General features: G+C 42.7%; 6 protein-coding genes across 6 annotated transcripts; all 6 read left to right on the top strand.

Annotated features, from left to right (window-relative positions):
• Positions 1–1,185: 1,185 nt before the first annotated feature.
• Positions 1,186–3,720, top strand: LOC119051092 (protocadherin beta-3). The gene has a single exon (XM_037147708.2). It carries the CDS (start codon positions 1,293–1,295, stop codon positions 3,657–3,659), a length of 2,367 nt encoding a protein of 788 aa, XP_037003603.2. The 5' UTR covers positions 1,186–1,292; the 3' UTR covers positions 3,660–3,720.
• A 12,237-nt stretch (positions 3,721–15,957) lies between these two features.
• Positions 15,958–18,481, top strand: LOC119051121 (protocadherin beta-4-like). Its single transcript, XM_037147728.2, has one exon. The coding sequence runs from the start codon at positions 16,091–16,093 to the stop codon at positions 18,479–18,481; it is 2,391 nt and encodes a 796-aa protein (XP_037003623.2). The 5' UTR covers positions 15,958–16,090.
• Positions 18,482–23,346: 4,865 nt separating this feature from the next.
• LOC119051074 (protocadherin beta-5-like) lies at positions 23,347–26,175 on the top strand. The gene has a single exon (XM_037147677.2). It carries the CDS (start codon positions 23,498–23,500, stop codon positions 25,886–25,888), a length of 2,391 nt encoding a protein of 796 aa, XP_037003572.2. The 5' UTR covers positions 23,347–23,497; the 3' UTR covers positions 25,889–26,175.
• Positions 26,176–30,204: 4,029 nt separating this feature from the next.
• PCDHB6 (protocadherin beta 6) lies at positions 30,205–32,815 on the top strand. The gene is given in 3 exon segments (XM_037147681.2): positions 30,205–32,405; positions 32,407–32,718; positions 32,720–32,815. Coding segments are annotated over 3 exon segments (2,388 nt in total). The 5' UTR covers positions 30,205–30,377; the 3' UTR covers positions 32,768–32,815.
• A 2,492-nt stretch (positions 32,816–35,307) lies between these two features.
• LOC119051076 (protocadherin beta-17-like) lies at positions 35,308–38,772 on the top strand. Its single transcript, XM_037147680.2, has one exon. The coding sequence runs from the start codon at positions 35,468–35,470 to the stop codon at positions 37,859–37,861; it is 2,394 nt and encodes a 797-aa protein (XP_037003575.2). The 5' UTR covers positions 35,308–35,467; the 3' UTR covers positions 37,862–38,772.
• A 7,519-nt stretch (positions 38,773–46,291) lies between these two features.
• On the top strand, positions 46,292–49,025 carry LOC119051123 (protocadherin beta-7-like). The gene is given in 4 exon segments (XM_053666471.1): positions 46,292–46,510; positions 46,616–47,731; positions 47,734–47,841; positions 47,844–49,025. Coding segments are annotated over 4 exon segments (2,625 nt in total).
• The last annotated feature ends 1,544 nt before the right edge of the window (positions 49,026–50,569 follow it).

Genomic DNA, 50,569 nt, shown 5'->3' with positions numbered 1-50,569 from the left:
ATTTCTCTGCTGTAAAGCTTACAATAGCTTCCTTTTAGTCTTAGAATAAAATCCATGTACCCATTATTTGGCTCAAGTTTACCTCTCCAGCCTTCTCTTCCCACGTACTTTTGAGACAGTGAGTTTTGGGTTTACTGACCTTCCTTCATTGCCTAGAATGGCTATGCTCCCCTGTCCCAGGGCCTTTGCGTATCAGTTCCTCACATATGGAATCTGCCCCTTTCACAGTCTTAGCCTGGCAAGCTTCTCATCCTTAGTGTTCCAGATTAAATGGCACATCTTTGGGGAAACTTTTAAAAATCTCCCCACCCCATTAAATTAGGTCCTGCTATCCGTGCTGTCGAGTGCACTAACTACATTTCCTACGTAGCACTTTTCACACTGTTTGACGTCTGTTTAAAGTCTGTTCACTCCACTAGGTGGAGAACTGTGCAAGGTATACATCTGCCGAGTCACTACTGTAGGTCTGACTTCTACAAACTCAACAAGTATCTGTTCCCACAGACGAAAGTTATATTGATGAAACCAGTAGTTGAAAAATTGCCGTAAAATAAGAGGAGGAGGAAGTTCTTTAGTCCTTGACTGAGCGTGAAAATGTGGAAGGAACTAGTCATTTGCCATATCTGGATATACCCTCTGAGATAACCTATTATAATTTTTTAACACCTTGCATGATTTTATCTTTTCATAACATTTTTTCTCTGACTATGAAAGCAACTTGTGGACATTTTATAAAATTTGGAAAGAAAAACACAAATATGATAGTAAATCATGTCACAATTTAGAGCAAAAATCTTTTCTAATTTATGTGTAATAATTACAGACTTTGAGGTGTGTGGGGTAGCCCTAACAGATGTCCACTTCTGCAAAATCATATAAATGAGGACTCTGCCAGGATAGCCACGTCTTTTAAGTAAGAGAACATTTAATTTCCCTTAGGTTGTGTATTTTTTTAAACTCACAGTAGCGTCAACTGGTTTTAGTAAGGGGAGTAAGCAATGAAAAATATCAAGACAACAAAAGCCCCAAAGCACCTTCTGCAAGAGTTTGAAACTGTGAGCGAACGCATGGTGGCGCTGTTGACTAAGAAGGAGAATTAAATCACGGGCACTGTGCGTACTCAGTGACGCACCGGTCCCGTACGGTACACTAGGCATTGTGAGCCTGGCTGGATTTTTAAGGAAGCATATCTGAGCCCTGAAAGAGATTATTCTTCAAAGATTGGAGAGCAAAATACTTCGCGTTTCCCAGCGCTGTCGGAGGTTCAGCTTGGCAAAATTTCTGGGAAGAACATGACAGAAAGCGAAATGGAGGCTGGAGGGGAGCTATTTCTTAGACAGAGGCAAGTGCTGTTTCTCTTTGTTTTTCTGGGTGGGTCTCTGGCTGGGTCCGAATCGAGACGCTACTCTGTGGCTGAGGAGAAAGAGAGGGGTGTTTTAATAGCTAACCTAGCAAAGGATCTGGGGCTGAGTGTAGAGGAACTGGCCGCGAAGGGGGTCCAAGTTATGTCTCAAGGAAACAAACAGCATTTTCAGGTCAACCATCAGACCGGTGACTTGCTGCTGGGTGAGAAATTGGACCGGGAGGAGCTATGCGGCCCCACAGAGCCATGTATACTGCATTTTCAGATTTTACTGCAAAACCCTTTGCAATTTATTCCAAATGAGCTCCAGGTCATAGACATAAATGACCATTCTCCGGTATTCTTTGAAAGTGAAATGCAGCTGAAAATCCTAGAAAGCACCCCACCAGGAACAATAATTTCATTGGGACATGCGGAGGACTTGGATGTGGGAAGAAACAGTCTCCAAAACTACACAATCACTCCTAATTCACATTTCCACGTCCTCACAAATAGTCGGAGGGATGGAAGGAAGTACCCAGAACTGGTGCTGGACAAAGCGCTGGACCGTGAGGAGCAGCCACAGTTCAGTTTAACACTCACGGCACTGGATGGCGGGTCTCCACCCAGGTCGGGGACCGTGCAGGTCCACATCCTGGTCTCAGACATAAACGACAATGCCCCAGAGTTTACACAGTCGCTCTACGAGGTTGAAGTTCTAGAGAACAGCCCCATTAACTCTGTTATTGTCACTGTCTCAGCTTCTGATTTAGATACAGGAAATTTTGGGACAGTATCATATGCATTTTTGCATACTTCTGAGGAAATTAGCAGAACTTTTCATCTAAATCCAATTACTGGTGATATCCAACTAGTCAAACATTTGGATTATGAGACAGTTAAGAGTTATGAAGTCGACATAGAAGCCAAGGACGGTGGAGGCCTTTCAGGAAAATCAACGGTGATAGTGCAGGTAGTTGATGTCAACGACAACCCACCAGAACTGACCTTGTCGTCAATCACCAGCCCCATCCCGGAAAACTCGCCAGAGACTGTGGTGGCCATTTTCAGTGTTTCCGATCTAGACTCTGGAGACAATGGGAGAATGACGTGTTCCATCGGGAACAATCTCCCCTTCGTCCTGAAGCCAACTGTAGGGAATTTTTACACTCTAATGTCCGAAGGAGCTCTAGACAGGGAAAGCCAGGCTGAGTACAACATCACCATCACCGTCACCGACCTGGGGACCCCCAGACTGAAAACCCAGCACAACATAACCGTGCTGGTCTCCGACGTCAACGACAACGCCCCCGCCTTCACCCAAACCTCCTACACCCTCTTCATCCGCGAGAACAACAGCCCCGCCCTGCACATGGGCAGCGTCAGCGCCACAGACACAGACGCGGGCGCCAACGCCCAGGTCACCTACTCGCTGCTGCAGCCCCAGGACCCCAGCCTGCCCCTCCACTCGCTGGTGTCCATCAACGCCGACAACGGGCACCTGTTCGCCCTGAGGGCGCTGGACTTCGAGGCCCTGCAGGCGTTCGAGTTCCTGGTGGGCGCCACGGACCGCGGGGCCCCGGCGCTGAGCAGCCAGGCGCTGGTGCGCGTGCAGGTGCTGGACGCCAACGACAACGCGCCCTTCGTGCTCTACCCGCTGCAGAACGGCTCTGCGCCCTGCACCGAGCTGGTGCCCAGGGCGGCCGAGCCCGGCTACCTGGTGAGCAAGGTGGTGGCGGTGGACGGCGACTCGGGCCAGAACGCCTGGCTGTCCTACCAGCTGCTCAAGGCCACGGAGCCCGGGCTGTTCGGCGTGTGGGCGCACAACGGCGAGGTGCGCACGGCGCGGCTGCTGAGCGAGCGCGACGCGGCCAAGCACAGGCTGCTGCTGCTGGTGAAGGACAACGGCCAGCCGCCGCTGTCGGCCAGCGTCACGCTGCACGTGCTGCTGGTGGACGGCTTCTCGCAGGCCCACCTGCCGCTGCCCGAAGCGGCGGCGGGCGCCGCGGCCCAGAGCGACCCGCTCACGGTCTACCTGGTCATCGCGCTGGCGTCGGTGTCGTCGCTCTTCCTGTTCTCGGTGCTGGCGTTCATCGCGGTGCGGCTGTGCAGGAGGGGCAGGGCGGGCTTGGTGGGTGGCTGCTCGGTGCCCGAGGGCCACTTTCCGGGCCACCTGGTGGACGTCAGCGGCACAGGGACCCTGTCCCAGAGCTACCAGTATGAGGTATGTCTGAAGGGAGGCTCAGGGACCAGCGATTTCAAATTCCTCCGACCAATTCTCCCTAATGGTCTGGTTCAAGACATTGAGCAAGAATAGTGCAAGACTCCAGCTGTAGTAGTAATAGCTTAGATCGTTAACAGTATAATAAAAAAGTCGTTATTTGGTCAATGTTTTCTTTTTTAAGTCAAGAATCTTTAGTTAATAATTTTGTTCATATATTGATTTTAGTTTTGTTTAGTTAATCTTTGCGTTTTCTCCTTTTTTCTTATTTTCTATCTTACCAATGAGGTCTTAATGCCTCCTTTTCTTTTTCTAATAGGTGCGTAAAAATAGTCATTATCTTCTAGTGGTGATTTTGCATAGGTTTATTTTAAGGAATGCATTTCGAATTCTGTATACAAAGCGCAGTCAGATGGTGTTCTTTATAATATCCAATAGCATGTTTTCTATGGTTAATGAAATTTGTGCATAGATAGGAATGTGTTTCCCTTCAGATGTGCCATCTTTAAGGCACATGTTTTTTATTAGCGATGTAGTACCCAAAAGAAAGTAATACACTTAATTTATTTTCTGTTTTTACATTTGCAGGTAATATTTCAATATTGTAGTTGCTTATATTGAATCCCAGTGGACAAAATATAGGCTAATAGGGCAAACTGCTCTTAGATTTGCCTAAAGTGTATTCATGAGTTAGGAAGAAAGTATACTTAAGGCATTTTGAACAACTGACTGTACTTTTCCATTTGATATGAAGACATTGTTTAGTAAGGCATGGGGTGGTATGACAATTTGGCATGTAAATTCTGAGAAATAAATATTATCAACCTGAGGGCCTTTTAAACATTTTTCAAAGCCCTGGCTGGTGTAGCTCAGTGGATTGAGTGCAGGCCTGCAAACCAGACGGTCGCGGTTCGATTCCCAGTCAGGGCACATTCGTGGGTTGCAGGCCAGTTCCCAGCAGGGGCCAGTTCCCAGCAAGGGGTGCACCAGAAGCAACCATACATTGATATTTCTCTCCCTCTCTCCTTCCCCTCCCCTCTAAAGGTAAATAAATAAAATTCTTTAAAAAAATTTTTTTCAAGAAAGTATGTGTATATATGGTCTATACATGACTTATGGTAAAAAGTGTTGTCCCAGTCTATCCTACTTTTTAAAAGTTAATGTCTACTTGGCATTTCTATAGTGTGTCTGAGGGAAGTCTTGTTTGTGTTTCCGGTCTCACTTCCCTCTTCAGGGTTCAACCTGACGTGCTTTAGGGTTACGGATGGGACTCACACATCAGTGCACATCAGCATTCTGCCTCGTTGGTGCAATCAAAAGAAGATGTGTAAGAATAGGAAGTTCTAAAAAGAAGAGAGCAAATCACTGAAAGTGTAAATTAGCTACAACTAAGAATAAAGCCTGCAAGCAACCAAAACATCAAATTTCGTGTCTATTTTAAGTAATATAGAAAAACTTATTTTTAAGTAATAAAATATTTATTCCTCAATTAGAAAAGTTAATTAGCAAAAAATAAATATTTTTCTCAGACAATTTCTCGTTTAGAGGGATAAAACTTTTCCAGGAATTGAATACTCATTACCAGAAGAAAGGGAACTGAAGTTTCTCAAAGATTTTCAATATTCCTAAAAGAAAAAATAATTTAGCACTGACATGGCTTCACACATTAAAGTGTAGTTATAAATGGTGTCATTTTATATAACTGAGAATTAAATGCGTTAATTCTTTTTTTAAATTTTTTTATTGATTATGCTGTTACAGTTGTTCTATTCCCCCTTTATTCCCCTCCACCCTACCCCTCATCCCCACCATTACCCCCCCTTTAGTTTATGACCATGTGTCTCAAGTCCTTTAGATTCTATATTTCCCATGCTATTCTTGCCCCCCCCCCCATCTATTTTCTATCTACTGTCTATGCTACTTAATTTCTGTACCTTCTCCCCCTTCTCCTCCCACTCCCCCTGTTGCTAACCCTCCTTGAGATCTTCATTTCTATGTTTCCACTCCTGATCTAGCTGTCCCTTTTAGTTTGCTTTCATTTTAGGTGTGGTTGTTAATAACTGTGAGTTTGTTGTCCTTTCACTGTTCATGTTTCTTTAACTTCTTTTTCTTAGATAAGTCCCTTTAACATTTCATATAATAAGGGCTTGGTGATGATGAACTCCTTGAATTTGATCTTATCTGAGAAGCACTTTATCTGCCCTTCCATTTTAAATGAAAACTTTGCTGGATAGAGCAATCTTGGATGTAGGTCTTTAGATTTCATGACTTGGTATACCTCTTTCCAGCCCCTTCTTGCCTGTAAGGTCTCTTTTGAGAAATCCGCTGACAGTCTGATGGGGACTCCTTTATAGGTGACTGTCCCCTTAGCTCTTGCTGCTTCTAGGATTGTCTCCTTCATTTTAATTTTGGCTAATGTAATTATGATGTGCCTTGGTGTGTTCCTTCTTGGGTCCAACTTCTTTGGTACTCTCTGAGCTTCCTGGATTTCCTGGAAGTCTATTTCCTTTGCCAGATTGGGGAAATTCTCCTTTAGTATTTGTTCAAATAAGTTTTCCACTGGTGGCTATGCCTTTCCCCCTTCTGGTACCCCTATAATTTGGATGTTGGAGCGTTTAAAGATGTCCTGGAGGTTCCTAAGACTCTCCTCATTTCTTTGAATTCTTGCTTCTTGACTCTTTTCTGTTTGGCCATTATTTGCTTTCTTCTAGTCCACTCCGTTGATTTGAGTCCCAGTTTCCTTTTCATTGCTATTGGTGTCCTGTGCAATTCCATTCATTTCAATTAGTTTCACCTTCATATATTTGTCTAATTTGTCCATATAATCAACCAGTTCTGTGAGGATCCTGATCACCAATGTTTTAAACTGTGCGTCTGTGAGTTTTGCTATTTCTTCATCACTTAGATCTATTGGCTCTGGGGCTCTGAGATCCTCCTGCGCCATTCTTGGTCTGTTCGGGCTCTTTAAGTGTGAGAAGCAGCGCCTTGGATTCCCAGGTTGCTGGGTTGTGACGCTGTATGTGGGGGCGTGGCCAGAGCGGGGAAATGGCGACCCCCTCTGCCGCTTCTCACAGCTGGGTGCAGAGGAGCAGTGCCTTAGGTGGTTCACCTGGGCCAGGCCACTCAGAGTTGCTGGGGTATGTGGAGGTGGGGTCAGAGCAGGGAAATGGCGGCGCCCTCCATTGCCGCTTGCCGTGAGGACCTGCCGACCCGGTCCAACCGCCCACTCCCTTGCCTGTCCACCTGCGCACAAATGCGCGACCACAGTCAACACGCAGCCCCGCTGCCCCACTGTCTCCCCCGCGGTCGCTCGCCTGATCCCTCGCTCGGTCTCTCACTAGGTCCAACCCTGCGCCTGGATTCCGCGCGTCTGACCGAGTTTTCCTGTGCAACCCTGCTCCGCCAGCCGCTGGTTTCACCCCTTACCGGTCAGGCTGAAGAATTTGTTGTTAACGGACTTCCGAAAAGTTCAATTTTCCGTGTTCTAGCTGTGTTTTCTGTTGCTAATATTTAGTTTTCTCTAATCTTGGTTGTGTGAGAAGGCACGGTACATCCACCTATGCCTCCATCTTGGCGGAAGTCTAAATGCATTAATTCTTAATAATCAAAGGGAAGAGAGTATTTCTTTTCATTAATTATTTTACAGAGATATTTGATTCTGGCTCTTTTTTTCTTTTAAAGATTGTATTTATTTATTTTTAGTTAGGGGAAGGGAGGGAGAAAGAGAGGGAGAGAAACATCAGTGTGTGGTTGTCTCTTGCATGTCCCACACTGAGGCCCTGGCCCATAAACCAGGCATGTGCCCTGACTGGGAATCGAACTGGCAACCCTTTTGTTCTCAATCCAGCACTCAATCCACTGAGCCACACAGCCAGTGCTGAATCTGGCTTTTTTTGATGAGATATTTTCCCCCTTCTTTTCATACTTAGCAGAATTGCCTGAAAAGAGGAAAAAGGCAAATATGATCAAGACTTCTCTTTACTTGACTGGGTTCCAGGTAATGTCTGAGCCAGGGAAGTATTCAGTTGTGAAAAGTATAGAGGGCAGTTCCTTTTGAGCCAATCTGGTATATCCCTGGCCTCTAACTGGTTATAATATTGAAGTTCAGTCTTCATGGTATCACAATTAAGTGAAATTTGCACATTACCAGAGACATTGGAAAGTTTAAAATAGCCATTCATAGTTCTACATAGTGTACACTTGCACTTTTTCCTCTCAGAAAACACAATTCAGAAATAACTTAAACATTTTCTTGACAGTCAAAATCTAGTTTTTGACACCGAAAAGCAAATAGATGAAAATGAATTTTAAACTTTTATGTAGATTGTTAAAAGAATGAACTATATTGAACATTACTCATTAAAACTAGTGAAATAACTTACACTTTTTACAAATCTTTCTTAAGCTTTAAATATGGCTTCCTTGAAAATTAGGATTTTTAAAAAATACAAAAAATGATTCTACACATTCCACTTTTTTTTTGTTACTTTCGATTTTTTCCTACATCCACTACTTTACTTTGGGAGTCTTTTGCTTCTTACATTAGACTGTTATATGTGTTAAAGCTGGAAATCTATAGTCATAATCCAGAGTAATTTTTAAGTTATTTCTATATTATTCTGAGTCTCTTTTTATGTATACATTCTTTTATCTGTTGAGTCCACTTTTCTGCTGTTAGTCTTCCTCATCTGCTGGGTGATAGTTTGTGCAGACGTCACTTCCTGTGGAGGTTTCCCTCACGCCTGGTTTTGACAGTCTTGTGGAAGGGAAGAAGAGCCCCAGGCTCTACAAATCCAAGCCTTAATTAAGAAGCTTAGCTGAACTTTGCCTCACACACAAGTAGAGCTTTTGGACGAACACCTAGTGGTGTGTTTGAGGCGGGCCCTGGCTACTCTGGAGTGGCACCACTCTGTGAGACAAAAACCTCAGGGGATGTCATTCTCTGCTTGGTTGACATGTGTCTGTTAAGGCTGTAGACCTGGGAGCTAATGGAGACAGTTTTACCTTTTTAATATTAAAAAATATTTTTAAAGGTTTTTATTGTTGACACTAGAGACATTTTTACTTTTCAGTCTTCAGAGTCAACAAGCTGCTTTTAATCAGAAACAAGCTAGTTTTGAAGAAAATTGAGTTGTGACTGAAGGATACACAGGGATTACCCACAGGAAGAAATCTCGGTCTTGATTAATGTGCATGACAGTGTTGCACGTGGTGTCCTAAATGCCACACAAACTTGCTGACAACAACAACAATAACAACAAAACCCTCTGCAAAGCAATCCTGTATTGTGCACTGAACTGGTGCCAGGTAGAACAAGGCGGTGACCTGGATGGTGACTTGAATTAGCACTCCTGAATATTTATCAATGGTTCAAGGCCTCAGAGTGAGTACTTGATATTTATAGCATGCGGGCTTGCAGCCTGGAAGCATATCTAGGCTCCTAGGGGATAGGCACAGCTAGGCACTAGCGGGTGCTGTTATTAAGGACAACTAGAAGCCACCTTCATTTGGTATGGTCATGCTACACCTGCTCTCATACCTACCCCAGACCGGCCTGCAGTTCCTTGAATCATCCACAGAATTCTACTCAAGCTGACAGCTTCTCTAGCCTCTTGTGCACTGATTTGACTCAGCTGTTCAGTGATGCTCAGATGTGGAGGAGGAACAGGGAACCTTCAGTGGGCTGCTGCTCATAGACAATTTTCTGAGCATTTTGAGGATATTGACATCACTGGGACTTAGCTCCAGATCTACTGTTGTGAGATTTCTGACGGGAATATCAGACAAAATGGTTCATATTTCTGAGGTCATTGTCTCCAACTTATATGGGTTATGAACAAGGAAAGACTGCCACGAAAACCTCAACTTAGAGAACAATTTGGGCTTTATAAAAAATGAAAATTATATTCTCTAAATATCTTTTTGAGGGTTTTTTTTTTTTTGCTTAAATTTCTTTCCCTCTGGGGAAATGCACTTCTTCATCCCAAATGCCTCATCCTTTTCAACAAGATTTAATCAGCAATCAAAACACTTTCCACCAACAAAGCCCAGGACTAGATGGTTTCATTGGTGAAAGCTATTAAATGTTTAAAAATTTAACAACAATCCTTCACAAACCTGTTTTTAAAATGAGGAGCAGAAACCACTTCCCAGTTCATTCAATGAGGCCAATATTACTCTGAAGCCCAAACCCGACAAAGGTAACAATATAAGAAAACTGAACACCAATATCCTTTATGAATATGGACGCAAAATTCCCCAACAAAATATTAGCTAATGATTCCAGCAACATGTGAAAAGGATTATACACCATGACCCTGTGGGATTTATCCTAGAAAAGCAAGGTTGATTTAACATATGAAAATCAATCAATAACACACACCAAATTTAATAGAAAAGGACAAAGCCATACATATGATTATCTCAATACAGGGCAAATTTTTTTTTACAAAAATTCAACACTTTTCCTTATTAAAAACAAACATTACACGATTGTGCAGAAAGAAAGCTCAAAGGAATCCACAAAAAAATATTGACTGATAGATGAGTTCAGCAGGGTTGGAGGGTACAAGGTCAATAAGCACTAATCAGTGTTTCTGTTCACCAGCACTGGACGAGCCCCAAATGAGGGAAACAATTCAGTTTATGATCACATCAAAAAGAATAAAAGACTTAGGAACTAATTTAACAAAATAAGTGCAAGACTTGTACACTGAACACTACATCATTAAAGAAGTTGAAGAAGATCTAAGTAAATGATAAGTGTTCATGGACTGGAAGACTTAATATCGTGAAAATGGTAATTAATACCCTTCAGACTGGTCAACAGAATTCAACACAATCACTATCAAAATCCCAATTGGGCCCTGGCTGGTGTAGCTCAGTGGATTGAGTGCAGGCCTATGAATCAAAGGATCAAATCAAAGGATCACGGTTCAATTCCCAGTCAGGGCACATGCCCAGGTTGCAGGCCAGTTCCCAGTAGGGGAAGCATGAGAGGCAACCATACATTGATGTTTCTCTCCCTCTCTCCTTCCCTTACCCTCTAAAGATAAATGAATGAAATCTTAAAAAAATTTTTAAATCCCATTTGGCTTTTTTTTTTTTTTTGCAAAAATTGGCAAATTGGTCCTAAAATTCATATGGAAATGCAAGGGACTCAGAATAGCCAGAACGATCTTGGAAAAGATTTTTTCAAACAAAGTTGGGGGATTCACACTTCCTGATTTTAAAGATGTATGATAAATTAGACATTAGAGATTTGAATATTTTTTCAAATTAAAAATATGAATACTATCTTTTAATTTAGTACGTGCTATAGAGAATTAGTAGAAATTGTCTTAGGTTTCATGACAAATTTCTCAACCCACTCTTCTTGATTTCAACTTTATACCTTAATGCCATTTCAAAAGATCTGCACATAGATATTTTTCTCCAGTATTTACAATGACATGGAAGCATTATATGTCACTCTTTAAATATTTTAACCTAGTTAATGACCTCAACAAAATACTATCAGTTTTCCTTCCAATGTCTAAGTTTTGTAAGCTTCTCTCTTTGCTGTACATATCTCTAAAAGGACACAAGTCATTTGAAAGGTTCTTTTTTTTAATATTAAATTTTATTTAGTTACTTTTCAAGTACATTTTTTTAATCTATTTCTCCCATCCCACCCCCTCCCGCCCCGTCTCCCCCCTCCCTCCCATTCCCCCCCCCTCAGTCCTCATCTCTGTGTCTTTCATACTTGTTCCTCAAAATCCCTCCCCCTTTTTCCCCTTAAGTTCCCTTCCCTCTCCCCCTCTGGTCGCTGCCCACTTGTTCTCTATTTCAGCGTCTTTGTTTTTATTCTGTTTGCTTGTTTTATTCTTTAGCTTCCTGTCAAAGGTGAGATCATATGGTATTTGTCCTTCAATGCCTGGCCTATTTCACTCAGCATAATGCTTTCCAGTTCCATCCATGTTGTTGCAAAAGGTAGTAGCTCCTTCTTTCTCTCTGCTGCATAGAATTCCATGGTGTATATGTACCACAATTTTTTGATCCATTCATTTACTGATGGGCACCTAGGTTGCTTCCAACTCTTGGCTATTGTAAATTGTGCTGCTATGAACATTGTGGTGCATAGGTTCTTTGAAATTGATGTTTTAGGATTCTTGGGGTATAATCCTAGCAGTGGAATTGCTGGGTCAAAAGGCAGGTCAATTTTTATTTTTCTGAGAAAATTCCATACTGTTTTCCATAATGGTTGTACCAGTCTGCAATCCCACCAACAGTGAACTAAGGTCCCCTTTTCCCCACACCCTCTCCAACATTTGTTGTTTGTTGCTTTGTCTATTATAGCCATCCTGACTGGTGTAAAGTGGTATCTCATTGTGGTTTTAATTTGCATCTCTCTGATAGCTAACGATATTGAGCATCTCTTCATGTGTCTCTGGATATTCTGTATGTCCTCTTTAGAAAAGTGTCTGTTCAAGTCCTTTTCCCATTTTTTAATTGGGTTCGATGTCTTCCTAGAGTGGAGTCGTGTAAGTTCTTTGTATATTTTGGAGATTAAACCTTTGTCTGAGGTATCATTGGCAAATATGTTTTCCCATACAGTTGGTTGTCTTTTTAATTTAATACTGTTTTCTTTAGCCATGCAGAAGCTTTTTATTTTGATGAGATCCCATTTGTTTATTCTTTCCTTTATATTCCTTGCTCTAGGGGACATATCCGTAAAAATGTTGCTGCGTGGAATATCTGAGATTTTCTTGCCAATGATCTCCTCTAGGACTTTAATGGTGTCATGGCTTATATTTAAGTCTTTTATCCACCTTGAATTTATTTTGGTGTATGGTGTAAGTTGGTGCTCAAGTTTCATTTTTTTGCACGTAGCTGTCCAGTTCTCCCAACACCATTTGCTGAAGAGGCTATCTTTACTCCATTTTATGTTACTGCCCCCCTTTGTCGAATATTAATTGACTGTAGAAGGTTGGGTTGATTTCTGGGCTCTGTGTTCTGTTCCATTGGTCTATGTGCCTGTTTTTATGCCAGTACCAGGCTGTTTTGATTACAGTGGCTTTGTAATACAGTTTGATATCAGGTATTGTGATCCCTCCTACTTTGTTCTTCTTTCTCAAAAGAGCAGCTGCTATTCGGGCTCGTTTATGATTCCATATAAATTTTTGAAGTGTTTGTTCTATGTCTGTGAAATACGCCATTGGTACTTTAATAGGTATTGCATTGAATCTGTATATTGCTTTGGGTAGTATGGACATTTTGATTATGTTAATTCTTCCAATCCATGAACACGGTATATGTTTCCATTTGTTTGTGTCTTCCCTGATTTCTTTCTTCAGTGCTGTGTAGTTTTCTGCATACAGGTCTTTTACCTCTTTGGTTAGGTTTATTCCCAGATATTTTATTTTTCTTTTTGCTATATCGAATGGGATTTTTTCCTTGATTTCTGCTTCTGCTGATTCATTGTTTGTATACAAAAATGCCTTTGATTTCTGGATATTGACTTTGTATCCTACTGTTTTGCCAAATTCATTAATTAGTTTGAGCAGTTTTTGGGTAGAGTCTATAGGATTTTCCATGTACACTATCATGTCATCTGCAAACAGTGACAATTTTGTTTCCTCCTTTCCTATTTGGATGCCTTTTATTTCCTTTTTCTGCCTGATCGCTGTGGCCAAAACTTCTAATACTACATTGAATAGAAGTGGTGAAAGTGGACATCCTTGTCTTGTTCCTGATCTTAGTGGAAAAGCTTTTAGTTTTTGTCCATTGAGTATGATAGTGGCTGTAGGTCTCTCATAAATGGCCTTGAAAGGTTCTTATACTGATGAAAAACTTGATTACAAAGGTGTTTTACCTACCATGTCTATGCACCTAAAGCAAGGCTTAAGTTTGCATCTGAATGATCTAAAAAGCTGTTCACCTCTCCAGAGCCACTTAGGTAGATAAAAGAATGAGTTCTGGAGCCCCACGGTAACAGTCTGAACCCTAGCTCTGCCCTTTCACGTGATGTATGACTCTGAGCCACTTATTTACGAGGGATTTTTAAAAATTTAATCCCTTCACTTTAAAAAATATTTTATTTATTTACTTTTAGAGAGTAAGGGGGAGGGAGGGAGATAGAGAGAGAAACATCCAAATGTGAGAGATACATCCATCAATTGCCTCTCATACACTCCCAACTGGGGACCTGGCCCACAATCCAGGCATGTGTCCTGACTGGGAATTGAACCAGTGACCTTTCAGTTTGCAGGCCAGCACTCGATCCACTGAGCCACACCAGACAGGGCTCCTTAACTTTTTTTAACCCAGCCTCCCCAACTCCCTGCCCCTCTGACAGCTGTCAACCAGTTCTCTATAAATAAGAGTCTGTTTCTATTTTGTTTTGAGCAGGTTATTTAAACTGCCTGTGCCTCAATTTCTTCATTTATAAAATGTAGCCAATAAGATGCCCATGTCATAGGGCTTTGAAGGGGTAAATGAACTCATATATGTAAATGCTCAGCATAAAACCTGGAATATAGTGGCATGTACTTTTTGGAACTCTTTAACTTGAATATAACTAGGACTTGGTTACCATATTATGAACAATTTGCTCTTTGCTTTTCCCAGATTTGTTTTTCATTTATATTTAAAATAATGTTCTTACCCTGGGTGGTATAGCTCAGTGGATTGAGCACGGGCCTGAGAACCAGAGGATTACAGTTCGATTCCCAGTCAGGGTACATGCCTGGGTTGTAGGACAGTTCCCAGCAAGGGACTTATGAGAGGCAACCATACATTGATATTTCTCCCCCTCTCTCCTTCCCTTCCCCTCTAAAGATAAATAAATAAAATCTTTGAAAAAAATAAAATAAAAGAATGTTCTTTACTTTTCAGTATGTTTTAAATTTTACTTAATGTTGATATATATTGTATCCCCTCTAATTTGTCTTAAATATGAAATATGAAATAATTCTAAAGGATAATACTATTGCAGTTACTATATCTCTTTCAGGAAGTAAAATATAGAACTGGAATCAAAGTAAATTTAATTAAATAGTACTTAGCATGTATTATTTACCCTCATGTCTCAGAATTTTACATTCAGTTTCAGACATGTTCATGACTGAATGTTTGATCTGAAATTTTTTTATACAGGTAGAAAAAATCATTAGAATGAATTATTTATTCAACTGATGTTTACTGAATGAATACTATAATTCACTCAGTAAGTTTTGAGAGAAATAAGGCTTTCTTTCAAAAATAATTTTTCCTAATAATTTCTTTTAAAATAAAAAATTATTGGCTTGCTTTAAAAATAATTCATCCCACATGAATTATAATTTATTAAGTGAATTGACTTACTGTATCAGGACAGTCCCAACAGCCATGCACTGTGCTGGGGTCCATTTTATAAACAATGTCTCTCGTCACCACGTATGAATAGACAAGTCCACAGGCACCCTTTGCTCACAGATTAAAATATTTTAAATCTGGGTCTCTTATTTCCCTTAAATCATCAAGTTGAAATAATATCTTGGACACAAAGAATAAATATGGTAAGATACAAACTCATAAAATAAGTTTTTAAAATTTAGCTAGATACTTATTTACCTAAATAAGCTTAAGGCCTTTATCTTAACAAAATTCTATAATTGTTTTTCTTTTTCACAGTTGTTACAGTTTTTATTCACTTGATTTTGCCTTAATATTATTCTGATAATAGCCAAATAAAATAATCAAGTCCTATCACCTTCCGGCTTCCTCATCTGTAAAACCTCCTCTCATTTCCTCTCCAGTTCTAACACTCTGATTCTAATACTACTTGACCTCCTCCTAAATTTAATGTCAGTTCAAACTGCGAAAGGACATGACGAAGCAAGATGCCTCCTCTTTCGGCTGTGTCGCTATTTGTGCACCAGTGCAGGAGGATAGAAATCTCGAAACCACGTGGTACAGAACATCTTAACAAAGGTTTACATCATCATACTTGGAAACAAACAGTATAATTAAGATAAACTAGGGGAGCTCGTCTCCCCTAGGTAGGTTTTGCAAAGGGGAAATGGAGTTCTTTGAAGTTCCTCTGATTAGGCTGTGGGGGAGACTGAGCCAACTCTTGCTTTGTACTCACAATTATTCCGGCTCATGCAGTGTAATGGACTAACCTCATAAATTATGCGATTTAATGGCATAACAACCCTGTAAAAGTTCTATACACTTCAAAAATGAATTACTTTTGGACACTTCCAAAATATGCTTTGACTTGAGAATATTTTCTTAGTCAAGACGCAGGGTGGCGCTGCAGGCTAAGATTGTGACTGAGCCCTAGCAAGCGCGCTTATTCCTTTGTTGAATACGAAATCAAAAGCACAAGGAAGCAGCTTTGCCAGCAGTCCTGGGTTACCAACGACTTTGCGGAGCGTTATACTAAACGGATTTAAGGTTCAAAGCAACTTTGTGAGGATTCCACTAAGCAAGCAATCGAATTTGAGTATCTCGAGTCTTTTCTGGTTGCTGAAGAGATTGGATGCAAGCACCCGGGCTCCAACATGGAGACGCTAGGGAGAATTCAACCAAACAGGCAAGTGACAGCCTTTATTCTGGTGGTGCTCTTGTCTCAGGCTCGTCCAGAGCCTGTTCGTTATTCTGTGCTGGAAGAAGCAGAGCGCGGCTCCTTCGTAGCCCGTCTGAGCGAGGACCTGGGCCTGGGAGCCGGGGAACTGGCCACGCGCTCGGCCCGGGTGGTGTCTGACGATGACCAGCAGCGCTTGCTGCTGGATCGTGAGACGGGAGATTTGCTTTTGAAGGAGAAACTGGACCGGGAAGAGCTATGTGGCCCCGTTGAAACGTGTGTGTTGTATTTCCAAGTGTTGCTGGAAATGCCAGTGCAGTTTTTTGAAGGAGAATTATCAATCCAGGACATAAATGACCACTCCCCAGTATTCCCGACTAGAGAAATGCTCTTGAAAATACCGGAAAACAGCCAGCCAGGGACTATTTTTCCGTTGAAATCAGCTCAGGATTTGGATGTGGGCAGCAATGGTCTTCAAAAATACACTGTCAGCCCTAATTCACATTTTCACGTTCTTACTCGAAATCATAGTGAGGGTAAGAAATACCCAGAGCTGGTGCAGGACAAAGCGCTGGATCGAGAGGAGCAGGCTGAGCTCAGCTTAACCCTCATGGCGCTGGATGGCGGGTCTCCACCTCGGTCTGGCACCGTCGCGGTGACAGTCCTGATCATGGACGTTAATGACAACCCTCCTGAGTTTGTGCACACCCCATATGAGGTGCAGGTCCTGGAAAGCAGCCCCATAGATGCCCCAATCCTCACTGTCCTAGCTAGGGACTTAGACGCTGGAAACTTTGGGAGAGTTTCCTATGGCTTGTTCCAAGCATCAGATGAAATTAAGCAAACTTTCTCACTAAATGAAGTCACAGGAGAAATCCGACTGACAAAGAAATTGGATTTTGAACAAATTAAGTCTTACCATCTGGACATTGAGGCTACAGATGGAGGAGGTCTTTCTGGAAAAGGCGCTGTGGTCATAGAGGTGGTGGATGTGAACGACAATGCCCCTGAACTGACTTTGTCTTCACTCACCAGCTCCATCCCAGAGAATGCTCCGGAGACTGTCGTCTCTATCTTCCGAATTAGAGATAGAGACTCTGGAGACAATGGAAAGATGGTTTGTTCTATCCAGGAAAATCTGCCATTCCTTCTAAAACCGACTTTCAAGAATTTCTACACTTTGGTAACAGAGAGCCCTCTGGACAGAGAGAGCCGAGCGGAGTACAACATAACCATCACCGTCACGGACCTGGGGACACCCAGACTGAAAACTGAACACAACATAACCGTGCTGGTCTCCGACGTCAACGACAACGCCCCCGCCTTCACCCAAACCTCCTACACCCTCTTCATCCGCGAGAACAACAGCCCCGCCCTGCACATGGGCAGCGTCAGCGCCACAGACACAGACGCGGGCGCCAACGCCCAGGTCACCTACTCGCTGCTGCAGCCCCAGGACCCCAGCCTGCCCCTCCACTCGCTGGTGTCCATCAACGCCGACAACGGGCAGCTGTTCGCCCTGAGGGCGCTGGACTTCGAGGCCCTGCAGGCGTTCGAGTTCCTGGTGGGCGCCACAGACCGCGGGGCCCCGGCGCTGAGCAGCCAGGCGCTGGTGCGCGTGCAGGTGCTGGACGCCAACGACAACGCGCCCTTCGTGCTCTACCCGCTGCAGAACGGCTCTGCGCCCTGCACCGAGCTGGTGCCCAGGGCGGCCGAGCCCGGCTACCTGGTGAGCAAGGTGGTGGCGGTGGACGGCGACTCGGGCCAGAACGCCTGGCTGTCCTACCAGCTGCTCAAGGCCACGGAGCCCGGGCTGTTCGGCGTGTGGGCGCACAACGGCGAGGTGCGCACGGCGCGGCTGCTGAGCGAGCGCGACGCGGCCAAGCACAGGCTGCTGCTGCTGGTGAAGGACAACGGCGAGCCGCCGCTGTCGGCCAGCGTCACGCTGCACGTGCTGCTGGTGGACGGCTTCTCGCAGGCCTACCTGCCGCTGCCCGAAGCGGCGGCGGGCGCCGTGGCCCAGAGCGACCCGCTCACGGTCTACCTGGTCATCGCGCTGGCGTCGGTGTCGTCGCTCTTCCTGTTCTCGGTGCTGGCGTTCATCGCGGTGCGGCTGTGCAGGAGGGGCAGGGCGGGCTTGGTGGGCGGCTGCTCGGTGCCCGAGGGCCACTTTCCGGGCCACCTGGTGGACGTCAGCGGTACAGGGACCCTGTCCCAGAGCTACCAGTATGAGGTGTGTCTGAAGGGAGACCCTGGGACTGGTGAGTTTAAATTCCTCAAGCCGATATTCCCTAATCTCTTGGTTCAGGACACTGAGGGAGAAATTAAGGCAAACGCCAACTGCAGGAATAGCTTTGTGTTCGGTTAAGTATTGTGTGGATTAAGTGAGCTGGGCTTTATTTTTGGTAAACTTAACTGCCATTGCAATGCATTTCTTTTAAGAAATCATATTGTTCTCTAAATGTGCATATCTCTATTCCAAACCAATGCATATCCCTGGTCATGCTAGATTTCTTCCTTTTGTTAATATTCATTGGACTTAACATTTCTAGCTACACTAAACACTGAGTATGTATTTTCTACATATTAGACTTTCTTTGTGATTAATCTTTCCATAACTATAAATTACTCAAGTAGTGTAAGAAGAAACTTTGTTTAAATATACTTAATTAGTCAATGTCTTTTAAATGCAACTTTCTAAAGCTTTTATGTAATCTTGCATTTCTATATATTTGTGGTTCTTGTCTTTACCAGATATTTCTATGTTTACAAGGCCGGAGTGTTTGAAAATTTTTATATCTACTTAGGCCTTGCTTGTCGACCGTTCTACGAGGCTATGCCCCCGGAATAACCACAAGCATGTAACTGAGTGCACTCGCTTTTCCCAAATTGTACATGAACATGCACTTCCTTAAATCATTAATACACTAAAATTGTAACCTCCCATTGTGAGCAGCACACCAGAAATTTTTTTAAGTGGTAGCACATTTAAAAAATTTTTTAAATTATTTATCTTTAGAGGGGAAGGGAAGGGGAGAGGGAGAGAAATATCAATGTATGGTTGCCTCTCATGCGTCCCCTACCGGGAACTGGCCTGCAACCTGGGCATGTGCCCTGACTGGGAATTGAACCGTGATCCTTTGATGTGATCCTTTGATTCATAGGCCTGCACTCAATCCACTGAGCTACACCAGCCAGGGCAGAGATTTTCTTATTTATTTGACTGGTACTTGCCTTGCACATTCCACATGGTCCATTAGCACTCACTAATGTTACAATTTAAAAAAATATTCTTTTTGTAAATAATAAAGAGGAAATCTTATATAATTTGGCATCACTTTCTCTAAATAAAGCTAAATTATTGCTTGGTAAAAATTCTTTTAAAAGAATCTCAGTACCTTAAATAAAATTTAAATCATCATAAGATTTATGATGTGGAAGGCATCATATACTTCTGCGTCCTCCCTTTTGCCCTATGAGTAGAAGTTCAAGTGTAGTTTAATGTGTGTTTTTCTTGGTTTCCCTGCAGCTTCTCTCCACCTTTTAAGAGAATCAAATAATTTTTTTCTGAGTTTCAGTTATTCTGTGTAAGTCTGATTATCAAGTGATATCAGGTTTTCACTTTAATTTACTTTGCAGACATGGACAGTTTTTAATCAACAAAATAATGATTTATTTTTAATGCCAACATCTTCAGGGTTTGTTTTTCAATGTAGTTTTCAGCTATTTTGTGTAAATTACTGTATCAGTTATGCTGAACTTTCATTTGTAAGAAATAAGCATTATTTCGTCCTCAGGAAAATAAAAATAGAAATTAAATAAGATAAGAAATTAACCCTGGCTGGTGTAGCTCAGTGGATTGAGCGCGGGCCTGGGAACCAAGCAACCACGGTTCGAGTCCCAGTCAGGGCACATGCCTGGGTTGCAAGCCAGTTCCCAGCGGGGGACACACAAAAGGCAACCATACATTGATGTTTCTCTCCCTCTCTCCTTCCCTTCCCCTCTAAAGATAAATAAATAAAATCTTAAAAAAAAAAGAAATTAACTTACCTGAATTGTTATTGGTTTATGTTGTGTTCAATAATCCGAGTAATCATGTGATTTCCTACTAAATTTATATAAATATGACTATAGAACCACTTAGTTGAACTTTTGGCACAATATGAGCAATTAAAGTGCTTGCTTTATAATCTAAATATTTATTTTGACATCTCAAGTGTCATCCTACCAGAATTTAATTACTTGCACTTTTTCATAGATTATTTTTTCCCTAGGTACTGTAACATAATAAAAAGGAAAGGGACTTACTGTTTAAGTCATTCTTGAAACAGCTTTTTAGGGCTCATCCAATGTAAAAATTGAAATAAGAAAGTGATAAAAATGAGAACAAAATTAAACACAAAGAAATATATAAGACATGGGTCTGGAAGTCAACTTTCCTAAATTCTCCATTTATCACTAGCTATTTAAATGAAACAACTTTTATGTATGATAACAAGAAATCTGATTGATATTTTCACCAATATATTTCACTTTATGAAAATCCAAGTTCACTTTTTCTGTCTATGCCAGAAAAGTTCAGTTTGTATAACCAACGAACTGAAACCAGCCCAACAAACAGTCAGAGCCCAGCTTTATGAATTAATGTCATAAATGTATGGATTACTCTGTGTATTGCTTTATGAATTGCTGTGTGTATTGACAAAGCATGGACCACCCTTTACCACCTAGGGAGTGCCACCAGACTGGTGTAGAATAGATCAACATTTTCAAATTCAATGATTGGAATTTAGTAGCAAATATTATTTAAAAATAACTTCCACAAAATACATACATTGTGAAAAACAAAACAATTCTATTGTTGCAAAACAATATAGGATGGAAGTCAAATATCTTAAATCGAGGGATGTAGAGTGTCCAGTGGCTGGGAAACTCAGTGTCAGGAATCATGTCAATTCTCCCCAACCAACCTACTGATGTAACAAAATCCTAAACAAAATTTCAGCAGATTTCTTTGTGAAAATTTACAAGATACACCTAGAGTTTATGTGGAAATATAAAAGGACAATAATAACCAAAGTAATTTTAGAGAAAAAGAATAAAACTAGAGGACTTACCTATCAGATAATAAACCTATTAAAATGCTATAGTATTTAAGACAATATTATATTGCAGGATAAACAGAGAGAAACATGTTTAAAAGAGTCTTAAATAGACCTATGGATACCTAATTTATTACAAAGTGACATTTCAGGAACAATGGGGAATAGGCCCTCTTTTTAATAGATGGTGCAAAGTCATTTGGATGTTTCTATGAAAAAATAATTTTGACACTAACTTCATTCATATAAAAAATTAGCTTCAAAATGATTATAGCTCTAATGTGAAAATTAAAGTAATTAATTCTTCAAAACACCATAGAATAATATTTTTATGACCTGGGAATATGCAAAGATTTAAAGACAAATCAAACAGTCCTAACCATAACCATTGCAAAATATTTACAAATTAGACTTAATTAGTGTGTGGTTGCCCCTCACATGAGCCCTACTGGAGACCTTGCCCACAACTCAGGCATGTGCCCTGACTGGGAATCAAACCAGCAACACTTTGGTTCACAGGCCATTGCTCAATTCACTGAGCCACACCAGTCAGGGCTACAAATTAGACTAAATTAAAGTTCAAGAAGTTTTGTTCATTGAGATACCATAAGAGAATTAAAATTCAAGCCATAAAGTAGGAGAAGATATTTGCAATACATATTTCTGAAAAAGTACTTATACCCAGAATAGATTAAGAACTTCTAAAAATGGACCAGGAAAAGGCCAATACCCTAAATAGAGAAATAGACAAAAAAATTTCAAGCTCTTCACAAGAATGTATCCCAATGGCTAATAAGCATGTGGAAATGTACTCAATTTAACTAATCATCAGACATACTAAAGTAGCAATATGGTATCACTACACACTGGCCATAATAACTAATATTAAAAGACGATATTAAATGTTGACAATGATATGGAGCAACTGGAATTCTCATTCTTTGCTTGTTTTGGTAAAACTGTTTTTGAAAACTGTTTTTTTCAATATCTGTTAAAGCTAAATATATGTGTACATCTTAATGCACAGTATTCTAGCTCCAAATAGTATATTAAATGTAAACACACGCATAGACACCAAATGGCATGTACATGAATGTTCATAGCAGCACTACTCAAGGTATCCACAAACTGAAAAACCCCAATTCCATAAACTGAAGGACAAATAAACAAATCATGGTATAGCCATACAATATAATGGTATAAAGCAATGAGAATAAAATAAATCAGAACAATATGCAACACATAAATATACAAGCAAAATGTTGTGTGAAAGGACACAAAGACAAAAAAAGTAATACTCTATAACCCTGTTGTATAAATATTCCAAAAAGACACCAAAATTCTATGACAGTAGAAGTTAGGAGAGTTGCCCACTTTTAGGGGAAGAGGGTAATGACCAGATAATTATGGAAGTTTTGTATGTTTTGGTAACATTTTAGTTTTAATTCAGGTTCTGCTTATAGGAGTGTACTCACTTTGTGAAAAATCTTTGAATTGTTCATTTATGATTTGTACCCTTTTCTGATGTATGTTATTTTTAAAGATAGTAGTAGTTCAGTTGGTAGAGCATCCTCTGGGTATGCTAAGGTTTTGGGTTCATCTCTGGTCAGGACACATAGAAGAAGCAACCAGTGAATGCATAAATGGGTGGAGCAGCAAACTGGTGTCTCTCTCTCTCCCCTTTTCTCTGTCTCTAAAATCAATAAATTAAAACAGCTGTTGTAAAATTTTAACTTTGTAAACATCCATGATCACTTACTTATTGGACAAGTTAAACAGAAAACCCTAGAGAAAAAGTTTCTTCATGTATGTACTCAAAAGGTACTTTCATGAGGAATGCTAATGTACTTTTAGTTTATTCCAAAAACCATCTTTCACTTAAAGTTAACTCAGCAAATGTTCATTCGGTGCTTCTAATAGCTAAGAACTGGAGATAAGATCAGGAGCATTTCTGTGACTTAAAAAGATATTGATACACCAGGGTTGTAATTTGGAATGAAATGGCAAATACTTCTTGCAATAGTAAATAAGGACGCCTGGTGGCGCTGCAGGCTAGGAATTTGAATGAAGAGCTCAGTGTGTACCCGGGACGCCATTACGCTGGGAATCAGAACTCTGGGTGCTTCCTAAAAGAAGGAAGTATTTTAGGGAAGGTCTAGGGGCAGAGATCTTCAGAGAAGGCTTCGTTCTAGTGCGAGTCAGTCAGAAAGATCTAATTCGAGGTTATTTAACGAAGTCATCTGGGTTGATTGTACAGCGAGTTGAAGAACTGGGTGCGAACAATGGAGACTGCGCTGGCAAAAGCACCGCAGAAAAGGCAAGTTGTCTTTCTTGTTATATTGTTGTTTTTGTGGGAGGCTGGCTCTGAAGCAATTAGGTATTCCATGCCAGAAGAAACAGAAAGTGGCTCCTTTGTGGCCAACCTGGCAAAAGACCTGGGGCTTAGGGTGGGAGAACTGGCCACTCGGGGCGCGCGAATCCATTACAAAGGCAACAGGCAGCTCTTGCAGCTCCACACCGAGACCGGGGATTTGCTTCTACATGAAAAGTTAGACCGGGAGGCGCTGTGCGGGGCCACAGATCCCTGTATACTGCAATTCCAACTATTACTGGAAAAGCCAGTGCAGTTTTTTCAAGCCGATCTGCAGCTCACGGATATAAATGACCATTCCCCAGAATTCCCAGCTGGGGAAACGCTCCTGAAGATCCCAGAGAGCGTCCAGCCAGGGACTGCGTTTCCTTTGAAAATAGCTCAGGACTTTGACATAGGTAGCAACTCTGTTCAGAACTACACAATCAGCCCCAATTCCCATTTTCGTGTAGTCGCTCACAGTCTCGGAGACGGCAGAAAATACCCAGAGCTGGTGCTAGACCGAGCGCTGGATCGGGAGGAGCAGCCCGAGCTCAGTTTAACCCTCACGGCGCTGGATGGTGGGGCTCCGCCCAGGTCTGGGACCACTACCGTCCGCGTCGAAGTCGTGGACATCAATGATAACGCCCCTGAGTTTTTACAGTCTCTCTATCAGGCACAGGTCCCGGAGAACAGCCCCCTAAACTCCTCAGTTGTCACCGTTTCCGCCCGAGATTTAGATGCAGGATTGAATGGGAATGTCGCTTACACTCTAGTCCAAGGCGATGATGTTAATCAACCATTTGTAATAGACGAAATTACAGGAGAAATTCGTCTGAAAAAGGCATTGGATTTCGAGACAACTCAGTATTATAACGTGCAAATTGCAGCCACAGATGGTGGGGGCCTTTCAGGAAAATGCTCTGTAGCTATACAGGTGTTGGATGTGAATGACAACGCCCCTGAACTGACCATGTCGAACCTGGCCAGCTCCACCCCAGAAAACTCCCCAGAGACTGTAGTTGCTGTTTTCAGTGTTTCTGATCCAGACTCTGGGGACAATGGCAGGATGGTTTGCTCCATCCAGAACGATCTCCCTTTTGTCTTAAAACCCACGTTTAAGAATTTTTACACCCTAGTCACAGAGAGACCACTGGACAGGGAGAACAGGGCAGAGTACAATGTCACCATCACCGTTACCGACCTGGGGACCCCCAGACTGAAAACCCAGCACAACATAACCGTGCTGGTCTCCGACGTCAACGACAACGCCCCGGCCTTCACCCAAACCTCCTACACCCTCTTCATCCGCGAGAACAACAGCCCCGCCCTGCACATGGGCAGCGTCAGCGCCACAGACACAGACGCGGGCGCCAACGCCCAGGTCACCTACTCGCTGCTGCAGCCCCAGGACCCCAGCCTGCCCCTCCACTCGCTGGTGTCCATCAACGCCGACAACGGCCACCTGTTCGCCCTGAGGGCGCTGGACTTCGAGGCCCTGCAGGCGTTCGAGTTCCTGGTGGGCGCCACGGACCGCGGGGCCCCGGCGCTGAGCAGCCAGGCGCTGGTGCGCGTGCAGGTGCTGGACGCCAACGACAACGCGCCCTTCGTGCTCTACCCGCTGCAGAACGGCTCTGCGCCCTGCACCGAGCTGGTGCCCAGGGCGGCCGAGCCCGGCTACCTGGTGAGCAAGGTGGTGGCGGTGGACGGCGACTCGGGCCAGAACGCCTGGCTGTCCTACCAGCTGCTCAAGGCCACGGAGCCCGGGCTGTTCGGCGTGTGGGCGCACAACGGCGAGGTGCGCACGGCGCGGCTGCTGAGCGAGCGCGACGCGGCCAAGCACAGGCTGCTGCTGCTGGTGAAGGACAACGGCGAGCCGCCGCTGTCGGCCAGCGTCACGCTGCACGTGCTGCTGGTGGACGGCTTCTCGCAGGCCTACCTGCCGCTGCCCGAAGCGGCGGCGGGCGCCGCGGCCCAGAGCGACCCGCTCACGGTCTACCTGGTCATCGCGCTGGCGTCGGTGTCGTCGCTCTTCCTGTTCTCGGTGCTGGCGTTCATCGCGGTGCGGCTGTGCAGGAGGGGCAGGGCGGGCTTGGTGGGCGGCTGCTCGGTGCCCGAGGGCCACTTTCCGGGCCACCTGGTGGACGTCAGCGGCACTGGGACCCTGTCCCAGAGCTACCAGTATGAGGTGTGTCTGAAGGGAGGCTCTGGGAGTAATGAGTTCAAATTCTTGAAACCAATTATCCCCCGCTTCCCACCCCAAGACACGAACGAAGAAATAGAGGGAAACGCCATCTTCCGGAATAACCTCGGATTCAGTTAGGAATCTCATTATGATGCCGTGACTTTGTAACACCTCCAATTTCCCCAGGGATAGTTTGAGAGCATAACGGAGAGAAGTGCCATCTTCAGGTGTAGCCTGGATTTCCCTTTTGTGATGTATTTCTCCCTTGCCTTTATCTTGTCCGATTTTGGAAAACTCAGTGATGGCATTATTTGCCTAATGCCGCTTCAGACTCCTGCACGGGGTTTGTTCTCCTGTAATGTTTGCCGCTTGGTTGCCCTATGTTTAGATCAACTGTCTTATTAATAAACTCAAATGTTAATGACTTTTCTCTGTGTTCAGTCCTTTTTTTAATCACACGCTAAGTATATGATGCTAAACAGCAAAAATTAAAAAGCATTTTTACATGTTTTTAAATCGTTCTTTTCAAATGAAAATATGCATTTGATAACAAATGCAACGTGTGTGAAATCACGAGGACACAGCAATCTTCCATCTACTCCTCTCTGCTCCTCTCATCCCCACCTCCAAGCATTTTTAAGCATATGTTTTAATGAAATGATAACATACACACAGAAAAGGGAACACATCCTTAATTTCAGCACAATGTATTAATATTTTCAGAAAGTAAACACTTAGTATCAACATCTTGATGAAGAAATGAAACATAACCAGCATCCCACGTGCCACATAAATTAGCCTTAAAATCCCTGCCAGCACAAGTATGAAAAGTGTCCTGACTTCTAATGCTACAGTTTAGTTTTGCTTGTTTTGAATTTATTTAAATAGAATAGTAGAGTATATACTGTTTTGTGTCTGGCTTCTTTCAGTCAACATTATGTTTAGGACATTTTATGATATTGCTTTCAATTTTACTTATTCATTCTTATTTCTGTATAGTGTCACAGTGTATGAATATTTCAGAATTTATCACTCATCCTATGTAGATGGGTATTTGGGTTGGTGTAAGGTTTGGCTGTTTGAATAATACTGGGCTGAGCATTTTTATACCTATCTTTTGGCAAACATGTTTACACATTCTGTTGGGTATATACCTAGGGGTAAAATTGCCACTCACTTAGTAAGTAGATGTTTGCTTTAAGTAGTTATTTTAAATAGTTTTCCAATGTATTTGTACCAATTTACATAGTTATCAGCAGTGTTTGGATGTACCAAGTCCTCCACATTCTTGTCAACTCTTGGTATTGTCTGGTTTTCACTTCACCTCATTGGCAACACTTTTAAACTTTTATTTTCATAACATTTCAACATTTTCATAAACTTTAAACAATTAATGTCCTGCTATTATTGTTTAGTACCTAGACACAAACCTTTCATCCCTCCTTCACATATAATTATCTCACTATTTTCTGCTACTTCTCTACACAAACTGAAACCATTTTTTAATCTTTTTTTTGAAGATTTTATTTATTTATCTTTAGAGGGGAAGGGAAGGAGAGAGGGAGAGAAACATCAGTGTATGGCTGCCTTTCCTGTGTCCCCTGCTGGGAACTGGCCTGCAGGGAACCCGCCTGCAACCCCGGTATGTGCCCTGACTGCAATTGTCAAACTGCAATTGTCTAGTTCGCAGGTTTTATTTGGCAATTTTTTTGGTTCATAGGCCAGTACGCAATCTACTGAGTCACACCAGCCAGGGCTAAATGCATACATTCTAAAAGAGAAAAAGTCTCAGTCATGTCAGCTCCCACCTCAAGAATGTAGAAAAGGAAGAGGAAAATAAACCCACAACAAACCGGAAGAAGGAAATAATAAAAAGTATAGAGGAAATCAATGGCATTCAAAAATAATAATGAAAATTAAGAAAATAAAATACGCTGATTCTTTTGGGGGAAAATCAACAATATTGACAAACATCCAGCAAGACTGACAATTCTTCCTTCCCAACCACTTCAGATTTCAGATGTGTTCAGCATCACATCCTCAATGTTCTCAAAATTTTCTGCAGTGTATCTCCCATTGAGAGGTTTCTTTAAGTGATATATCTCTGCCCTGGCTGGTGTGGCTCAGTGGATTGAGCACTAGCCTGTGAAGCAAAGGGTCGCTGGTTTGATTCCCAGTCAGGGCACATGCCTGGGTTGCCAGCCAGGTCCCCAGTAGGGGGCGCATGGGAGGCAACCACACATTGATGTTTCTCTACCTTTCTTTCTCCTTCCCTTCCCCTTTCTCTAAAAGTACACAAATATAATATTTTAAAAAAATTTTAAGTCAGTTCACTTCTACTCTTGCACATCAAATCAGGGCAAAAAGGAATAAAATCAAGAAGCATTCTCCTGAGGGAATCCAATGCATCTACTTTCCATAAAAAGACAGTTTCTTCACATACCCAGCTGATACCTTTCAGAGGTACATTAAATAGTATCTTCTTTCTTTCTGCCACAACAACCAACATTTTCAAAGGCATTTGAGTGATCTAAATTGAATTTTACACATACTATATTACTCATAAAAATTTCTCTAAAATGAAAAATTAATTCAGTAAGCTGTGTTGAGGAAACCTGGTGTTGCTGCAGGCAGAATGAGCAAAGGACTCTGGATGCCAGCAATGCCCTTAAGCTGGAGTTGCAATGTCCGCTGAAAGAAGGGAGCATTTACGATTGAGCTGGAAATAGCTTTGTTTCAGACAAAATTAAACCTAAGATGTTTATCGTTGTTGGCTTGCTTCATCAGTTTGTTACTGATATCCTTGAGAAAGTCTCTTCTCAGTGACATTTATCAAGTGAACCATGGAAGCTGGTCACAGCGATCTCATTTTTATCCTTCTAGGTAGATAGAGGTGTGCTTCAACTACACGATTAGTTTTATTTAGCTTTATTTATTTTATCTGGAGTTGAAATATTTTTTAAAAATCCTCATTTTTAATCCCCAATCATTTGGGCTCTTACCTGAAGTGGATTTTGCTTGAACTCAATTGATTTCACCTCTTAACAATCTGAAATTCATTCTATTTGGTGTTTTGTGTTCTTATATATACACTAACCTATTTAATGTATTTTTAGGATATTTAGAGATACAGTTTCCTACGTATTTGAGCAGAACTGGTGAATTAGAAATGGATAGAGCCATGTTAAATTATTATTGAATTCCATGGTATCCACTCAAATGTACTTCACCTTTCCCACTGCCTTATTTGGTCTGTAGTCATAGGGCCTCAAATCACCCTTGTTGTGAGAGGGTGGTAGAAGTGAGTCTTGAATGTTTCTTTTCTGCATTGTGTTACATTCTTACAACAGGGTAATCTATTTGATCTTGATTAATTAACCTAGGAGGGGAATTTGATGTTAAAAGTTACAGTAAATTGAACAAGTCTAATAAAATTATGACCAGATTCTACCCAAATAAAAATAAAATGGAACCCTAAAATGCTTACTTATGACAGAAACTTGAGTGTTTCTAGCTCCTCTTATTTTCTTATTTTTTAAAGATTTTATTTATTTATCTTTAGAGGGGAAGGGAAGGAGAAAGAGGGAGAGAAATATCAATGTACGGTGCCTCTCATGTGTTCCTCAGAACTGGCCTGCAACCCAGACATGGGTTCTGACTGGGAATCAAACCGCAATCTTCTGGTTTGCAGGCCCACACTCAATCCACTGAGTTACACCAGCCAGGGCACTCTAGCTCCTCTTTTAAATCATTTAATTTGACAAGATGCTTCTGCGATAAGTATCCCTTGGCCTCAGTTTTCCTCCTAGTAGTCTAATTGTTCCCTTGATTGTGCAGGCATAACCACAAACAAAATTGAGTCTATTTTTCATGCCATTTTGTAAGTCACGTAACTTAGAGACATGATTGTTTATTTTACCATCAGCATTGCTAACCCACTCTTACTTTTGTATAGTTTGTTGGAACAGTTAAATAGTGTACTTCTTGGCTTCACAAATTATATTGCTCATCAGAGATAAATTGCACTACTAAAGAATAAAAGTTGGTTATAGGAAGTTTACATTTCCTGGGAGAGTAATTCTTAATTAAACGTTGGTGTGCATCGAAACTCACTTAAGGAGAAAAACTGAAGTGCAGATTTCCATTAGCACCACCAAAGAATTTGATTCAAGATCACGAGAGGAGCCCAGAATTGACTTTGGGGAAAAAACCCTCAAACTTCCAGGAAATCCTTTATGCAGGCGGTTCCCACACTGCGGTGTGAGAAACACTGACTGGACAGAAAAGCCTTTACAGTGCTCATGTTTTGGAAATGGTGTTGATCTGCAAACATCTCATGAAGTTATTGATTTGAACGCGTGGTGGCACTGCAGGCTAAGAGAGTAAATCCAAGCTCTGCGGATTCGGTGGACGCCATTCACAGGGAAACCCAAGGTGGGGAAAATACATTTAAGCTAAAGCCAAAACAAACCTGTTTGTGAAGGCAGTCACAGTCAGACGAGTTTTGTTTTGTTTTGTTTTAAGAATTAGAAAGTCCTTAGCAAAGATATTTCGGAGGGTCGACGGTGGACCTGGTGATTGGGAATTAAAAAGGGTTTTTCCTCTGGGATCAGACATAACAGTACAGATGGCGCAAACAAACGCACATCGCTACAAAAGGCAAGTGACAGTTTTCATTCTGTTGATGGTTTTGTGGGAGGTGGGTTCAGAATCGATTCAGTATTCTGTTTTGGAGGAGACAGAAACTGGCACGTTTGTGGCTAATTTGACTGAGGACCTGGGACTCAGGACTGGGGAGCTGGCCGCTCGGGGCGCCCGGGTTGTTTTCAGCGGGAACAGACAGCGTTTGCAGCTTGACCCACAGACACAGGATTTGCTGCTGAATGAAAAGCTGGACCGGGAGGAGCTGTGCGGCTCCACCGAGCCGTGTCTGCTGCCCTTCCAGGTGTTGCTGGAAAATCCCTTGCAGTTTTTCCAGGCGGTCTTGCGAGTCAGAGACATTAATGACCACGCCCCGAAGTTCCCCGCTAGTGAAATGCTACTACAAATATCAGAAATTACTCCGCCAGGAAAGATCTTTCCTTTGAAAATGGCGCAGGATTTAGACGTGGGTAGCAACGGCCTTCAGAGCTATGTAATCACCTCCAATTCTCACTTCCACGTGGTCACCCGCAATCGCAGCGACGGCAGAAAGTTCCCAGAGCTGGTCCTGGACGAAGCGCTGGACCGCGAGGGGCAGGCGGAGTTCCGGCTGACCCTCACCGCGCTGGACGGTGGGTCTCCGTCCCGGTCGGGGACCACGGAGGTGCAGATCCGGGTCCTGGACGTCAACGACAACTCCCCCGAGTTTGCAAAGGAGCTGTATGAGGCGCAAGTCCCTGAAAACAACTCCCTTGGCTCGCTGGTTATCACCGTCTCAGCGACAGATTCAGATGCAGGATCCTTCGGAGAAGTATCTTATGCTCTGTTTCAAGCCGATGATGTTGATCAACCCTTTGAAATAAACGCAATCACAGGGGAAATTCGACTGAGAAAGATGTTGGATTTTGAGAAATTTACATCTTATCATGTGGATGTTGATGCCACAGATGGTGGGGGACGATCAGGAAAATGCTCTATAATCATCAAGGTTCTGGACGTGAATGATAACGCCCCTGAACTGACCATGTCGTCCCTCATCAGCCCCATCCCTGAAAACCAGCCAGAGACAATAGTGGCAGTTTTCAGTGTATCAGATGCAGATTCTGGACAAAACCAGCAAGTTATTTGTTCTATAGATGACAACATCCCCTTTCTTTTAAGACCATCAGTAGAGAATTTCTACACTTTGGTAACAGAAGGAGCTCTGGACAGAGAGCGCCAGACCGAGTACAACATCACCATCACCGTCACCGACATGGGGACGCCCAGACTGAAAACCCAGCACAACATAACCGTGCTGGTCTCCGACGTCAACGACAACGCCCCGGCCTTCACCCAAACCTCCTACACCCTCTTCATCCGCGAGAACAACAGCCCCGCCCTGCACATGGGCAGCGTCAGCGCCACAGACACAGACGCGGGCGCCAACGCCCAGGTCACCTACTCGCTGCTGCAGCCCCAGGACCCCAGCCTGCCCCTCCACTCGCTGGTGTCCATCAACGCCGACAACGGCCACCTGTTCGCCCTGAGGGCGCTGGACTTCGAGGCCCTGCAGGCGTTCGAGTTCCTGGTGGGCGCCACAGACCGCGGGGCCCCGGCGCTGAGCAGCCAGGCGCTGGTGCGCGTGCAGGTGCTGGACGCCAACGACAACGCGCCCTTCGTGCTCTACCCGCTGCAGAACGGCTCTGCGCCCTGCACCGAGCTGGTGCCCAGGGCGGCCGAGCCCGGCTACCTGGTGAGCAAGGTGGTGGCGGTGGACGGCGACTCGGGCCAGAACGCCTGGCTGTCCTACCAGCTGCTCAAGGCCACGGAGCCCGGGCTGTTCGGCGTGTGGGCGCACAACGGCGAGGTGCGCACGGCGCGGCTGCTGAGCGAGCGCGACGCGGCCAAGCACAGGCTGCTGCTGCTGGTGAAGGACAACGGCGAGCCGCCGCTGTCGGCCAGCGTCACGCTGCACGTGCTGCTGGTGGACGGCTTCTCGCAGGCCTACCTGCCGCTGCCCGAAGCGGCGGCGGGCGCCCGCGGCCCAGAGCGACCCGCTCACGGTCTACCTGGTCATCGCGCTGGCGTCGGTGTCGTCGCTCTTCCTGTTCTCGGTGCTGGCGTTCATCGCGGTGCGGCTGTGCAGGAGGGGCAGGGCGGGCTTGGTGGGCGGCTGCTCGGTGCCCGAGGGCCACTTTCCGGGCCACCTGGTGGACGTCAGCGGCACAGGGACCCTGTCCCAGAGCTACCAGTACGAGGTGTGTCTGAAGGGAGGCTCTGGGACCAGCGAGTTCAAGTTTCTGAAGCCGATTCTTCCCAGCTTCCCTCCTCAAGGAACTTGGGAGGGAATTGAAGGAAATCCCCACCTTTCGGAATAGCTTCCTATTCAGTTAAGTATTGTATTATTCTACTAAACCCTACTTAATAAATATGGAAATCTCCTTTGAACTTTACATTACATGTTATTGGTGATCTCTTTCTTGATTAATTTACTACCGTCCCTTAGGGTGATATTATAAGAAATTCAAATGTTGTATATGCACAATATTTTCTCTATATTATATTTAGTAGCTTTTAAATTATTCATTCAATTATATTTGACAATCTGAATGAGGTTTTTTTATTGGTTTGGGTGTTTGTACCCAAGTGAACTGCTATGTTTTTCTTGAACGATGACTGGTTGGTTTGAAGCGTATGGGGAACACTTACGGTTTGGTGTTCTCATGCTTTCACCCTCTCCTTGGAATAGTATTCTTCCTTAGGGGTTACTGCTCCATCTGACACTCTCACCTCACCTCACATGGCTTTAGATGATGCAGTGGCAGTTTCCAATAGCCTCATCTCTATTGCCTCAGAAGATGTAAGATTTAATTAGAGTAATTTAAAAATTTTGAAGTTCACTCATCTATCTCTTTTTACAAACATTATATTCCAAAATTCTTAAGTACAACTGCTTTTCTAACTACTGGTGACTACTGCGATTACTACTGCCTTGTAAGAAAAAGCTTTAACTGTGAGGGGTTCATATTATTTAATCTGCCAATGCAGGGGGTATACTGCTCATTTGGGGGTAACTCCTACAATGGGATAAAATACAGATGAATGTTAACGATGCCTAAACGCTAAGATAGCCATTCATATTTATGTGTATTTCAGTAACTATAATAGTCAACAGATGTTTTCTGTTAATATAGACTTTAAAAACTGTAAACACATTAAATTACAGCTTGTGAGTTTCATGTAAGAATATGATGGTTTTTAAAAAAACATTGGCTCAATTATAAATTCTTAATAAACATTTGATAAATGCTATTAACATTCCTGTAGTGAATTAAAAAAGAATTTTCAAGGAATGTAGAAATGTTAATATTTCCTCTACACTCTAGTACCCTTGTCAAAAGTGACATTGTTAAATATCATTCTTTTACTTTTCCTCTAAATTGGAAATACCTTCCAGTAACCAAAACTTGGTTACAGAATGTAAAATGCTTAAGAGTACATTTTTCCTCCTTATCTTTGTTCAATGATTTGAAAGTTCAAAAGTATTGTTTAGTAAAATTCAAATTATACTTTGCAAACTCCTATTCCTAGCCTCTTAGCTTTTATTAATATACATGTGATGTCTACTGAGACCTAAGTGAGTTATTAGTGCCAGGTTATTGGGTAGATAATGTCACATTTTCCCTCCTAGTGCTGTGTATACATTATTTATCTTTATTAACCATAAAATTATTTACATTTACAATTTAACTATATTTGGTATTATTCATGTTCATTATAGTTCCAGTCTTTTATGGAAAAAAGTCCTCTTTTCAATTTCCCATCAATATTAGTCACTTTATCCTAAAGTGAAAAGTGGTTGAATATTGTATTTTTATCCTTAATTAAAAAGGAAGTGAGCTTAATTGAGTTATATTTGGCTGTGTTTTGTACCCAAATAGGTGAACTGCTATGTCTCTTTTGTCTTGAACGATGACTGGTTGGTTTGAAGCGTATGGGGAACACTTACGGTTTGGTGTTCTCATGCTTTCACCCTCTCCTTGGAATAGTATTCTTCCTTAGGGGTTACTGCTCCTTCTGACACTCTCACCTCACCTCACATGGCTTTAGATGATGCAGTGGCAGTTTCCAATAGCCTCATCTCTATTGCCTCAGAAGATGTTCACTTGGACGGGCTCTTATCCAAAGCTGACAGGTCAAAGCCCTTCCCTGCAGAGTATACATTTGACCTCATTGACTTTAGTGCCTTCTTCATGTTTGTTGAAAGACATTGACTGAATTTTGAGCTTTCATTGACTTCTAATAAAACAAGTGGCCATTCCCTCTCAACTTTACTGGGCCATACACACAATGAATTTATGAAGAAAAAAATCTCAAAAGCTGTGCAGCCCAAAGACTGCCAAAACATCACTTTTTTTTTCAGGTGTTATGGACACATTTTAATTTGGGAGTAAAAACTGGATTTAAAAATTCAACACTTCTAACACAATAGAACAAATTAGTATTTTTGTAATAGAATGTTTCTCAAGAGCAGGGATTTTTGTGTTTACCATTTTATCTCCAGAAGCTACAAAATTTTCTGCAGAGAAAGACTTATTGAATGACTCAATGAATTTGTCTCCGGCCAAATTTTGTATACTGAACGTGTACCTTTATGAAGAAGATGACTGTAGATTAACAGGCATCACTGTGCTTTCGCAGTTATTGTTAGCTACCTGAACAAGACGCATAATAGGTGAGGGGGGAAGGAGTTTATAACATTCTCTGACCCAAAAAGGCAATTCAATGCGTTTTAGCTTGTAAATGAAAACTACCCGAAGTTATAAAACAGAACGCTTGGTGGCGCTGCAGGATAAGAGAGTAAAAGCTGTCTTCGCAATTCCCGTACTACAGAAAGCTGAGCAGTCCCCGGCAGCTAGCGAAGGAAACATTTTCCACCACTGGGGATAATACCGTTCAAAGAGGCAGCCATCGCCACCCCCGTGCCAGTTGATGTTAAGAAAAAACTCAAGATTATCGACCTAAGATAGCAGAGTTCGCTACAAAGCAATTATTTTGTGATTTAGTACTGGATCTTTTGGACCCGGAGGAAGGATGCAGATGCCACTACACAAAGCGCCCCAGAAAAGGCAAGTGACCGCCATTATTATTATATTACTATCGTGGGAGGCGGGCGGTGGGACCATTAAATACTCTGTTCTAGAAGAGAGGGACAGCGGCTCTCTTGTGGCCAACCTAGCAAAGGATCTGGGGCTGGGCTTAGGAGAGCTGGCCGCGCGCGGTGCCCGGATTCTTTCCAAAGGGAACCAACAGCATTTGCAGCTCGAGCAGAAGAGCGGGAATTTGCTCCTAAAAGAAAAATTGGACCGGGAAGAGCTGTGTGGTGACACGGATCCATGTGTACTGCATTTCCAGGTGTTACTGAGAAACCCACTGCAGTTTATCCAAGGTGAGCTACAGCTCCAAGATGTAAATGACCACGCCCCAGAATTCTTGGAACAGGAAATCCTCCTGAAAATCCCGGAAAGCAGTCATCCAGGGACTGCATTTCCTTTGAAAATAGCTCAGGATTTGGACGTGGGCAGCAACACAGTCCAGAGCTACACAATTAGCACCAACGCCCATTTCCACCTTATCACTCGCGATCACAGCGATGGCAGAAAACACCCTGAGCTGGTGCTGGATAAAGCGCTGGACCGTGAGGAGCAGCCGGAGCTCAGGTTAACCCTCACGGCGCTGGATGGTGGGTCACCACCCAGGACTGGGACTTCCCGCGTCCTCATTGTAGTCCTGGACATAAATGACAATGCCCCTGAATTTGATCAGCTGCTCTATGAGGTGCAGGTTTCAGAGAACAGCCCCATAGGCTCTCTTGTCATCACTGTCTCCGCTAAAGATTTAGATGCTGGGGCCCACGGAGAGATCTCCTACTCGTTTTTCCAATCCTCAAATCAAGGCATTCAGGTGTTTGAAATAAACTCATTCACAGGAGAAATTCGGTTAAAAAGAATGTTGGACTTTGAGGAAATTCAGTCTTACAGTATGGAAATCGAGGCCTCAGACGGAGGGGGGCTTTCAGGAAAATGCACGGTAGCCATAGAAGTGATGGATGTAAATGACAACGCCCCGGAACTGATCACCTCCTTACTCACCAGTGAGATCCCAGAAAACACCCCTGATACTGTAGTAGCGGTTTTTGAAATTTCAGATCCAGACTCGGGAGACAATGGCAAAACGATGTGTTTCATCCAAGACCATCTTCCCTTCCTTCTGAAACTTACCTTAGAAAATTTCTACACTTTGGTAACAGAAGGAGCTCTGGACAGAGAGCGCCAGACCGAGTACAACATCACCATCACCGTCACCGACCTGGGGACGCCCAGACTGAAAACCCAGCACAACATAACCGTGCTGGTCTCTGACGTCAACGACAACGCCCCCGCCTTCACCCAAACCTCCTACACCCTCTTCATCCGCGAGAACAACAGCCCCGCCCTGCACATGGGCAGCGTCAGCGCCACAGACACAGACGCGGGCGCCAACGCCCAGGTCACCTACTCGCTGCTGCAGCCCCAGGACCCCAGCCTGCCCCTCCACTCGCTGGTGTCCATCAACGCCGACAACGGCCACCTGTTCGCCCTGAGGGCGCTGGACTTCGAGGCCCTGCAGGCGTTGGAGTTCCTGGTGGGCGCCACAGACCGCGGGGCCCCGGCGCTGAGCAGCCAGGCGCTGGTGCGCGTGCAGGTGCTGGACGCCAACGACAACGCGCCCTTCGTGCTCTACCCGCTGCAGAACGGCTCTGCGCCCTGCACCGAGCTGGTGCCCAGGGCGGCCGAGCCCGGCTACCTGGTGAGCAAGGTGGTGGCGGTGGACGGCGACTCGGGCCAGAACGCCTGGCTGTCCTACCAGCTGCTCAAGGCCACGGAGCCCGGGCTGTTCGGCGTGTGGGCGCACAACGGCGAGGTGCGCACGGCGCGGCTGCTGAGCGAGCGCGACGCGGCCAAGCACAGGCTGCTGCTGCTGGTGAAGGACAACGGCGAGCCGCCGCTGTCGGCCAGCGTCACGCTGCACGTGCTGCTGGTGGACGGCTTCTCGCAGGCCTACCTGCCGCTGCCCGAAGCGGCGGCGGGCGCCGCGGCCCAGAGCGACCCGCTCACGGTCTACCTGGTCATCGCGCTGGCGTCGGTGTCGTCGCTCTTCCTGTTCTCGGTGCTGGCGTTCATCGCGGTGCGGCTGTGCAGGAGGGGCAGGGCGGGCTTGGTGGGCGGCTGCTCGGTGCCCGAGGGCCACTTTCCGGGCCACCTGGTGGACGTCAGCGGCACAGGGACCCTGTCCCAGAGCTACCAGTATGAGGTGTGTCTGAAGGGAGGCTCAGGGACCAGCGAGTTCAAATTCTTGAACCCCTTTGTCCCCTACCTCACCCCCCAAGGCACTACCGAGGAAGTGGAGGAGAGTGTCACCTCACGGAATAACTTTGTATTCAACTAGAAATTTCATCACGATGCAGGGTGTTTTGTAACATCTCTAATCCCAGATACAGAGTTTAGAAGCATATGGACAAAAATCCCACCTTCAAGGATAGCCTGGATTTACCTTTTGAATTTCAGCGGCCTGGGCATGGGGACCCTTTCTCTGTGCTACCAGTTTGAGGTGTGTCTGAAAGGAGGCTTAGGGACCAGGGAGTTCAAGTTCCTCAAACTAAGGGTCCCAACTTTATGGGTGGAGAGGCTGGTAGGCTAACGAAGGAAAACTCTAAAAATTCATTTGAATTCAATTGAAATTTCCTCTCATGGGATAAGTGACAATATTCACTAACATATTATTTCCTAACCCCTTTTCATTCACAGAAAGAGCTTACATGGCCACACATTCATAATTATTGCTATATTGACAGTTATGGCAATTGGTTGATGTCACATTCTGAGTCTCTAGGTATTTTTATTGTTGTTTTGCTCCTTCATATTTTGCATGTTCATACAATAGCAGAGCAATTGTGTTTCTCCAGCTTTGAAAGTAAGATTTTTGGAAGTTTTCAGATTCCTGATATTTGAGCTTGTTCATTGTTATTTTGTTATGATTTAGAGAGTTGTGCTTTGTGATTACCATAAGCATCAGTCTATTGTAAATGATGGCTTTCGGTCTTAAAAATAATTTTCATTTGTGCAAAATTTTGTTGCCTCGTAAATTACTGCATTTCTGTAGTTGTTTTAAAAATAGTGCTGTGCCCTGGCTGGTGAGGCTCAATGGACTGAGTGCCCGCCTATGAACCAAAAGGTCGCCTGTTCAATTCTGGTCAGAGCAAATGATTGGGTTGCAGGCCAGGTGCCCAGGCAGGAGTGTGTGAGAGGCATACAATCGATGTATCTGTCACACATCAGTGATTCCCTTTTTCTCCCTCTATTCCCCTCTCTCTTAAAATAAATAAATAAAATCTTAAAAAAAAACCAATGTTGTATTTCCTTGGATGAACTAATATTTTAGCTGAATATATTATAAGTTGAGTATTTTCTTTCAAAATTTATGGCATTTAGTTAGACCACCTTCTATAATTTTAAAGGATTCAATTTCTGTTAATAGAAAAAAGTGAAAAAATATTGGTAGACTTGTACTTTTTTTCATAATAAGTGGTTTTGAGTATGTAAATGATGATTCTTATTCTATTAGTATATATTCAGATGGTTGAAACATATTCAATAAGAAAAAGAAAGCAAATTAACATCATTCTAGCACTCAGAAATAGTTATCATTAATATTAAGTCAACATTATTTTAAAAATATTTCTATGACTTCATATAAGAGTAAGTTAATAGATAAAAATAATGTAAAATGAACCTATAATGCATGGTCAGCTTCATAATTAAAACGATCAGATTTTTCATGATATTTACTCTTATATTTTTAAATTATATCCTTATAAATGCTTTTTTTGCAAGTTTTAATTTTAGATATGACCCATTTTCTTATTTCTTAAGGGGCATTCATGTGAACACATACACACACTTGCACATTCCCTCTACCCCATCCTCTCTCAAAAATATTATTAAAAATTCTGTTTTAATAGTTTACATAATTATGACTATGTAAATATCACTTACACCTGAACCTCATGATGTACTGAGATTTCGTTTCTTTTCTTTACCTCGAGTAAATATTTCCTCATTTCACTTTACTTTTCTACTTACATATTTTTAACATATTCTCATACTTTCTAAGTCTAAACTCTTCATTGTACTATTAAACTCATGATGAAATCTCTCAATTTCATTACTTTCTTCTTGAAGTCATTCTGAAGCTGTTCAGATTCCTGCTCAACTGCATACGATTTGCTCTGTGGATCAATTGTGTAGCTGGCAGTTTGGAACTTGCTTTAGCCATTATTCTGGGAATTTCTTTTGTCTTTCTCCTGAGTTTGATTTCATTTTATGAAATCAAATTTTTATTTTGTTTGCTACGAAATTTTAAGTTAGAAATTATTTACTGTTAGTATTCTGTTTTTCAAGGTTTTATTTATTTATTTTTCGAGAGGGGAAGGGAGAGAGAAAGAGAAGGAGAGAAACATCAATGTGCGGTTGCCTACTGTGCGCCCCCGACTGGGGGACTGGCCTGCAATGTACCCTGACTGGGAATTAAACCCCCGACCCTTTGGTTTGCAGGTTGACACTCAATCCACTGAGCCACACCAGCCAGGGCTATTTGCTGCTAGTATTTTGAAGGCATTTGTAGACTTGTCTCCCTGATGTTTACTCTTCTCCCACTCTTTTTGTCTTTATAGACAAAAATTGTCCATTTATTTTATATCTTTGCTTTCTATTGCTTAGATGACATTGCAGGAGGGACTCGAGATAAATTGGTGTGCTCACACTGGAATAAAATGCATTCTTTACTGTCATTTTATTGCAGCTTCCCCAGACCTCAATCACATATATTTTTTCATACTTTTGTTTGCTGGATTTCATTAGTTACAGTGCTTTAAAGATGAATCTATAGGGGCTGTATTTCTTGAATTCTCACATACTTGACAAGTACAGTTTAGCTGGGTATAAAATTTTTCAGGCAACCTTCTTTTTTTTAGAGATTTGTTGACATAAAATATTACATTAGTTCTTCTATTATAATTCTCTATATTCTTCTATTAGTTGGCTAAATTTTGTCCTTAAGCAGTTTTTACAATAAGCACTCATGAGTGCTAATGACATATTTTAAGAATTCTTTTCTGTTTGCTGCATTATTATCTTTGTATTTGAGCAACATCTTGTCTAGGTATAAAATTATTGAGCCATAATATTTTTCCTTCAGAACCTGGTAAATATTTCCATTGTGTTCTAGTATTGAATGTTGATGAGGGTAAGTCTAAAGCCTATTTTCCTATAAGTCACCTATAGGTGACTTATTTTCTATCTTTGAACTTCATTATCTTTTTCAGGTTATGTCTTGATTTTGATAACTTTGCATCACTTTTTCTCCCCTGGAATTCAGTGTATCATTTCAATCTGTTCTATGCAAATATTTTCAAGTATGTCATTTATTATTTATATCTAGTAAGTATAACTGATTTTTAACTCTGTCCAATACCTCCAATATGTGAAGTTTGTGTGGGTGAGTTTCCTCTGCATCATTTCTGATCCTTATTCATGCTGTCTTTGTTTCTTTGTGGGGTTTACATGTTTGATTACCCTTAAATTTTTATTTGTAGTGTATCCTCAAAGCAAACATTGTATGTTCCATCTTTCAAAAACAGATTTTCATTAGCTCCAATCAGGATTCCAGAAATGCTATCAGTAGGGGGTCAAAAACAAACCAAGTTTATGGCTGGAGATTCCTCGCAACTCAATTTATGAATAGTCAAAATACAAACACACATGAGGACCAATCAGTAGGTACAATTTCCCAGACATGGTTTCTTTAATTTTTCTTCTGCTCTACTTAACACCAGGGATTTTTCTATATAATTTCCTGGAGTTAGAGGGAGGGGTAAGTCTTAGATTTGTTGGTGTTATATTGTGTTTATATTGTGGATATATTCCTGTAGGGTCCCTTAAAATTGGAAGGGTCTTTCTATAATTTGCCACCCATATGGTTGGCCCTGAGTTTTCATTTGTATTTCTTTAATCCCATAGAGCTTCAGATCAAAGCCCAAGGGAAAATATTTTCAAGTGCTCTGAGGACATAATAAATTTTGTTGTCCTGACACACTGTTTACCCTCTATTACAGACTTGTATCAAAATTAGACTATTTTCATTGTTTTCTATTATGCTTTTAGCTCTTGATCCCTTTAAAGTTATTTTTTTAAGTCTTGTACATTATTTTTTATTGTTGTCCACAAGAAGGTCATCTGAATCATTTATACCATCACTTTCAGAAATGAGAAGCTCTGCCTAATGTATTTTTAATGAGGATTAAAGTTTGCTATTGTTTAAGTGATACATTTGGCTATTTTTTCTTTGAATTCATTTAGTCCAATGTTCCACCCATTGGGTACTCTGTACAAAGAAACCAAGGATCTTCTTTCTCCACTAAACTATAATCTCCTTACAGAGAGGGCTTTTTTCTATTGCATTTAGAAAAAAATTGTATTGAAGTAAATACAGATGAATGAGTGTTGAATAAATTAATAAATGAATTTAGTCTGTTAATTTATCATCTTTGCCTGACTTCTAAGGCTCATGTGCAGGCATCTCATTGGTTAACCCTAGTTTACATCCAGAATAGTAATTCAAAGGAGTCTGTAAAGGCCTGGAGAAATTAAAATCATGTTTTAATCTCTCCTGGCCTGGAATTTTTAAAAGTTTATAAAAGGAAATAGAAATGCATGACAGATACTAGAAAGAAGAGGCAGGTGTGGCTCAGCGGATTAAGTGCCATCCTGTGAACCAAAGGGTTTCCTGTTCAATTCCCAGTCAGGGCACATGCCTGGGTTGCGGGCCAGGTCCCAAGTAGGGAGCGCTTGAGAGGCAACCACACATTGATGTTTCTCCCCTTTCTCCCTCCCTTCCCTTCTCTAAAAATAATAAACAAATACACTATAGGTAAGCATTATTGGTTCAAATGGTCTTGTCTCAGCAAATGAATTTATTACTTTATTGCTCTTGGGGCTAAGCTTTCAGTAAAAAATTCTTTTGGCTACAAAACACACACCAATGTGAAGGAATATGCTCCATATGAACCATATGCTCTGCTAATAACCAATTAAATAATAATTTATTTGACCCTATCTGTTTCTAAAGGGCAATGGGAGCTATAGGTAATATCTGAGTGGATATGATATACACTATCAATTTTACTCAAATATATGTCTTCTCCCTTTATTCATTGCTAATAGACCTTCACTTTTTTAGCTACCCATGCGGATATGTGGGCTGTGGATTGTATTTTGCAACCCACTGTTGTGGCTAGAAGTGGTCTTGTAACTAAGTTACAGACAGAGACATATAAGCACTACCACCATGGAGTACTTCATGAAAGGAGTCTTTTAAAAGGAAGGCACAGCCTTTTCTTTCTCTTGTTAGTCTGAATGGAAATGTAGTGGCTGGATATTAGACAGCCGTCTGGACTATGAGGTGAAGGCCATGTCCTGAAGATGGTAGAGCAACCACCTGCAACAAGACGGGGTCACAGATAACATGGAATGCATTTCAGCCACCAGCCTTTTTAATGAGAGAAAAGTAAAATTCTATTTTGTGTAAACCATTGCTGTTCTGGGTTTGTGTATTGTTTCTGGCTGAAATTATATAAACTATATATACTTATATAGATATTATATATAATATATATACTATATAGAAGGTAATTCTAGCTCATATAGTAAATTTTTAATAAGGTGATATTTAAGCTAAGAACCAAAGAATGAATAGAAAAAAATTATAAGGCTTACATGCATAGCTTAGAAATCAAGGTTTATTGAGAACAAGCAAAGCAAACAACTAAAGATTTAAGGAAAAAGTCACCTGTTAATACCATCAGATAAGAAAAGATGTTATTGCATCTAAGAAATAAGTGCAGAAAGAGGACTTTTGGAAAGTGTGAACATAATAAATGAAAATCTCAATAGAAGGATTTGAAGATATGGTTAAAAAATACCCCAGATGGTATTGTAAAAATAATTTTAAAAAATGGCAAACAAGAAAAACCCAGAAAAGTAGAAAAATTAAAGTTCACATTAAAGGTTCAACATCTAAATTGTAGTAATTACAAAAAAAATCAAAAAAATTCAGTGAAGTAATTCATGCAAAATTTCTAAGAACTGGAGGGAATTAGTTTCTTAGTGGGAGGGTCTTACAAACTGTCCCATACAATGGGTGAAAATGAGCACAAACCAAGACATCAGTGTTAGCTTTAAAATGCTTGGGACAATGACAACTTATTACAATGAGGAATAAAAAGTACAGCTCACATGTAGAAGATATAAAATAAGATTTACTTTAGACTTCTTAACAAACACATTGGATTAGGGAGCTCATTGACAAAATATTTTAAATACTGAAAAAATTATTTCCAACCTAAAACCCTATAATCAGTCAAACTTCCTGTTAAGTTTGAAGTAAAATAAAAATTATTTTATACAGTCAAGGTCACAATATAATTCAACTCTCATACACCTTTATTTGGAAACTGCATGAAGACATTAAAATGATAGCATAACCTAAGAGAGAAGAAGTCTGAAGAAATAGAAAAAAATAAGACCCAAAACCTAACAGAGGTGAAGTGAATCTCTAGATGCTGTAGAAGGATGGCCCCAGGCTAAGGGCTGTGTCCCAGCTATAGACTAGGTGAGTTTGGAGCTGAACCAGCCAGGCATTTCAAAGGGTATCACCATCAAGTCCCCTGATGTATATCAATTGGATGAAACTATTGAATAATGTGATCTATTAAAGCCACAGAGTAAACAAAAAAGAAGAAATAGAACTCTAGAAAAAGAAGATCCAACCAGAATGAAAGGCAAATAAAATTCCAAAAATGACAACAAAGGAAAGTTCCAGAGTGACAGCTGTGCAACAGATGTGGATACCACCCACCCAATTTAAGGAGAAATTGATACCTCAGGAGCCATTGGAGTCACCATGTGGAAAATTGCACTGAGAGGCCATAGGAAGTGTGGGAAGAATAAGTGACATAGCGAAAGAAAACCAAGTAAATGAAACAGCAAAGCAATTATTAACCAAGAAAAAAGTGAGAAAAATATAATTAGTATACAACAATGTTCTCAATGATCATGAGAGTGAAAGAAGTTATTAAGATCCTTGGAAGTGTATAAGAGCTGAAACTGAATTTAACACAATTAAGAGTCAACTGATAAAGTCTAAAATGAATTAATCAAAATAGAGCAGAATACAGATTAATGGCAGAAGACATAACCAAAGTAGTTTAAAATGGCTTTCTGTTGGAAAAGAAACTAGGAGACTGAGGAGGAAATGAGCAGAAAATTATTGCATTTTATTATAAGCCTCTTAGTAGTATTTGATTTTGAAACAAAGTTATATATTATTTTAATGTATTATTTTTAAAAACAGATCTTGGAAATCTTTCTAAGAATAAAAAAGAGGTATAATGCTATTACTAATAAGAGTAGAGTTATAGCTAAAGTTATATAATACAATGAAAACATAATAAATTTGTTAAGTGGTTTTTAAATGAATGGTTTTTAAGAATAAAATACAAAGAACTTTCAAAGAAAACAAAACCTGTATAGATTAATAACCAAAGTAAAATGGAAGCCACAGGTTCACCATAAGCAAAATCACGAAACCCAACCCATTTAAAGGGCAAGTTGTAATTAAGCATGAAGAAACAGATATGTAAACGTGAAAGCTATGCTGTTGCATAGAAATAGATGCAAACCTTCCCAACCCATTCTGCAAGGCTGGATAGTTTAACACAAAAACCATGGATGTTAAACACACACATGTACATACATGGAGCAACATGGGCCAGAAAAACACTAAAACAAGCCTGGTGCATCAAATCCACCTTTGCATTAAAGCAACAATGTGTCATAGTTAACTATCGTCATATCAAGAACTCAAGAATTAAAAAGCTAGCCCTGGCTGGTGTGGCTCAGTGGATTGAGCGTGGGCCTGCAAACCAGACAATCGCGGTTCGATTCCCAGTCAGGGCACATACTGGGGTTGCAGGCCAGTTCCCAGCAGGGGATGCATGAAAGGCAACCATACATTGATGTTTCTCTCCCTCTCTCCTTCCCTTCCCCTCTAAAGATAAATAAATAAATAAATAAATAAATAAATAAATAAATAAATCTAAAAAAAAAAGAATTAAAAAGCTAAAGAATAAAGGTATGATTTCAACACATCAAAGTTACTTTAAAATATGAAAGAATAAACAAAAAGGAGAGAACTTTCTTGATCCAAACAAGGAGCATCTACCCCAAATCAAGATCAAACATCGTAGCTAAAATGGAAATACTAGGAGCAGTTCCACAATGCTAGGGATGATCTGGTGGCTATTGTTAATTTTAAGAATATTCATTGCATACCCTTGGAAATGCTGTTCATTGAAATGATATGTTAACAATGATTTAAATTATATTATTACTTAAAGTGGGAATAGAACGTGTTCCAGAAAATAGCACGGTTAAAGAGTGAACACCTTGAAACCAGAAGAATCATTTAATTCACAAGAAACTGAAAAAGGCCTTTACTCTGCAGCATGAAATCATTATTGTGAGGCAGTTAACAAACAGAGGTAGACCTCTTGATTAGGGCTTCATTTTCTTACACAGTCTTTGCTGTCAGTTTAAAAGCAAGAGGTTTTCTTAGGTTTTCCTCCTGATGGGGATTCAGAGTTTAATTGCATGCCCCTAGATTAAGGAAAACAACGCATTTATTTTTCTATGAACCCAGATTATAAGAGGGGAGGACACTATAAGCATTCACAAGTACTCCTGTGACCATTTGAGGAGGAAGATGGAACGGAACGTCAAAGACCCTGGGGGACAGAAAACCTTCAAACCATCAACATTCTGTTCTCTTCTTGAAAACGGGAATAACAACCGTAAAACGCAAGGTGGCGCTGCTGCCTTAAAAGAGGGGGAAAGACTCTCAGCACAGACTTCGCAGGTTCCAGGATTCAGAGGAAATCTGGCGAGTCGGAAAGGAAACCGTGGGAACGGCAGCTGCGGGAAAGCGGGCCCCCCTCTCCGCAAGCATTGCAGTTATAGCTCGTTTCTGAGACTTAGGTTGCTGCCATCGCGGGACGCTGCTCGGGGCCGGTGATGGCGGCTCTGGAAGGCCGAGGAAAGGAGGCCTGGAGGCCGAGCGGAGCGCGCGGGCCGGACCAGCCAAGTCCTGCTTCTCTGTGCGTTTCTGGGAGTGTCTGGGGCCGGCGCGGAGCCGCTCCGGTATTTTGTGGCCGAGGAAACCGAGAGAGGCACCTTTCTGGCCAGCCTAGCAAATGACCTGAGGTTGAGGGCGGGGGAACTGGCAGCTCGGGGATCTAGAATCGTTTCAGACCAGAACCCCGGACTGCTGCTACTCAACCCGCTCACCGGTGACTTACTGCTCGGGGAGAAATTGGACCGGGAGGAGCTGTGCGGCCCCACAGAGCCCTGCGTGCTGCCTTTCCAGGTGCTGCTGGAGAAGCCTTTTCAGATTTTCCGCGCTGAGTTATGGGTCAGAGACGTCAACGATCATTCTCCAGTGTTTCTAGAGAGAGAGATTCCCTTGAAAATACTAGAAAGCACCACCCCAGGGGCGGCATTTCTCCTAGAAAGGGCACAGGATTTGGATGTCGGAACCGACAACGTGAGAAACTACACCATCAGCGCCAATACTTATTTCCATATTAACGTGCACGACCGTGGGGAAGGGAATCTCTATCCCGAGTTAGTACTGGATCGAGTGCTGGACCGCGAGCAGCTACCTGAGCTCAGTTTAACCCTCACCGCCGTGGACGGCGGCTCTCCGCCCCGCTCCAGCACTGCGGTGGTTCGGATCTTAGTCCTGGACATAAACGACAATGCCCCTGCGTTTGTACAGTCGCTCTACAAGGCGCAGGTGCCGGAGGACAGCCCCGTGAGCTCCCCGGTTGCTGCTGTGTCCGCTAGAGATTTAGACGCCGGGAGTAACGGAGAAATCGTTTATGCATTTTTTTATGCCACTGAAAGAATTCTCAAAACATTTCAAATCAATCCAACATCTGGCAGTCTTCATCTTAAAAGCGAATTAAACTATGAGGACATGCAAAATTACACAATAACTATTCAGGCCCAGGACGGTGGAGGGCTTTCTGGAAAATGTACCATGGTGGTCCAGGTAACAGATGTAAACGATAACGCACCGGAACTGCTCCTGTCCTCGCTCCTTACCTCGGTTCCGGAAAACTCAGCTGAGACCATCGTAGCTGTTTTTTTAAGATTAGAGACAAAAATTCAGGTAACAATGCAAAGATGGTGTGCTCCATCCAAGATGATCTCCCCTTCCTCCTGAAGCCATCAGTAGAGAATTTCTACACCCTGGACACACGGAAACGCTGGACAGAGAGACCACGGCTGAGTACAACATCACCATCACCGTCACCGACTTGGGGACGCCCAGACTGAAAACCGAACACAACATAACCGTGCTGGTCTCCGACGTCAACGACAACGCCCCCGTCTTCACCCAAACCTCCTACACCCTCTTCATCCGCGAGAACAACAGCCCCGCCCTGCACATGGGCAGCGTCAGCGCCACAGACACAGACGCGGGCGCCAACGCCCAGGTCACCTACTCGCTGCTGCAGCCCCAGGACCCCAGCCTGCCCCTCCACTCGCTGGTGTCCATCAACGCCGACAACGGCCACCTGTTCGCCCTGAGGGCGCTGGACTTCGAGGCCCTGCAGGCGTTCGAGTTCCTGGTGGGCGCCACAGACCGCGGGGCCCCGGCGCTGAGCAGCCAGGCGCTGGTGCGCGTGCAGGTGCTGGACGCCAACGACAACGCGCCCTTCGTGCTCTACCCGCTGCAGAACGGCTCTGCGCCCTGCACCGAGCTGGTGCCCAGGGCGGCCGAGCCCGGCTACCTGGTGAGCAAGGTGGTGGCGGTGGACGGCGACTCGGGCCAGAACGCCTGGCTGTCCTACCAGCTGCTCAAGGCCACGGAGCCCGGGCTGTTCGGCGTGTGGGCGCACAACGGCGAGGTGCGCACGGCGCGGCTGCTGAGCGAGCGCGACGCGGCCAAGCACAGGCTGCTGCTGCTGGTGAAGGACAACGGCGAGCCGCCGCTGTCGGCCAGCGTCACGCTGCACGTGCTGCTGGTGGACGGCTTCTCGCAGGCCTACCTGCCGCTGCCCGAAGCGGCGGCGGGCGCCGCGGCCCAGAGCGACCCGCTCACGGTCTACCTGGTCATCGCGCTGGCGTCGGTGTCGTCGCTCTTCCTGTTCTCGGTGCTGGCGTTCATCGCGGTGCGGCTGTGCAGGAGGGGCAGGGCGGGCTTGGTGGGCGGCTGCTCGGTGCCCGAGGGCCACTTTCCGGGCCACCTGGTGGACGTCAGCGGCACAGGGACCCTGTCCCAGAGCTACCAGTATGAGGTGTGTCTGAAGGGAGGCTCAGGAACCACGGAGTTCAAGTTCCTGAAGCCAATTATTTCTAATGTGCAGGTCCAGACCATGGGGAGGGAAGTGGAAGAATATCCTACATTTCAGCGTGATTTGGGTTTCTGGTAGAGAATGAAAATAAATGTATTGTGTCTGTGAATACATACCTAAGAAATGTACCTTGTGTTGCATGTAGAGGAATGCTTTCTCAGTATTTCAAGTATTCTTAAAGTCACAGAATAAATTCACACAGAAGTGGATACAGTTTTGGCCCTGAGATACCTCCACAAAACATGTGTCTATTTTACCTCTAGTAATTATGCATTGTGCGCAGTCTATTATGTGACAAATCTTGAGATGTTGTAAATCAATGTTCATTGTCTTCAAACTCTACTGCATTTTTATTTTCCTCCTTGATTTCAGTGCTGCAGTTGTATACCTACCTTAAGTTTTAGAAGTACAGATTACACAATGAGTTTCAAAGTTTTTTTTTTAATATTTTATTTATTTATCTTTAGAGGGGAAGGGAAGGAGAGAGGGAGAGAAATATCAATGTATGGTTGCATTTTGTGCGTCCCCTGCTGGGAACTGGCCTGCAGGGAACTGGTTTGCAACCCAGGCATGTGCCCTGACTGGGAATCGAACCGCGATTGTCTGGTTCGCAGGCCCGCGCTCAATCCACTGAGCTACACCAGCCAGGGCCTCAAAGTTTTTTTAAAAAAGTACTTAGTGTACATCATACACTATTTTAACACTTTTAGTCTTACAAATAAACCTATGAGAAGTGTTTTTGAGATAAGCAAATGGAGGTTCAGTAAATTCACTAAGGCCACCTATTAATTCATGGAAGAACGAAGTATCTTTTCTAAATCTTTCTGCTGGTGGGATCTTGCTGTGATGTTGTACATTCCCTTTTCTGTCACTAGGTATCACATTACAAGTTTCTCCATAATTAAAGAGAAGCAACCTTTTCCTCGTTTATATTTCTGTTCAGTCTTTTTCCTTTTCTTTTAAGATTTTATTTATTTATTTAATTTTAGAAAGAGGGAAGGAAGAAAGATAAACATTGATGCATGGTTGCCTCTCATGTGGTCCCCACTGGCCCCCACTGGAGACCTAGCCTGCAACCCAGGCATGTGCTCTGATTGGGAATTAAACTGGCGACCATTTGGTTTGCAGCCCACACTCAGTCCTCTGAGCTACATTAGCCAGGTATTCGGTCTTTTTTTTTAAAGATTTTATTTATTTATCTTTAGAGGGTAATGGAAGGAGAGAGGGAGAGAAATATCAATGTATGGTTGTCTCTTGTGCATCCCCTGCTAGGAACTGGCCTGCAACCCAGGCATGTGCCCTGACTGAGAATCAAACCACGATTCTTTGGTTTGCAGGCCCTTGCTCAATCCACTGAGCTATACCAGCCAGGGCCAGTCTTTTTTTAAATATATTTGAAAATAATAAAGTATTTATTGGCCTGACATTTTACACTCTTATAAATTAATAATTCAGCCCTTTTGAAGTAATTATTTAATTATTATTGTTAAAGCTCTAATCTAACCAAATCTCAAGTTTTAAAAATGGAAAGATCAATTTGTGTTTTTTCCTTATCTCAATATATGACCTTCCTTTCCCAGAAAAAATTAGAGACCCTGAATAGAAATATCACAAAATTTTTA

This window comes from Artibeus jamaicensis, unplaced genomic scaffold (genome assembly GCF_021234435.1).
Source record: "Artibeus jamaicensis isolate MK-2021 breed Jamaican fruit bat unplaced genomic scaffold, CSHL_Jam_final contig_456, whole genome shotgun sequence".
Classification (NCBI taxonomy): Eukaryota; Metazoa; Chordata; class Mammalia; order Chiroptera; family Phyllostomidae; genus Artibeus; species Artibeus jamaicensis.
Note: the sequence above shows the minus strand (reverse complement) of the source record. Positions and strands in the feature narration are given on the sequence as shown.

What these genes read in the sequence shown, in the direction of transcription:
- LOC119051121 (XM_037147728.2), top strand. Translation starts at nt 16,091, where the DNA reads ATGGAGACGCTAGGGAGAATTCAACCAAACAGGCAAGTGACAGCCTTT.
- LOC119051092 (XM_037147708.2), top strand. Translation starts at nt 1,293, where the DNA reads ATGACAGAAAGCGAAATGGAGGCTGGAGGGGAGCTATTTCTTAGACAG.
- LOC119051074 (XM_037147677.2), top strand. Translation starts at nt 23,498, where the DNA reads ATGGAGACTGCGCTGGCAAAAGCACCGCAGAAAAGGCAAGTTGTCTTT.
- LOC119051076 (XM_037147680.2), top strand. Translation starts at nt 35,468, where the DNA reads ATGCAGATGCCACTACACAAAGCGCCCCAGAAAAGGCAAGTGACCGCC.